General features: G+C 45.9%; 1 long non-coding RNA gene across 1 annotated transcript; it reads right to left on the bottom strand.

The window, feature by feature from the left end:
• Nucleotides 1–14,006: 14,006 nt before the first annotated feature.
• Nucleotides 14,007–67,704, bottom strand: LOC144141947 (uncharacterized). Its single transcript, XR_013316768.1, has 4 exons — nucleotides 67,512–67,704; nucleotides 29,829–29,876; nucleotides 20,250–20,315; nucleotides 14,007–14,205 (listed from the first exon to the last, which is right to left on the bottom strand). It is a non-coding gene; the product is annotated as an uncharacterized LOC144141947 (long non-coding RNA).
• Nucleotides 67,705–72,089: the final 4,385 nt, after the last annotated feature.

The raw sequence follows: 72,089 nt of genomic DNA, 5'->3' as shown, positions 1-72,089 counted from the left end.
ATGTTCCATGATTGTCACTTTAGGAAAAAACGAAGGAAGCTGGCATGTATAGCAACAATGATGCAGTAGAGGTCGTTGCGGCCGCTAATAAGGAACAAATCGACTGGAATCATAGAGTGAAACCGTCGTGATGGCTCTGAATATTGCTTAAAGCTTTGCAACCATCACGTCTTACGTGTTACTGTGAGCTTGCTTCATTTTTCTTCTGTTTCTAAGATTTTCTTTGTCTTTTCTGCATAAAAATATCGGCTGAAAGGTGTTCTGCTGACTCCCTTTTGTTCAGTTGTATGGCACTCTCTTTCCTCGTAATGACCCCGCTGACCACTGCATTTCCCACGTTGTCCTTTACGCCAATAATTTATTTTTGGGAATCCGTCACAGTGGCGCAGATACCGAATGCAATGGTCATTTATTGGCTGTACGTACCCGTATTTTACTGTCTCGTGGCGATTCCTCTTTGTGTGCGTAACTTTTTTCTTCTTTTTTATTACACATTTTTCAGAGTTTTGTGCGCACATCCGTCAAACCAACACGTGGCGGCCAATTATATCGGTTTCTTCCTAATTGGCGTGTTGTAACGAAATCAGGACGCTTGAATATTCAAATCACAGTTTGTTTGTTGTTCTCATTCCCGTCGCCTGATGTTGCACTATGAGCATAGCCCTACTGTGTACATATATGGCTTTCCCGAAACATTCCCGGAGAAATCGAAGAGCGGCAGTTTACAGCCCTTTTGTGCGCCCAATTTGTTACCCGAGCCAATTTCAGGACCTTTTTTGGTTGTTTAGAAAGCACCAAACCACGCCTATTTCACTGTGGTAACTCTGAACCCGGGCTTCCCAGAGCGCAAGGCATGGATGCGTCCTCATGTCCTTTGTAAAGTGCTGCAACACAGCAGACCAGTGCTGACACGTTGGTGTTTCCTGTCCGCTCTTCGCAGCCCGGCGGTAAAGGAGGGCAGAAATTTCGGAAGCGGAATCCAGGAAACAAAAAAAGGGAGGAATAAAAAAGAAGCATAAATGCATAAATGCAGTGGTATTTATCCGGTATAATAGGGCGACTACAAAGACGAGGGATGAGAAGAAAACGGATGGGCGAGATAGAACATAATCGAGTAGTACGGAAACACTTGAGCAAAAAATTATACATTACTGGACAAGAGGCACAATTTCTAGCCGCAAAAAAATACAATTGCAAGGCAAATATCAAGGCTCTCTGCCGATTTGTGAGCAGTTGCCGGGGACCTCTCTTCAGCAGAAATACGTCGGTAGTATAAAATTGCCTAAATCGATCTCCGAACAGCCGCGCCGGGCACAGGAGATTGCTAAACATGTTCCATAATCACTCCCCATGGCCAGTGACATGTTTCAGGACTTTCATAGACCAGAAACACGCGGACACATGCCAATACAACAATGTGGCTACAGCGAAATGTCGGCGGGTTGTTAATTCTCTTAGTGTGGACGTTGGTGGTGTTTCGTGCCGTTGGCACACGTAGAAGGCAGTCACGCAGTGTAGAAAATATATAAAAAACGTACTAGAATAAAAGACACAGTGGAAAGAAGACTGCAGAATCCTCAACCGCCACGGTAACCAAAAACGAGGCAAGGCAGGTTGAAACTAATGAATGAAGAGAAATAGTGCAAGATAAAATGGCATTAGAGATGTACAGGGCTGAGAAATTGCACACCGGAAAGCAAAATTTGTACAATATTTCCGAGGGTTGCGCTTTGCTTTTTGTGGCTAAAGCGGGTTGCTTGCTAAATAAGACCATTGTGGGTAAGTACTAACAAAATGATGGGGTGTGCGTGGTCTGCGAAAAGAAACAAACTATGCAGCACAAAAGGTTTCAATGCGAGGGTGTCCATCTAAATCTTCAAAAGCGAAGTATTCGGCTTTCAGTAGTGCTAAGATTTAAGGCTGTCGAGGACACGGAAAGATCAGGATGCTGGTGGACGAAAACCAGAGAGGGGAATATTGCCTAGGACAGTTACAACCTGTAACAGAAAAAAAACTATTCTGTGCCTGAAAAGCTTTTTGTGCCTACCCTAAGCAGCGCTAGTTTTAAACCAAGGGTATAAAGGATAACATGTCACAACCCCGCTACAGTTGGGAAACCAAAAGCAATCATAATCATCACTGAATTCGTACAAAAGTGTGGGTGATACTATGTCGACGAGACTTGTAACGTTATGAAACTGGCGTATGGTCATAAAACAAAAGAGCCCGGGTGTAACGACAAAAGGTCGGACCAGCACAGATGAAGGTGCTACCATGGAAGGGGCAATTGCGATATGCCAAGTCACGTAGGAAATTTGATACCGCTGATGATGGGGCCGAAGGATTCGTCAAGGCACTCTTTATCAGAAATCTTAAGAAGGTTGATGTATCAGAACTAGCCGTTTTTCGTGTCTGGAGTTTCGATATGATCATCCGGCAGGTGTCAACGTCGGGCCGTACGCGGTCAGAGTTTTAAACCGCAAAACGGTGAAGCCTCTGAGTAAATATAAAAGCGACCTAGCCTGCACGTGGGAGCTTGCAGAGGCAATTATAAAAGCAGAGCATGGCGGTCGGGAATACACCCAAGTGCGTGTCATTAGGTATGAGAGGAATTCAGCCACAGCCCACACAGGCGCGCGGCCCTCCGAATCTTTATGTAGTATTTGCTATCGGCGGACGACAAGATATACCTGGCATACTCCGGGATCCAGTTAGGGCTGGCCTGTTTCTCGGAAGACGCCGCTTCACAATAGCCGCGTACTTCGGTCGGGTCTGCTTGATGAAAATGACAAAAAAGAGGTGGAAGCTTAAGCGTGGTTGCGTTAAAACGGTGGTTTGGGCTAGTTGGTGCATGCTAACTTGAATTCAAAACAGCGCAAGAAAGACGGGACCGGAAACGACGCCGTGTGTTGTCATTTCTTGTCTCGTCTTTCTTGCTCTGTTGTGAATTCTTAGTTAGCATGGTGATAACCATGCAGACAAAATTATCTTCAAAAGGCCCCACATATAGATGGCATTATTTTTAAGCACCGTCAGAACATGTTAATTCGGCAGAAAAATTCGCTATAAGGCGATGAAAGTGAAAATAGAAGCTTACAAAGCTACCGACATCCTCTGGCGATTGTGTTTTCGTGAAACCCGAAAAGCTAGACCCTTATCGGGATAGAGCCGACACCTGCGACGTCATCAAGGTGTCCAAGCTGCGTACTTTCACGGAGAAAAAGGGATATTTTTGCAATTGCGGCTGAAGCGCTGCCAGTAAACAGTTCTTGAGTAACCGAGAGCGCCTTGAGGTTATATCATTGCGGTTACAATTACATAATCGCTATAGCACAAGAAGGGTGACCACTTCAAGCTGTTGAGTAAAGTCCAGAAACCACTCAGATGATCGCGGGAGTATTACATGGTCAAAAGTTCGCTTCACTGAATTGGTATTAGCCATCGGGTGTAACCAACGCTGTTTCTGCGGTCGGATTTGTCAACTGCAATTTTACAATATCCAGTACAGGGTTATAAGACGACAAATACTCAGTTCAATTCAGGGCCTCCACCTCGTAGTCATTTGCGTAGTGGAAAAACTTTCTCCTTCGTGATCTAATCGACCAGTTGCTAGTACAGGCAGAATCGCAATATTCAGTCCTTGGTTTTACCTAAAACCCCATGCGAAGCCTACAAACTCGACGAAGCATTGACGATGTTGCGATGCAGGGTTTCGACTTCCTGCAGAATGGCAAATTGTTCATCAGAAACCGGTTAGGAGCTGCGCACCCCTCTACGATTCTAAAAAGCCTGAGTTTGGACAAAGCGCAATTTCAGACGTGATAAAAGTATTGGTATTTTATGAGAGGTTCTCGAAAATGATGTGATGCAGTTTCGAGAAATCCAAGGCCGTTAGCATAAAAGTTGAGTGGCTGCGAAAAATTAGAGGGCGGGGAGGTTAACAGATAACAGCCGATCATTTATGGTAAGAAATTGGACGCATTGTAGCCAGTGAGATTATGTTTGCTAGGCGTTTCTGGGACCCGCTAAAGTTGCAGCCATGAAGGGGTACCATACTGCCTTCAACCCTGATAATAATACGCGGCGCGGCCACGTCATGCGAAGCAATATTTACAGAACAGGCGGAAGAACTCAGCCGCGGTCAGAAACGCACATCAGGCGTAGAGACAATATGGCCTAAAGATTCCACGGCAGTAGGCCCAGCTGACGGCATAAGGATTTCTACAGTGGTCAGAGTAGGACTAGGAGTTTGAAGGCGGAGCACAGCTGTTCAGCAGCAATACGAGGAGACTGGTTCCTCAAGAAAGCATGGCCCATAAATAGGACGTGAGGGCCCCTGCCCAATACAGCCAACACAACAAAAGTTCCGCGGCTACCAATGCACATTCAGACGATTGCGGACGTCCCTCCTTGGGCGGCCCGTACTAAACCGGGCGGGGCCGGCTTGTGAACGTGATGAAGGCGGTGGCGTGTGTTTGATGTACTTTGGAAAAGTGGGTGCCGGGACCTATAAGGGCAGATACTGGAACACCACCGCCATAAAGGTATAGTAAAATCTGGCTGATGGGCAAAGTCAGCAGAATATTTGGTGGCCTGATTCTTGAGGAAGCGTTACCTAGTGAGGCTGTATTCACTAGTTTTCGGATTGAGACGCTAATTGTAGTCGGGGGTGCATGACGGAAGGCCTTTTACAGATCGGAACTCGCGAAGTAGGTGCAAATGCGATCGACACATCAATCCAATGGCATGGCAGTGAGCTCTTGCAAGGGTTAGAGCAAAGAACTGTGGACTGAAAACGATGCTCTCCGCTTCTAGCAGTAGTGAGAAATGAAACAAGCGCGGCAAGAGTTATAACCGACCAGCTTGCCGTTTGTCGTCTGCCTTTGTGCAGGATTCTGAGTACCATAACTGGATGACGCATACTAGTTTGTGACCGCCGAACACCGGATTAAACACCTGGCTGTTGTTCTGACGACATAAGCAGCACACGTAGGGAACGTGCCCATTAACCAGCCGTTGCCGGACGACAGCATCAATAACCGAGATGGACGGAAGATTGAAGTGCGTGATTCGCTCGGGTAAGGTGTCATGCGCTATAGGTTAAAGATCCGATCGGACGATCCTCGTCAGGCTGTATGGTGACTGAGCTTCCGAGGTGACAAGTGAAGTCTCTGCACTTCACGATGTGGGGGCTGTATTCGAAAGCCAATTAAGCAGAGGGTGCTTGAAGGAGTTTTTGCATACTCAAAAAGACTGCATTTCTTAAATATGTGGTCGACCGTAGTGCACTGCTACGACAAAAGCAGCTAAAATGCGGTGGCTGCCATTCCGTCCCCGACGTACCTACTTATATCACCCTTACTCACGACTGGTTCAGCCGTTCACTGCCTGGTTCAACGCCTGCTATACATATGATGCTTCGGATGCTGTAGATATGTAGACAAACATTGCAAATTCCATTTTAGCAGCAAGCTGATGACTGACTATCTTCGGGAACCGATCCCAGCGCGGTTTCTTTGTGGTCGTTTGGTAACCAGCATGGCAGTTCTCCTTTTACCTTCCTTGGAATTTACGTTAAGGTAATTGTTTTCACCACTTGGAAGTGGTAGCCAGCATCTTGGGAGTAGTACCCAGTGTCACGCCGACCACTCAATGTGAGGGTTTTAGTGCATAGCAAATCATTGGAATTTAGAAGGAGAGGGGGTAGCGGAGAGGAGTCCCGGACTCCGTCTGAGGGAAATAAGAAAGCTAAGAACGCGGCCTCTGCTCTCATAACAAATAGGAGCTGGTCCTCGGGGGTGGGGCTGACCTGGAAAAGTCTCCAAAGCCTAGGAAAATGAACAAAAGGAAAGCAGATGCTGATGTGTCTGGTGGTTGGTTGGGGTGCCTGTTCTGAAAACAAGGGAGGATGAGTGCGCCGATCCGAGGAACCGAAGTGGGGTGAGCTGGAGGCCCAGGGCGCAACTGCAAGGCCAGATGTGTTCCATGGTTCCATCAGCACAATAGAACGTGAACAGATGGTTGGTAAATTTTGTTGAATAAAAGTGGTGAAGTCTGACTGCACAAATGGGTGTGTTTGTCAGCAGTCACCTGAGCATTGACTGCTGTGGCTTTGTGAGGTTGCAAAGAGGATGTTGTAGCTATCGCCGCCTGGATCAGAAATTTTCAATGATTTCAGCGAAAGAGAGCACGCTATCGGGTATGTATTCAACGGCTTCGTCTTTATTGTTATTGGTGTTTCCGGAACACGCTAGAAAAAGGCGAATTTCAGGGTGTCGACGCTTGTGGGTCAGGTTGGTGAGAGCACTGGCCGGTGCGTGAGCCCGGTAATTGTCTGTGTTGCGTGAGCGTACTGGAGTACAAAGGAGGTGGAATGTAGTACTTGCGTGGTGGTGCCCTGATAAGGGGGTGACGAGAACTTCTAGAGTTTTCTTTGAGCTCACCTCCGAGGTTCCGTTTCTGCATGCCTCTACAGAGTCAGAGACATTGTTGATGATGCGGGATATGTTTGATAGGCCACGGCCAAACTGAGGCTTGTTGTAGGATTGTCATAGCGAATACGGTGTTTCCAGTACCATCAAGGAATACTGCAACCAGATGTCTATGATTGTAGCGGGCGACACATATGGGCAGGGCTGCACCATCTGAGTAGACAACCGCTTGTGGCGGTATGAACGATAGGTTAGGTTCTGTGGTGGCACCTCTTTTCAACCAGCAATGAAGATGTCGCGTTGGGAGCATATATTTGGGCATGTGACGGACATGTGTTGTAGATCGCGAAGTTGTCGCTAAGGAGTGTTTTAGTTGGCTCCCGGAAGGCCTATGCGTGGGCAGGCCCAGCGTCAGAGTACGTGTTCCCCCGCCTTTGCTTTTTCAATCCTTCTCCATTGGCCCGCCCGAAAGACTGAGTGTATTTATCGATGGTGTTAGACAGGCCCAGTTCCTCAAGTCTGTCCGCCTTGATCGATTGTGTTAGGACAAGTGCCTGTTTTTATCATTGTCCTTTAATGATGTTTATCGCGTCAGTTTCACGTCCAGGAAGACGGAGGTATGGTGTGCTGTAAATGATTCGGATAATTATGAAGACCTGCATAATTATAGTTATCTCCCCCTCTGTCACACTGATGTTTCTACTTGCAATTCGTTTGAATAACTGAATTATTTGTCGGCATGTGGGCTTGAGTTTTTGAATAGTGATGGTTTTATTTCCTCATATTTGAAGGTACATCCCGATGACGTGAATGTTGACAACATCAAGAATTATCTGACCGCCTACCAGTGTTGTACGGAACGGCGTTAGGGGAACGGCGTTCCCGGAACTAGTTCTTTTTTGAAGGAACGAAGGAACGCCACCGTTCCATTAAGGGTCGGTGGAACTGCAACGGTAACTCGTTACGTTTTTGAAGGAACGGCGGTAACAGCGTTCCTGCCGTTACATCGCTATGATTTGGCTGTTTTTGATGCCAACGCTCGAGTACAAAAATCCACAAAGCGCCACTGCGTTTCTCTTCCTATAAGATGGTCATTTTGCCCGCCCTTCAAGCGTACGTGCTTTCTCGAAGGTCAAAAGCAGAAGAATAACCACGCAGCAGGCCGCAGATTATGCTTGCTTTCATGCTGGTTGCTCACGCGGCGTTCGACGGGTGAATAGCGTAGCCGCGAAAATGCTTTTCACCCTTCATCGTTTGTCTGGGGAGGCCAGAATGCGCGTCTGGCAGATAGAATTGCTCCTTGGCAGGGAAAGATTAGAGAGGTTTTAGCAGTCCGCCCCTTCTGTCGTATGCGTTGTTACTGGGTTGACCGCCATGTCCGCGCCTCCGCACCCTTCCTACGCATCCTTGGGCGCGCTCAGGAGCAGACTGGTCCCGATCAACCCTGTAATACCAGAGCCAACAAAACGGACGGACTGCTAAACCGGATCCGGACATTTCGGTGTCGGAAATTTCGGTCCAGGACGTTTCGGTGTGAACATTTCTGTGCACGGACATTTTGGTGGACGACGCCTTGGCCCAGACATTTTGAGTGAGGGGATGTCCCAGGCATTCTTTGAACATTTTAAAAAGCTTTATTGTTTAATTTCGTGACTTGATATGACTTCACGTTCGAGACTTCTGCTTGCGCCGCCGTTCGTGGAAACGAACGCTAAACCCTGGCGGAGCATTGCCACGTGAAACCCAATTTCTGTAGTAGATGGTAAAAATTAGCGTTGTTAATTTGGATCCGTTCAACCATTTTTTGTTATTTTAACATTCATGTGAACAACCCTAATACTTTAGGTGTTACCAAAGCACTTTTCTTTCACTTCACCCAACGGTGCAAGACGCTGCTGCTTTTATTTTATTCCTTCCCGCCCCCCCCCCAGCAAAACTTCCGCGAAAAAACAACAGAAAAACGAGGTCGATTAAGCGCGTGTGCATTTCGTTTTAATTATTCTCTCAATCAATCTAGCCTTCGTTTCATTCGGTGTCATTTCTACTTAAAACTAACAAACCAACGATTGCACTTATGGTGGCGTTACTTAGGGGAAGGGAAAGCTGAGCCCCACCGGCAATCATCCCCCTAAGTAGAGAGACAGGGGTGTCACTTGTGCTTCACCATTGCGTCCACTGGACTTCGAAAACTTGAAGACGACTGTTGCCGCTCTCGTCACACTAGCCTATTCATTTTTTTGCTCCTTATAATGGGAGGAAGCGATGAATACCTTGTGTGTCCATGATATGCGCGACTTGAGTTAATTCCCAAGGGGGTGGTTGAAGGCGCAGAAAGAGCGATTCCTCGAGTGGGGGCGCCGTCGGTATGACCGCGATGCGCGGAAGGGCGTAGCCAGCAAACGATAGTGGCCATTGTGTTCTCAGCGGCTTTTTGGGTGGCTTTTTGTGTCACATCATAGAGGTTTCGGGCGCTCATTGTGAATGTAAAGCTTTCTGTCTGTTTTAAACGGGAAGTCTGCTTTGTCATTGCTCTGAATGTATCACCCAATTCCTGCAAAAGTCTCCACTAAAAGGCTAGCAGTATGTTTTAAATAAAAAATTAAAGTATCACTGCGGTGACGCTTCGGAGACCGTGAACTCCACCACGCCAGTAGAATTTTCAGGGGAAACCGAAAATAATACGGCTGAAAAAGAAATCTGGTCGAGATTGGAGCGTACAGGCGGGAGGTGGGTGGCGGGGTGGGCGCTAGAACAAAGAAATATAATGTGGTGAATTTAGGATTGTGAACAATAAACGAAGGTTGCTTGTCCCGAACACAATGGGTGGAATTTGTATGCACAACCAGTACGCGCTTATTCAGCATTTAGGATATTAGAACCTGCGGCTGTTTTCCAAAACGCCCGTTTTTCCTCCCCGACAATATCCTAGACCAGTGTTCACGAATTCATTTTAGCAAGGCACCCCAGCCTGCGTAATACTCTTCATAAGGGTTTCTTCATTCTGGGGGGCTATCTAATGTTTGTTACATTTTGGATATTGAGAGTGTGCATGTATTTATGTTTTTAATGGTGTGTAATTTAAAAAAAAATACAAAAGAGGCGGTAGCCCATCGTAAACACCGGTTAATTGTCTTAGCTAAAAAAGAGCGAATATAAACTAACAACCTGTCATAAATAAAAAAAAAAACTTGTGCTAAAGAATTCAATCGGCTGCATAACAGGTGTCCCCAGGAAGAGGTACTAAACAACAATATATAAATGTAGAATTTATAAAAATACCTGGCAAAGATCGAACATGGCATCATTAAAAAAATTCACTGCTCCAGATTTTTGTCCATAAGCCACGTTAAGCGGAAATAAAAATATAACGGCTGTCGCAAACAGGCAAGCACCAGATAATTTGGTCGCCGAAATGTCCGTAAACCGAAATTTCCGTGCACCAAAACGCCCGTACACCGATATGTCCATACAACGATATGTCCGTACACCGAAATTTCCGCACCAAAATATCCTCCATCGAAATGTCCTCGAGCCGTCTGGAGCTTGTCCGGTGCTCCCTGAAAAAATTCGCCTCGGAGCATTTCTTTTCATTATCTTGATCTACAGATAATCTGCTGCCGGTGGTGTTAATATTCGTATATTATACGTATTTCGATGTGAGTTTTAAATGTCTCACTTACTTCGACCCAGCATTATCCGACACTATATTTTAATTTAGAAACCTAATTGTAACGTAATGTAACGACACGTTCCAATTTTCGAAGTGGAACTGGAACGCGTTCCTTTCGCAATAAAGTAACTTGCAACGGGCACTCGTTTCAAAATTGGCAAGGAACGAGGAACAAACTTTCGTTCCTATTTTGGAGAAATGTGTACAACACTGCCGCCTACACTGACGGGTCTTCTCTTAGAGCGGCGAACCTTGCTAAGGCGTTCGTGACCATCCAGTAGAAGCAGCTTCGATTTTTATGTACAACACTCCAGACCGAAGCTGCGAATGATGTCCTCTACAAGAAATGCCGCACCTCTCAGTTTTTGGGTTTTGGTTATAATGCTTGATTGTTTTCCGGTGTTCCAGAGTGTAATGTAATCAGTCTAGAGCGCATCCTTGACGCCTCCTGCTGTCTGTAGTTAGAAGGGAAGTTTGAGAAGTACCTGCTTAAACAACAGTGGCGGCAGCACTGCTCGCTGGGGTGTTCTATCGCCGAGCTGGATTGTGTCGGAAGTGAGGTTCATGACGTTAATTTTTACCATGCTGTTTCTGAGGAAGTCATTCATGTACTTGTAAACTCGTTCGCCACGCGCGGCTTCGTTTAGGTTCGCGACGATAACGCTTTGTAGGACATATTCGAAGGCTCCTTTGAGGTCTAAGGTAAATATTGCCAGTTGGTTGTCAATCATACACATCATCCATTCGACGCATTAGTTCGAGCAAGACGTCTTGTGTAGAGAGATGTTTGTGGAAGCCAAAAATTGTGTTGGGGAGCTGTCGTGTAGCTTTGAGGAAATGTTCTAGCCTTCTCAGCACGAGACTCTCCTTGAGTTTGCCTGTGCAGGGCGTGAGGAACATAGGAATAATGTTGCTAATATTGAGTACTTTGTTCAATTTAGGAACAAACCTCACATTAGCTTCCTTCAATTCAGTCAATATTTCGCTTGATTGCCAATATTTTTTGAATTTGTACAGAAAAAGTCTATGGACCAGTCATCCAAATAAAATAACGTATATATGCTATATAATCATGGAGAGGTGCACGTCCTTTCCGACTGTCACTAAGTACTGCATTAAGCTCGCGCATTTCTATAACGACGTGCAATTTAGTGTTCCGTTGGCTGGTATAAGCGACGGTCAATGGTTCCTTTGACCGTTGTTAGATAGCGTGATGTTAGCTCAGCAAAAACGTCTCGATGCCGACCAGTGTTTAAAATTCTGCCAATGTGGCAATGTGTTATCGCTTTACCTGAGTTGGGATCGATGAGGTGCTTCAGGATGCTCCATGTGTTAGCGAGACCGAGGCTCCCTTTCATTTGTTTTCAGATATACTGCCATCGGCCTTGTTGTAACTGGTTTGCATGGTTCTCCGCTCCTCGTAATAATTGTATAATCCTTCTAAGTCGGCCATTGTTTTTGTGTTTTTATGTTTCATTGACTTTTATATGAGCCATTGATATACGGATTAGCCATAAGTAGGCTTCCTGTCTCATTGAAGTAATAGGGTTGGTTTCACTACCTTTCTGGGTGTCGTCGAGAAACCCCTGCTTTAGGCTGACATACCTGGGTACGTCTTCTCCTTCTTCTGCAGCTTCGAGGGTAGTCTTCGTCCTCTAACGGTGTTCTCTAAAACTATCTCACTTTCACGCGAGCAGTGCTGTGGGTCGCCTTGTAGTTATTTCGTCGCCCAATATTGTGATTATGAGGGGTTGGTGGTGGTCCGACCCTTGAGTTTATTGTAGGACAGACCGCTGACACGCAATGTTGGGGCTCACTATAGTCACACCCGCGTTTGATATCGAGTTCGCAAAACCCATCTTTTTGGGCATTGTCGGATCATTGAGCACACGTTCTTGGTCTTCGATAGTCTGCATGAGGTTGGCTGCACATAGAGATTGGTTGTCCTATCCAAGTAAAGGGTGCGCCGAGTTCACGTCGCCCAGCACAACAAGCTTGCTTCCAACTGGGCCGGTCTTCATTATGTCGTCGACAGTTTTATAAATGTGAGACGAGTCCTTTGGCCTGCAGTACATGGTCACCATGAAGACGTTCTAAATCTTACTGCTATGTTTCTGGTGTGGAGCACGGTGACAACGTGTTTGCATCCCCTATGCGGTGTGCCATTCAGGGTGCAGGCATTGCCTTTTTATGAGGGTCACGAGCTCTTAGTAGTCGGTTGTGCTTGAACGTAGTGTATAGGCAAGGAGGGCTTGCAGCAAGTTTCCTATAGTGCAATTATGTCGGGTTTACGTGACATGACGTCAATGTAATTGACGAGTGTTCCTATCTTCTGTCGCAGCCCTCGATATTTTTATTTTATGATTGGTACTGGGGTACTAGTTCTAGTATTTGATGTCGCGGTATTTGTTGAACGGGTGGAGAAACACTAATAAATCGAGTGTTGCATTCCTTTTAAGTACTCTCTCTGCGGCTGTTGAAAAACCATGAAGATATTTTCGAATGTTTTCTCAACACCATTCTTAAGATCATATACTTTTTGCTTTTTCACAGGTTGCTGGCGTGGTCGAGATGTGTCCTGTTTCCAGGAAATTGTGCAGTCACTTCCTCGTTTATGACAGAAGTGTCATCATATTCGTCGCAATTGGGATGCATAAGCAGGAAAGTGGTTCTTTTTTTAAGGAGATTACTTTTCATTTCGTCGTCTGGACGGCTTTTCTCGAAGTTTAAGTTTGCCTTTAGTGCAGCAACTTGTTCCTTGCGGTAATCAATTACACCGTCGGTGGCTCTGAGATCGTGTTTGAGAACACGGCGGGGTGAAGATGACCTTCTTTGTAGATCCGGGCTGTTACTCAAGGCTCTACATGGGAGATTAGTCGAGCAGCGTTGAACTCTCTTATTCTGCCATTGGCAATAAAATTGCCAGAACAAAGACGATGGGTATGCGTACAGCGAATCAGAAGAATAATTAGGGGTTCCTTGAATAAAAATAGAAATATGTGTAGGAAAGGTAGGCTGAAATGAACGCCAAGGACACCAAAAGAAAAATCGCGGGGCATAGGTCATATTTGTTGACGCAGATATAGCTTTTGTCTAAATGTTTGAAAGATGGAAAGGGAGTGAAACAAGCCCGGCGCGTGGGTTTTCAGCCCACGGCATCGAGAATACCCTTCTGGTGCTATAACTACTAAGCTACCTACGAGGCGAGGCCTTGCTGCCATTCAGTTTATAGCACATCTATATTAGGTTTCTGCATTTGTGGCTGTTGGGCAACGCCACTCCGACTGCTCGAGGAGAAGGGGACCTTCTTTGTAGCCTGCTGGCCATTACTTGAGCGTGTACAACAAGTCGTGAGTGGTCGGCCAGCGTTGAACTCTTCTAAGCTGCGTATGGCACCAAGGCTGCCAGAATAAAGGCCCTCGCTATGCGCCTAGCGAATCAGAAAATAAGATGAGGGGCTCGCTGAATAACGACAGAAATGAGTGAAGGCAGCAATGAGTGCCAAGGAAGCAAAGGGAAAAATTTGGCGCCTCATTTATTCTCCTTGACAAAAATATATATAATTTTTGAAATACTGGAAAGGAAAACAAACAAAAACAAACAAAAAAACTCGGTGAAAAACAAACCCGCCGAGTGTGATTCCAACCCACAACCTATAAAACGCCTATCTGGTGCGATAACCGCTACACCACAGGTGGGAATTGCTCCTCTCCCTCTTCTTGATTCGAAATGAGCATCGAACTATACATTCGTGTTACTGAGAATGAGCGTCACCATTCCTCCAAGCTCATCACCAGCATGCTCAAAGTATATATTATATATGCGTGTATCTGTGTGTGTTTTGGTGGCTGTTCACCGCAGCCAAGTAAGGATATTTTTTACGCTTTTCAGTAGACCCGGTGGATAATTATTTTTATTTCTTTATTAGAGTCAACCATTATCGTATTCGGCATTTTCCACTTTATTTATATGCCATGCCTGTGACGCATGTAGGGCCTGTCGTTGTTGCTGTCACGCTGGTGAAGCCGCGCTGTGTGTCTTGATCCTCCTGCCCCTGCAGGTCGATACCTACGTCTTCCATTAAACACTGTTGGAGGTTGGTAGCTGAAAAAAATTACAATTACAAAGTGCCTCCAGAGCAGAGCACTCTTGAAAAGATTAACAAATAAATTGTAGAGAATTCGCAATGTGACTCCGTATGTTTTTGCTTTCCTAGCAAAAACATCGTGTTTTGGCGCTCACTATGTCTTTGAAACTTGATCGCCATACGTTATTTTGAACAATTGTCCGGCAAAAAGTGATTTGCCCGCTACACGTCTCGGTTCTGCGCTAAGATGCATATTTCGCCGTCTGCAACACCAAAAGGGCTTTGAATTTCTGTAGAGCAATGAACAAGTTCTGCGTATATTTACTCAAAAACAGTTCAAGATCACCAAGGTATCTTAAAATTAGCGTCAACATCAACTGCCCTTCGAACATGATGCATCTCGTGTACAAAGTGAACACCCTCATTCACTAACCTACTGCATCCATGAAATAACCTCACGTTTTCCTAAACACTTTATACCTCTTTACATAGCGCCCCATTGATAGATGACATGATTTTTAAGGACCGCCAGAGAATGCTCATCCAGCAGAAAAATTTGCTAAAAGGCGATGAAAGTAGAAATAGACCCCCAAAAAGCAGCCGACATCTTTTGGCGATTGTGGTTTTGAGAAAAGCGGTATCAGATTTCCTACTTGACTACGCATATCGCAGCACCTTTGACCGCAGCACCTTTGGTCGTTACACCCGAACGTTTTGGTTCCATGATCGTAGACCACCTTCATATTGTTACAAGGCTCGTCTACTTAGAATCACCCACACGTTTGTACGCATTCAGTGACGATTATATGATTGCTATTGGTTTCCCCACTGTAGCGGAGTTATGGCATGTCAATGTTTTGATGTTTCAATGTTTGAAGTTTATTTCCAACCGTATTATATTTTTAAAGTGAAAAAGACTTGAAACACCCTGCAAATGTTTCATGGGCGTCTTTCTTCGAACCTTTAGGGAAACGTGCTCATTTATAACTTTTTTTTAACTGGGCGTGGCAGATACTTCCCACTAGTAGGCTTCACTGGGTGGGGTTTGAAATTTTAGGAGTGTTTCTCGACGTATTCAGCAATAAAAACACTGGTGAAGCTAAAAATTGAATGTGAAATGTGTCAGATTATTTTTGAACTTTTACCTAAGGGAAGAGTAATGGCTCCAGAATATTGACGTGAAATGTCATGCTAGCGGTTATGTATTAGCAAAGCGTGACAGAAAACCCTGTAAGGCGTATCTTTAAGAAATTTGTTGGGTTGAGGTAGTCTGCTCCCAGTAGTTTGCCAGCTGGAAACCTGCAGGAAAGTAGTGTTTTCGCCAAATGCTGGTGGTCGGTATAGTCGTCTGAAGCATTGCAACACTTCTTTTTGGATATTTCCGCAGTCAAAGAAGTCACTTCTGCAAAAACAGTTGAAGAGCGGTAGTCTGCGGTAGAGGTGGTGCCAGGCGTACTAGCTTTACACATGCACTCTTCCATCACCATGACAGGAGCCGTGAGCTGACTGACGACATCACTGGCTCGGCTTATCAAAGCGGCTCTTCAGACCTCCGTCGGGGCTATGCAGTGCCTCTTGCTACTAATCCTTGTAGGTGATTAGAGCGAAGTTGTCTCTGCGCTAGGCCCCTAATAAGTCATGTTTCTCCGCTGCGGTGCCGCATAGGGGTCAGTCAGAAGTAGAATGGGGTGGCTAATATCTGTGTAAATCTTTCTCGGTTTCGAAAGGCATTTGTTTCGAACAAGCGTGAATTGTGCGCTTGGGCGTTCTCTGAGACACCGCGGCAAAGAGTTGGCGAGGGGATTGGTGCTGTTGCATGATGTCATTGTAAGACAATGTTGGATGTCTTGTAAGCCTGGCTTCTTGCTTTTGTGTCGATTCGATAACCCGCCCAAGATGGGAGGGAAGGGGGCTCAGGCTATTTTGGAGCCCGTAGTTTGTTACAGACAGATTCCGCTGTGTTACACACGTTTCACGGTAAGTAAAAAATTTGGTTAAATCTTAGTTTTGCTTTTTAAGTTAGGTCCACATGAAAATGGAGCAACGCAGTGTTCATATGTGGGATTACTGTGCTTGGAGCTGGATCGGGTTGAAGTGGTAAGGCTAATGCCAGCACTTCTCCTGTATCAGACACGTTGGTCTTATTGATACCTAAAGGTAAACCTCCAGATTTTATTACACCAGTTTGTATTCCGCAGGATATCTATGCAGTATAATCTCGTTGAGTCCTCCACCGGAATCTCATAAACTCGGATAATTTGTCAATATCACATCCTGCCATCAAAAATGTACAGATCCCATTGCAACAAATATTCGCTAATTCGCCGCAAAATTCTGCGGAAACGGTTAATTCGGACTGGAGGCAACTCAAAGGCGGCCAAACTTAAACGAGATTTTTGAGCATGTATGGTTACCAGCTGAAATACCTTGAAGCCTGGGGCTTCTGAAAAACCGTAACCCAGCCAGCAGCGCCACGGAGAAGGAGGACAATAATGAATTCGTTGGCCTGCTTTACTCTTAAGGGCAGCGTGTCGACTACGTTGCAACTGATGACGGCATTTTCAACGCCGGCCAGTAGAAGGACGGCGGGGTAATGAGCGCTGCACTCGGTGTTGTCGATGAGGCGTCCGAGAGTTTATAGTCTATATGCAGTTGCCGTAGGTTGGACGTTCATATTTTTCTAGGGAGGCAGAGCGTTAGAAAGTGTGCTGTAAGGTTGTACCTCTTCTACTATCTCTTTCGTAGGTTGAGAAATGCAATGCCTTTATTACCAGGAAGGCGACTAGTTCTTGAATCAATTTAACTGGTTTGGAGCTTTATTTCCGTTTAATTTACCTTCATTCGCTGTGATTTCATTTTGAGTTCATACGCTTGGTGAAGGCGACCTTTAATGAAGTACTTACCTTCAATGTGAGTGTTTTTATTCGAAGGCTTCTAAGTTAAAATTACAGCATTTGGGAAACCACAATGAGCTGCTCAAGGGTTCGGACTAATCAACACTGTCGATTATCATATGCTTGACATGCCTTACTTTGTCTCTCCTAATACTTGCGGCAATCGCAGGGTGCTGTCGGGTGCATAGATAGAATAATGTAGGTTGAGTATGCGGAGAGGAGTTGCAGAGATTCGTTAAGGAAAGTTTTGTGAATTTCTTCGCTCTCAGTCGGCGTGTCCCAAGCTTAGGCGCCGCTAACTAAGGTAAGCTCACGAAAGGCTTTAGTGGCACACGAGGAAGCAAGATAATAAAGATTTCAGGCGGATACCTTTTATTTCAGTGGTCTTTGTGTTGTTCAAGTCGAGAAAGTGTCCACGCACATCTCCGCACGTTTGAGGACCCAGAAAAGTTTAGTGTCATGAGCTGAGAGGTCTCCACGCGTGACTTGTGCGTGTTCGCGTGTTGTGTGCGTGCGCGCGAGCGTATGTGTGTGTGTGTGTCTTGCCGAACCGCCACCAATCGCGTTTCTTTAAGGACATAGTGGCTCTCTCTGTTGTCTATATCATTCCACAGATCTTTCAGATACTACACATGCATGTACAAAATCTGTCCAAGTGAACCTCGCACTATTCTCATCGCTGTTTAGACGGATCCTCGAACGCGGCTTGGCCGCATTTAGGGGTATGAGTGGTGGGGCGCATATTGGCTGGCATATTCACGGACTGTTTTCTATCATGGCATTCCTGTTGCCGAAGCCCAGGAGATGACGACCAAGAGACTTCAAGAATGCTACATATACACTCTAGAGAAAGCAATGGGCTATCCCCAGCAGCATCGACAATTTATTTGCAACTTTCAATGGATTACCGTGTGTGTCATCCGCACCAATGGCCGAGCTGGGATAATGGTGTTACTTGCTTCTCTAACCGGTACAAAAGCTCATTGTAGCTACTAGGCACATCGAAAAGAAGATAGACAATAACGAGCGTGATAAAGAATCGGCAGATTTCAATTCGTACAGTGTAAAACTCGGATCGAAGAAAACAAAGGTGAAGAGAGCTGTCAAAACAGAATGGCTAACGACACTGCTTTAGCGACCTGGTCGGAAGCAAACTACAGTTCACCGAGTGACATTCAGTACCAACCTGCTACGTGCCTACTGCAGAAATCCTGCAGCTAATTCGAGTCAATGAGCAACATGAATTCAGGGCTTCCAGCTTTTGAACCATTTAATTTTCTCGAACTACGAGACAGGAAGAGTTGCCCCACCAATGGAATACCTGACGCTGAGGGACTAGACCTACAAGACTGTGGTCAAAACCGAATGGCAGAGATTCGGCAAAGACGAATTTATCATCAAGGATCACGTATCGCGGTCGCTGCGAGCTTTCCCGCTACTAAACGTCGAAAATACAGGGAAGCTCATGATGCTATACGATAACTTTCAGGCTGGTGTGCGAAGTTTACAAGCATTGTGTCGTGGCTGAGCCGCTGCGAAGTGCTGCCGTTATGGTCCTCCAGACAAGCATTCCAAGCGAGCTTAGCTTTGTTTATTGCTAGTAGAAAACAGCCCACAGTGACGGCTCAGTTCATAAGCTACAAATACGTTTTTCGCTTCCTAAAAATCTCATCCAAAATTACGAAAAAGCAGACCGCGCTCCTTGTCGGTTTCTAGAGAATAAAAAGCGCCGCATATAAAAATCGCATCAAAAATTATTAAAAAGAGGTCTTCCAGCCGATCGTATTGAACTTCGCTGAAACAGAAAAAAAATTGTGTGCACCTTTTGGAAAATACGCAGTCATCAAACAGCGGACGGCCAAGTGGTAGTTTCTGCGAATCAGAAGACCTACTGAACAAATGAAGAGAGGCTTTGCTTCAAAAGCACCAAGAGATGTCAGGAAACAACCGAATACTGCACAGTGAAATGGCTAACCTGTCCAAAGAGTTAGGCTTCGCACGCAACTGCATTTTGCGACCCCGGGAAGAGTCCCGCCAAAGACAAGTAGCACCACGGTCCCGCCTACCAGTAGCAACGGCGGTTGCTGCCACCCGCATTTTTATACAAACAGCTGATGTTTGGGCAGAGAGAAAACGCGAACGATGTAAAGAAGAGCTCCGCCTAGGAGGCGGAAGTCAGCTAACAACGGTGTGTTTAGTAAGCGGGCGATAAAAAGTGATTTGAAGGTACGTAACCAAATCTTGGAAACCGTAACGTAGTATCTCGGGCAAGTAATAGGTGCTGATTTTGATGATGAAAAGTTATTTACCCGCAAAATAAGCATGGGGTGGGCTTCTTTTAATAATAAGTCAAATTCTCTGAATACTAAGTTTCATATGTCATTTTAATAGCTGATATAACAAGGTGTTCTCACAGAAATAACTATTGGGGCAGAAACTTTGAATCTGAATAAGACTTGAAATAAAATTTACGTCCTGCCAATAGGTTATGGAAAGGACAATGCAAGGGTCCTGCTTATAAAAAATAACACCGGCGCTGATTAGTGAGCACACTTGTGGGTAACACATTCTAGCTTAATTTACGCGGAGAAATTTCGAACCCAACCAGTGTACCTAATCCGCAAGAGACACACCAGATGGGACATCTGTTTATAGGATTGGCTCTCAACGGAGTATGGTTCGACCAAGAACTAGATGGATGTATCAGCTTCGAAAATGCCGCGGGCAAGGATGGATCGAGCTAGCACTCATTAAATGGTGCCGGAAAACGTTGATAGAGGTATTCGTCATGCAGTGAAAACAAACAGGCTCATCATAATTTTCATAGTCGTCATGATGAATTAAATACCGCTTTGATTACTTTAATACCTCGGTTTCCTTGTAATGCGATGCAACATGACTGCCAAAATACCTCACCCATTAGTTGCGGTTAGGCGCAAGACACTCTATGGGCAAACACGGCGATAAATGCCCAATCTTTGTTTGTTGTTGTTGTTGTTGTTCCTTTTTTTGTGGCGCATACCCACCTCGGATAATACGGCCTCAGCAACACATGCCAATCGGCTGCCTGTGTTCTTTGTGAATTTTGTAAATACTATTTCAGGTTCCCGGCTCATCGCCGCGCTACTTCGTAGTAGTATCTTAATGCAATGCAGCAATTTTGTTACCTTTCTGGTCCTCGACCTTGTCCACGTCCTCGGTGATCACGATGGTTATTATTACTTTGGCGATGCCTGCAAAAAATGGGACGTTTATTACAATAACGTTTGTGTAAAACTTGGTTAATAAAGTGATAAAATTGAGGAATCGGTATTAGATATAAAGACACTTACAATGTGTCTCCTATTCAGGCTTGTATTGTCAAATTCTCTCTGATGGGTTATAACAGAAATACTGTCGTGGCCCTGGCACACAACATCACCTAAGAACATTTACTATATGCACTTAGTGGACGTAGTAGCCGGCGATGCCATTTATCGCCATTGTACTAATGACACTGTTGTTTGAAACACGGTGTGAGTTATTTCTGACTTGCCATAATTAGTTCACAGCGGAGTGGTGCACAATTAGGAGCTCCTGCTTCCTTCCAATACATCACCTCGTACCGGACACGTTTATTACTTTTTAAAACATTAGCTATCCAAACATTTACCACATTGACGCTTAATATACATCTCCTGCCGGAGAAATTGCTTAAGTCGCTGTAACTGAATGTTTATTTGATGTATCTCGAAAAAAATTGCACCGAGGTGTTCTGGTCTGGTAGATGTCAATGATAATATAATCTGGTATAAGTGAAGGACAACCGTCAGTAACACTCTAGTCGTAGAAGACGGGGGCTCCTACGGGAGGCATGTGGTTTCAGAAAATCTCAACAGGCTATTAGTGCTCTGCTACGTGGGCAAATAAAACTGAATTCCACGTTGAGAGGGTTGTAATATTAAAGGTGCCGTTCGCCTAATGATGTGATAGTTGGGAGAGAATGCAAAAATATTTTCGAGAATTTTATTGGGCTGAATATATGAGCACACACAATTTTGATGTAACAATGGGCAGAATGTTTACCGTGAAATCCGTAAAAATACGTTCGCCAAAACTCTTGATCAACTTTATTACATATGTGTCAGGGAGCACCTTGCAATGCGGTTTTACACATTTGTAGTGCTAATCTGTAAAAACCACAATTTCTGTAATTTTACTAATACTTAAAAAATTGTGGAAACATTTCCAGCCTTTCCCATTCTGTCGGGAGTATATAAAACAACATAAGCCATTTTTAGCGCCTAGACAATAAAAGTATACGTTCCCAAATTTTAACATTTTTGCATCCTGCAGTTTCGCTTGCCGTTTACGTCAAATGTTAATCTTTTTGTGTCCGCCATCTGTGCAATTTCAAAAAAGTCCCGTTAACCCTTCGGGTGGTGTCGCACGGCAACATCCAGAACATTGCTGGTGTAAATTTCAAAGACAAACATATATGAGAAAAATTCAATTGGATATACTAAGCAGTGAAGCGTATATTGAGGGATCTTTAAAAACGCCCAATTCGCTCAGAAATAAACTTTCGCAACATCGGTGTTAGTTAATGCAAAACCGTGAATTACTTTTTAGGAATATTTACAGGCTACATATATCAGAAAAGAGTAGCAGTACAGTAGCAGAAATTTTTATTATAAAGTGAGAATATGTAGCTCTGACAGGGTGGTGCCGTTAGTCCAAAGCACAATTTGCTGCTCCGATTCGTCTTGCCCGATGTCCGGTCTGGTCGTCCAAGGCTATGCTGGAAAGAGCGGCTTCACATCCGAAAGAGAATGGGGTGGGTATAGGTAATTGGTTAGGGGATTTTGGGCGCATTCCCATCTAAAATGATTCAGGTGTGGGCTTCCCCCGCCGGATTCGCTCCGGTCTTGGTACATGGTAGGGTAGAAAGTGTGCCGGAGCGAGCGGCTATGGAGCGTGTTAATCTGTAGCTGGCACCATGCAGTGGTTTCCTCACGGGTGATTTGCGTGTGTGGCGGAGGAACCGTAACAAGGGAGAGTCATTAGTGTATATGTGTGTTTGTAAGTGGGTTGCCTTCTGTCTTGTCTTGTTTGCGTTGATCTTACAATGGTTCCCGGAAGGTGAGGCCTCGGGATATCGCATGAACGCATTCTTTGAAAGGAGACATGTGCCCAGGTGTACAGATCAGAAGGCCTGGTGTATTGTGTCGGTTAGGCTGCAGGATGCAATCAATGGTTGGGGAGATAAGTCATTCCACATAATTTTGGCATGCATCTTGCGAGTCGTATTTAATAGTGATTGGGTTTCCTGAAGGACGAATGCTGACAGGGAGCGTCAGGCGAATACTGGCCTTTCAAACGAAGGCAATACGTGGTGGTATTGCACAATCTTCCGCTTCCGTGCTGCTTCCGGGGCGTATGTTGACTGATGTTATCGCCTTACCCCTCCAGTCGTCTACCACTGCCACCTTGTCGTTTATGGCTGGATAGTCTGCTGCAGCCGTTTAGAGGGTTTCGAATATACTGCCGTATATCCCGTGCAAGGCCTTAGCACGCGCGGCGCATGGGCCGCCATGATGCTCTGGATGCATATTTCTTGGTATAGGTGATACTGTTATAATCGCTCTAATTTCCGGGGCTATTGCCTTGGGCTTGCAAGGGGCAAGTTCTGGCGTCAGATACCCTAGTTTTCGGTGAACAAGTCTCCCTGTGGGGGTACATTTTAATCTTTTTATTTTACTGATCTTTTGGCTCAAAGAATCTAATGGTCGCCTTATGTAGGCTCAATCATTATGTATGCCCAATATCCGATTCGTTGAGGCGTAGACAGGGATGCATGTAGCCGTCTTTACGGTGGTTCGAATTAAAGTTTTTAGCTCGATCGTCTGCGCCTCGGTATATCGGTGGTACGATGCACGAGAGTTTATGCGGCTTGCGATTAGGGACTGCACGAAGTGCACTATGTGCACCTATTTTAGGAATTGGCGGTGGTTCCCTATACTTGTTATCATGTGGATTACTTGATTAATTTGTTTTTTTTAGTAGCGTGAAGGTGTGCGTATCTTTGCGTTCGTTTTCACATGCAGCCTTAAGAACGGTAGCCTGCCTGCTCTGTTAACTGGCTCGCCCTGGACATTGACGGTTGTGTCACGCGGGGGGTCGGTTCTACAGTGGCCTTTTCTGATTCTGAGCAGTTTTGATTTTTGTGGAGTGCAGGTTAGGGCCCGTTCTCTTGCATACTGTTGGTTGGCGTGTGCTGCTTCCGGTACAGCGTCTTGTATTTTTTCTTCAGAGCCACTAGTAGCGCATACAGTAATATCATCCACGTATTGCGCTTGCGTGGTTCCCCATAGGGCATTTAGGAGGGGGTCAGTCGACTCATTCCTAAGATAAACAGCATTGAAGTAAGAACCTGCCCCTGTGGCGTGCCTTTTCCAGCTAGACGAATAGTGCTTGATCGAATTTTCTCCACTTCTATTGTTTCTGTGAGATCATTCAGGCACTTCAATATCTCAATAGGTGATCGAGATATTACATAATTTTCCAAAATAGAATACAGTATCCCCTTTATCAGCGCCTTTTTCTATTTTTCAGCACTGTGTCTAATAGGAGTACTATTTTAAAGTCCCCACCTCAGTGAGCCTCTACGCCATGAGAGTACTATACTGTATTATTTTCAACACTCAAGATCCAGCACTGTCGGCTGGAATTTATGGGTTAATCAGACAGTCAGTCAGTCGGTCGGTCGGTCTGTTGGTCGATCGGTCGGTCAGTCAGCTCAGTCTGCCAGTCAGTCAGTCAGTCAGTCAGTCAGTCAGTCAGTCAGTCAGTCAGTCAGTCAGTCAGTCAGTCAGTCAGTCAGTCAGTCAGTCAGTCAGTCAGTCAGTCAGTCAGTCAGTCAGTCAGTCGGGTGCTCTGTTGGTACGCAGAGTTCACTCCCGTGACGACGAACTTCAAGGGACCATATATGTTTGTTCGTTTTTTGAGATATTTGTCTTAAGGTAAGGTTCTTGCAATGTGGACGAAAGAGAGAAAAAATATTCCTTTTTAACATAGTTTTCGTCGTAACTGAGTTCGTCTTAATGGGAGTGCACTGTGTAGATGTAGCTTTCTGTGTTTGTTGACCTCTTTATGCCATTCAAAATTAACTTTTTTTGCAACAAGTCACTATAACACAAAAATAGTGGTATGTTAACATAACATGACCATTGCACAATACAGTTTCACTGTGATTTACACTCGATATATTATTTCGCCCTCATTACAAGCCTTAGTTGGACAAAATAGCAAAAACTGTTTTTATGCACACGGGAACGAATCAGGCATGTTGTCCTTTAGGTTAATTGACAGAAGCTGCGATCGTTTTAACGCGTGCGTAAAAACAGCATTTTGCTGCTTGATTAGAAACAGTCTTGCGAGCGAAGAGCTGTAAAAATACATTTGGCTCACAAACACTGGCATTCTTGCCGCTTCTATCTAACTTTTCAGAGTTAGATAACGCTGATAACTTCCATAGGGTGTCACAGATGTCGCAATTTACGTTAATTTTGAGATGATTATGGTATTTCGCGCCGGGTTATGAAAGGTCATCCAGGGTTTGCACAGCCTAAGCGACAAAGTGTCCCTCCACCATATCCATCAGCGTTCCCATGCGGAGGTAAGGTCCTTCGACGGGAAACGTATTCCTACTGAATCTTCTTTTCATTTGTCAAGAACTGGAAGCTATGTCCATGACATTCGCAATGAGGAAAACCTGCTTTCGTATCAACCTTCTCACAGTCGCGGGTTTTGGCCAATGTCCGGTGCAAAATTGCAAGCTTACGCCATTTTTCGGAGCAAATCAGTGAGCCCTATTAAAGTATACCTAAACTATACCCCGCAGCCACCACATCGAGCTCCTTAGCCACATACACTCCTATTCTTCTTACATAAATACAAAACCTGCGCGTGAATTCGCGCTTGCGACACCCGTAGTTTCACATTGCTCAGTACAAAGGCGAGTGCTAGGTCCCCCCAACTCACCAGTGGTTTCCAGCCAATTATGCGATGTGGTTTTCTCACGCCACGCTTTTGCCGTGCCGGTCCTGATTAACAGAAATTCGATGCCATCTCTTGGTGTACCTGGATCCGCAGCTCGCCATATTTCTTGCCAACAAAGCCGGCCACGGCAATCTCGCTGATTGTTGATCTTTGGTTCACAGAAAATTGCGAAGCACCAAAATATTGTTATCTCTTTCCCCTCGGACTGAAAATATTATTAGTTGTGTAAACCTCATTGATCCAAGAAGTAGAAGACGTTCGCTTGTCCGGGATTTCGAGTGATGACCGTACGACCGATGCCCGAGATGTCAGTATCTTTACTCTTATTACAAACCAGTTTATTTGACTGTGGTGCTGATATTATTCTTGTTACTACTTTGGCAGAGGCAATTTTGGATCATGTCATGATGTGCTAATGTATATTTGGAGGTATTTAATGATGTTTCACGGGCCGGCCAGGAGCGCTACGCGGCATTCACGGAAGCAAAAAGAAGGAAATTCTGAAGGCAGTTGTAAGAGAGTCCATGCTCAAAACGCTTGTTGCAAATTCCCGCAACGGCACTATCCTAGCTACGCCATAATGTGTGTGGACAAATGGCGGACCGTACTCGTGTACTTGATTCGTTCACCGGTCCTGCTTGTTTGAGGTGACCCAAGGCACCTTCGTCTAGGCCAGGTTATGTTTCACCGAGCAGAACCAATTACATCGTTTACCAACCACATTTATCCTGTTCTAATGTCGTCTTTGCCGTTCCCTAAAATTTTGTGATAATTTTTCTCCTGTTAATAGTGGACTCCTTGTCCGGAACACGGCCATGGTTTTTTTTTGGTAATGCTTGTTAAGCGTAGCTTTGAACAAAATTCCCTAAATTTTTTGCCCATCTACTAATATCTTCTGAGCGAAGTCCATTTGGGTGTATTCATTCGCGGTCATTTCTTGGCGTTCCGTCTTTACCGGTGAGACTTCCCCTGAAAAAAAGTGGCTGCGTCGCACCTCCTTTAACCTCTTGTATGCAAAGTCAAAGGTTGGTCTACCTTTATTTTTTTTACTTTCGCTTGTTTACCTTTCATGCGGCCGTAAACATGATACTTAGGTGTATACTCAGGGTCGGCGGCCAGACATGAGGGTGATTAGGCACGGGTCCACCCAGTGCTTCAGTCTACGGAACTATCTTAGCGCGCCCTGCATTCTGCACCCTCACAACGCAAGCAGCTCAGAGGGCGGTATACGCCGCATGAGCCTGACGCGCCCCCGTAACGCTCATTGAAGACGACCCGGGCTCGTTCTCATCCATGGCAAAGCTCGCATTGACTAGACGAGGCACTCCTTTAAGAAAGGTGCGCGTTGGCATCCGCGGTAACGCGGCGAAGATCTGCGCAGAATGCATGGGCCAAGCCGGCAGAGGCGGCCACGGGTAATGCACGTGTTGGCAGCGCAGCTCGACAGGTTAGTCCGTGTTGCCAGCGGTTCCGCGCAGCGTTGATGAAACAAAGGCCAAAAAAGCGGCACCGGGGACGCTCCGCTCGGCGACGTTGGTGGAGCTTTGCTTTTTGATACAACATGCCCAAATACTCTCTAACAATTATTGTAATAGATGTCATACACAAGCCGTCACTGGTGTCTCAAAACTAGGATAATCTGTCGCTATCCATCGGGATTTTTTTACATTTGCGGCGAAAATTTTTAAAGGGATTCTCCTTCATGCATACCAAAAAAACCGTTCATTTAGGGTGTTTATCACTGGGGATATATTGGGTTCATCAGCGAAAAAAAGTGACACTCCACATGAAATAAAACAAATCGTCCTAAAATCTGTTTAAGCATATAGGTGTAAATAAATGGTTTTAAATGGAAAGTTCGCCAGAATTATTAGGTACGTGTTTTTGTCAGGGTTATATTTTTATGTATTTCTTGGCTTTTGTTTCTTTCTTTTAGGGCGATTTTTTCTTTCTTTTCTTTCGTTTGAGATATTTAGGTGCAGATTGCATCATAAGCAAAATGGTAAACATCACACCTTCTCTACAAACTGTTATACGCGGCTCGTGTGCACCTGCTCTACTGACGATCTACCACCTTGAGGTATAACCGGGAATCAACCATCCTGTTACTTTTCCATTTCCGATTATTAGTGTTTTAAAATTTTAAAACGGACATGTTATCGTCGTAAAGCTTCAGACTCATGGCAAATGTTTAGGTATGTATGTTTTCGGCAGAAGGAAAGAGAACAAAAACTTTTGCTCAAGGCGGCCACTTGCGGATATATGGCAGTCGGTCCACAATTTAGTTTTGGCAGTGGCGGTCATTTTGGTAGATGATAAAAAATGCTACAAGAAAAAGTTGGACGTTTCTTTTTCTTTTTTCTCAGAATGGAGCACCTATCATTCTCTTAAAATGTTATTAAACCTGCATCTATATGAAGTTCATTGGCTTAATGGGGGGAAACTTGCAATCATTTAGCTATGGTATTCGAACATCAGCACTAAGAAGAACATTAAGATACTTCGTAGTTTTGATGGCGCACATGATTCATTTTTTTTTTTGCCGCCCAATATTTAAAAGACGGTTTACTAAGCATTTGGCGTATACGATGACATAAAAATGGCGCAGCTTGTACTATGGTGCAAAGGCTAAAGAAACAGCAGTGCTGGGGTGACCTAACTTTAATCCGTAGTGACAGTGTGTCCAGAAAAAAAAAAAAACCACCCGAACCCCAGAAGCGCAAACTGGTTGTGGACGTAGAGTGTTTTATTCAGTGTTTTATTCGGTGGCAATCGTAGTCATGATTTTTGTCCTCGTCTTTGGACGGCACAACCGCGTAGGGGAAATTTTAGTGTAGTGCGTCCTCACTTCGGTAAACCTCCATGTCTTCGGTAACTTGTTCGGCGAGCGCGGGACTTTTACGTGGGGCGTGGCGGAGGAAGACAAGAAGGCCGCCACCATAGCGATAAACGCGCGCCCCGAAGGAAGGCCAGGAGGCCGCGTACGGTGCATAACTGTGGGTGACAGAGTAAGACCAACATACAGCTCTGGTTCCTCCCACAGCGGCGAGGTTTCAACGATGCCGCGATGCGAAAAATAGGAAGAACGCTACTGTAGCGTAATGCTTCGCTACCTTTAGGTCTTACGCAGTAGTGTGAGCTTCCTTTATTTTTATGGTATCCTTTTGCACGGATGGTTGTGTTTTCTCAGGGAGGGCAGAGGCTTTACTCCACCAGAGTGCCACAGATCACATAACTTTCACACTAATGCCCGCTACCATATATCGTCACGCAATCGATACACCTTACACCGAATAGCACGACACCAACGCCTGCGTTCTTATACTGCCTCATGTGCACAGCGTTGCTGATCAGCAGTAGCGCAAACCATTTTGTATGTGAACTACCGTCTCCATTTCATGGCAGCCGGGTGTTTTGTTGAACCGCATCTGTTCCAAAATTGTGTCGTTCTCCACAGAAATTTAGCCGCCCGAAAATTAAGTATGCTTGTCGCATTGATCTCACACCTGCTCAAGCAGGTTCACCAAACACTTAGGGCATTCTTATACCTGTTCACCTTGGCGCCACTTGAGCACACTCACGGAAATATTTTACGTAGTTGCTAAAGACCTGCGGATTGTTACGTTTATCAAACGTAATCCTACTTACAGTTGAAAAGCACGCCATTGTGTTCGACATAAATTTTTCATCATTTTCAAACTACGACCAACCAACCTCATTCTCTGTATTATACACCTCGGTTGAATTTTCGTTCTTGATATTGAGAAATTTCTGCATACCGGTAGCCACACAATAGGGTATCCGCGACGGTGTTTGCGCTTTCCATGAGTTCTAATACCTGTAGCTGATTAGGTACTGGAGCAAATGATCCTATTTTATGTGCTCTTCGACAGTCAATAACCGAAGTAGGCCGGGTGATTAGCCCCACGTTGTCTGTCTTCTGGCTCTTCCCAAACGTGGCGGAAGCTGAGGACACCATTCTGTTCTGAAAAATGGTCTAAATGCTTTAATACGATTTTACCCAACAATGTTGCAGCTCATGTTTTCAAAAAAAGGGTTCAAAATAGAACCTATCACTGCGTTTCCCCGGGTTATCATTCTTTGTTCCGCTAATACATCGCTGGGTAGTCTTTTTTTTTTTTTTTATGGCGTTGCAACTACGTTACAAAGGTCGGTTTTTATAGTTGTGGTGGCGATTTTGACGACGGTTTGTTGGTTCAGCAATGTTTCTAGAGAACTGCTTTGATTACAGGCATACGTGAAAGATTGGAACGACGTATGTCACAGACCGGCTTACTGTTCGCCGAGTTTCTTGGTTCGTACCGTCGACTGCTCGAATTATTCGACTAAAAAAGAACGTGGTGGGTTCATTCAGGGCTCCTACCTAATAAAGTATGAGGTGCACTCTACCAGGTACGAACTCTGACTAGTTTGCACGAGATATTCGGTGCACCCTGCGCTTCAGCTTCATTTATGCATCCGCCTCAAGCATGACCTAACACCCTATCTACCAAATGCTTATCCTACTTTTTCACAATGTGAGCATTTGTGCCACGCACCATCGGCAGCCTAACCACAGACGTTCTCTTTACACTGCGGCGAATTTCTGCCTCGGGGTTCGTGGTAGTCTGTTTTGAAACGCTAAAGGAACAACGCCTGAAATTTTGAAATAAAGCAGAGGACGCTCGTAGATTATATACGCTTACCTGTTTCTATGCGCTCCACGATGGCCAGGATTGCGCGATAAGGTGGCCCTGGAAGTATAAAATAATCGGAAAACAAGATCACCTTGAACGTCTTAGGAAACAATACAGGACGCAAAAAGAGGGCTATTTTTGGCTCAATATCACTTGTACTGTTTTAGTCCTCATTTTATGGTTTGGCCATTTGTCCAATTGTGAATTATGTCTCCGGATGTTTTAAACACATAAAACTACATTTTTTGCTTGAACACACTGCAAATATCTTTCGAAAACATCATTAATTTTTGGCCATGTAGGTGTGCCAGTATTTTTATGGTACACCTATTATGACATCATGTGATACAAAAATGACTAACAAATAGCCGTGGGTTGGGTAGCTAGACTGAACACCGGTTTATTAGACAATTATTGGTTTATATGATTTATTTTTGTGCAGAAAAATTGCTTGGGGCCCACAGCATCAGCAAAGCCTTCGAACAACACAGCAAAACATTACTACGAAGCAGTAAACGTCTCACTTCCCCAGTTTCCACTCCGCTGAAGCAGATTTAGTCAGCGCCGCTCCCGGGAACCTCCTTGCTACCGCAGGCCTTTCTTTCACAATGGTTATAACAACGGTTATTCTCCTCGTGAGTAACGCTACGAAGTGGCCGACACAGGCGCTTGTGCATTGTTTCTATTACCGCTTTTCGCATTTTATGCGCGATCACTCGACGTGCACGTACTCGCCACAACAGGAACCGATGGACACCATGCCGCGCTCGACCATTAGCACCGACACAAGCCAATAGTGAAGATTGCCAGTGTCTTCGTCACTCTTAGGGCTACCTTCTGGCCTAGCACGAGTGGCCGCTCTCTAGCCATGCCGCGGCAAGAACACCTGCTCGCTCCCGGCGCCACAACGCCGCGATACGTGCTACACCCGCTACCCGTCACCTCGATCAGCGACCCAGCACTAAGAGTCGCTTCCGCACATAACATACCCGACTCGACCTTCCGTGCCCTGGTCACCCTCCAAGTGCAACCCAAGACCACGCTCATCGTGGCTGGTACGTCCCACCCCCATCTGGGCTACCGGGTCTCCAAAATAACTGTACTACCCCTCCGCCAGAACACGTATGATGTCAACGCCTAAATGAATCCATGGCAGGCACTGCCCGTGGCGTGATTAAGGAAATCCTTGAAGGCATTACTCAAGAGCAACATCCAGAATACTCATTCAAGCCCCCATTATGGACGAAACCAGATCAGTACTCCTCACCTTTGCCGGAATATGGCTTCCTTACAATATGAAGTTCGAGTGCAAAATGATCCGCTGCAGACCTACCCGTCATGTAATCCAAACCTTCACATGTCGTGGCAATATCTGACAACGCCAAGACGTCTGCCCGCGTCCCAATCAGCCACAGTGCACAACTGGGGCACTCCTGGACCAACACACCAACACGCCAGCACTCCTCGCTGTAAGCTGTGCGACAGACTCCAACCAACGACCCACCGCGACTGCGCCAAGCGCTACCAACCTCCACCCTGTCAAGTACTGTTGCCCACGATTGGCCGCCGCTCTCACAGCGGCAGAACTCGCTAACCCAGCGCCCTACCTGTCCTCCCCTAATGCATGGGGAGCGAAGGCTGTCTGTTCTCTCACAGATTCCCAGACTAGGAAACAAGTCCCACTTTAGAAAGCTCAAATAAATGTCTCTCTCTCTCTCTGTCTCTCTCTCCCTGGTCAGATAAATCACTCGCGCCTCCCGCTGCTGCTCTACCATCTGTCCCCCGTTCCCCGGGGCATCTGCCCCCCGTTCCCCAGGCCTTGGAAAATTCAAACAGCAATTTTAGTCGTGCGATTTTAGTCGTGCCTGTGTGAGCACAGTATCCAGGCAACAAGAGCTTACAGCGAGTCTCTTGTAGTGCAATAAAGTCGGGTTGACACGGTATGAGGTCAATGTAATTACGAGAGTTCCCAACTTCTACCGCTTCCCTTGACAGTTCTATCGCATGATTGTTACTTTGTTGTTAGTTGTAATATTTCATGATATGGTAGTTGTTGTACTGGTGGGGAATCAAAAGTAAAGTTAGTGCCAATTTCATTTCTTAAGGCCTCCGTCTGTTGTTGCAAACTGTGTTGCATTTGTTGAAGTTTTTGTGGAAAAAATCAAAACATGCTTTCTAGTGGTTTTCCCGCAATTTTTTTAGCCTCATCTTTGGTTTTTGTTTTGACCGGTTTCTTGCGTGCTCGAGCAGTGTCTCTATGTTGAGGCAATTGTGCAGTACCTTCCTCGTTTATGATAGAAGTTTCATCGTCTTCTTCGTGGTATGGGTGTAACGGCGGGAAAGCGGTTCTTTTTTCTTCAGGAGATCACTTTTCATTTCGTCTTCTGGATGGCTTTTCTAGATGTTTGCCTCATTGCAGGAAATGTTTTCTTGAGGTCATTATTTACATGTTCTCTGGCTCTGAGTTCTTGTTTGAGAAAGTGTATTTCTTTTTTTTTTGCTGCTCGATATAGGGTGGAAGTAGCCCGTTTGAATTTTTTCGCCTTATTTTCTGTAACAACTGTAGCCCAATTAGTTGTTTTGGGTATCGAAATATCTTGAGTAGTTGTGACTGCCGAAATAGTGGTAGTCGGAGTATGTTGTTTGGGATTGAACTGAACCGCTGTTTTGACTCGACCTTGCTTGTTCTAGATTTACTTCTTCTGGTTGGCTGACTGTTTTCGGGAATGTGTATCCTCTCTGTATGTGAGGCGTTATAATCCCGTTCTTGTTGGTTATTCATTTTTTTCTATAACGTATGGGGTATTGTTACTCAGCTGGCACATTTTCGATGCCGATAGGTGTGGACCCCCGCACAGTTGGCACGTGGGTACACATGCAAGATCTATCTCAGGATTCCATTTACAACACAAAGAACAAAATTTTACGCACGGCTTTCGACGAGATGTGGCGCGAGGGCAAAATATTTTTACACATCACGTAGGTGCACAGTTTTCCATCGGGACCTGGATTCATACTTACATCCCCCAATCCTGACAAATCGTGGCACAATTTGACCCACAAAACTTATGACGACGGATTTGGAAGTTTCCCCTAGCGCCTCGCCATAATTATCTTGTTTATTCATGGCCCTCATGGACATTGTTTTATGGACATAATAATGGTCATTCCTAATTTTCAAGTTATCCTGTTTGTTTACTAGTATTTCAGGCTCCGTGAGGTCAATTGGAAAACCGTGAACTTGCCCCTTAATCGTATCATCTGGAGCGAGCATGCAAAGCACTACTTCATGCTGCTTGTAGATTATGAGCTGCTTGAATCGGCTCATCTTGAGATGACTCTTTTGACTGGAGTACTTATTGTAGGTGCATTTTGAATACTATGCACGCTCATTTTTAGATCCGCTTCCCTGCCAGTGGTATTGATTTCCATCGTTTGTGCTGAAGCAATAAGAACTGGGGTAATGTGGTTATTGTTAGTGCCTTGTTTTGGATGCAATACCAGTTTCAAATGATTTGCTGGAAGGGAAGCAAACGAAGTCTTTTTGAAGGTACTTGGTGGTGCAGCATATTGAGGCGCATTTCCATGGGACGGGATGGTGTGTTGTTGGATGCGGTCGCGGGCGGCTGCTACGTGGACCTTTGCCTGTCTGCAGTTTGTCACTCTTTTGTCAGTATGTATTTCCACTTTTCGAAGTTTTCCTTTTATTGCTGGTTTGCCAAACCTCCTGTGCCGATGCGATATGCTCCCCTACCGAAGAGCCGGTCGGTTTAGATAGGGTTTGCTTGGGGCATGTCTCTTGATCGACGCAAGATTTATAGTTGGCCATGGGCTCTGCTGGAATGTGGATTAGTAGTCGTTGGGGCGACAGAGCCCACCATGATGACCGTAACGAATCCGCACATAGTTCGTCGCTTGCTTAGGCCTATTGTGTACTGGGGGCCAATAGCTGGCTTATTGAAAGGAAATGTAGTAGAAATGGTGAGCACGACTCTAAAAAAATGTCGGGCAATCCCCAGAGGGGCTTGACCGAGCAAAAAATTGTAACGTCGTCAAAAGGCCCAAAGGGCCTTTTCCAATCCTTATGAATTGGAGACGGCCGTCTCCAATCCTCTACCTTCGACACCCCTGCCAAAGCCACACGGAGAGCCTCCAGAATCTCCCCCTGCTCTTCAACCTCGCCCGCCTCTAGTTCCCCAGCCTCCTGAATGACATGCCCAATATCTACCATGCGCTTTACGCCAATGACTGCGCTACATGGACTACCCGCGGCTCAAGCGGCACGCTCCAGCCACCGACACCACCATCGCCTACCTCCAACACATAGGCGTGACGGCTGAACAAAAAACGTCAGCACCCCTCCTCCTACGAGCCCGCACCCACGGCCGCACCCCGACCCACTCCGGACCCACAGGTGACTATCAAGGACACTCCCATACTCAAAGTCACCACTCTTCGGGTACTTTGCATTCCTGCTCACTACGACGGTTCCAGCTCTATTCTTCTACCACAGCTCCATAAAATGATCAGCCAACTCGCGCAATATATTTGGCACATCCGCGTCACCACCTACGGCCGCCAAAAAACCGCACCTGCAAACTTTTCCAAGCCCTAATCTTCAGTCACCTCGCATACCTTGTCCCTTTTCAACCTCAAGATACAGGAATCTATGAGGCTGGACGCTCTGATGTTCAAGACCTACAAAGCAGCATTGCGCCTTCCTAACTACCCCTCCAACAAACGCCTCCTCCAGCTTGGCCACCAAAATAACCTTACCGAAATCTTCGAAGCCAAACACACTTCGCAACTGCATGGACTCTACCTCACACCGGCCGGTGGACGGGTACTTCAGCTCATCAGACGCATGGCCACTGCCACCCCACACGCACCTTTACGTGTCTCCCTCTCTTTTCCTCAACGCATCCACGTCCCTCCCGTCCTTAAGGATAACACCCCTTATACAAACGGTGCCATCGTCCATCTGTGGCATCGATGACCAATCCGTCATCGCACTGTTCTTCACCAGCACGCACCACCACCGGTGGCGTCACAAACGAGAGCGGTTTCAACACGCCCTCCTAGGCCACGCGGCCCCCTAGCAAACGCGGCCTCCTAGCGGGACATCCCCACGCTCACCGTCGAGTCGCACGCTGCCCTGACCCACTGCCACCAATCATACCTGACCATCATCACCGACTGCCTGCAAGCCTGCCGCCCCTACCAAGACGGCCTCGCCCCGCCAGCACCAATTCACCTCCTCCGCATTGTCGGAACACCCGGCCACTCTTTCCTGGCAGGTAATCAGGTGACCAACGCCACAGACCGCGCCCTCATTATCCGGGTGCTCCCCTCGCCTCGCCTTTGACCAGGCACCATTCCACCACCGACCCACCACCCCTGACCCCTCTCAACCCCACGTACAGTTCAATCCTCTGGCCAATACAACAACTCCTGATGGTTATACCGCCCCTCCGCTCTTCCCTCACCACCCAGCCAGCCCACATCCTCTGCCTACTACAGACCGAAGCCTGCTACAACCATATCATCCTATCCCACATTTTCCCTTTTCAGTTGCCTTCCGACTGCCCACATTGTCATGTCCCTCTCAACACCTACCACCGCGTCTTTTTCTGCCCACAACACCCACATGTCCACCACTCTCCTTCACTTGACCAGTGGGATTACGAGATGACCAGATTCATACCGGAGTGCCAGGTAACCCTGATGTGGCGAACCCTTAAGGCAGCCGGGACAAGAGGCCCCATGGACTTAAGCGGCTAACCACACCCTTCTACTTTTTCTGTTTAAGCACAATCAACCGTTTAAATGCAGAGCATTTCTGTAACTCACGATTTCACCCGCGTTGACGTCCGTAGGCGTCCGTAGTCGTAGTGCACACCCCTCCCCCTACACTATTTAAAAAAAAATACTATCCGGCGCCTGGTTTCGACCCCTCGACCCTGCGGGCGGAACGCAATGTACATGGTGCTCTACCCACTGCGCCACAAAGCCGACACGGAATGGGAGGCTACGAACGCGCCTTATATCCTTGACTCATTTTTTTTTGTGGTGTATAAACGTGACCGTCACACTGTCCTATGCGAACAGTCCGGTGTCTTCAGTGGTAGAGTGGATTGAGTTGGTGTTTTACATGAAGAGAAAGATGCCCCCGGTTTGGCAGGAAAAAACAGCTGTACGTTTGTCCGCTAGGATAAATCTCGGGTCTTTCCAAATTTCATATAGGAAATAGGCAACGAAGCATTTCGCTTCTCTAAGAGGACTGACTGCGGTGTAAACACGGTCATGCGGTCCGGGTATCTAGTTACGATAATAATGTGTGCCAAAGTAATGGTCTTTAAATTACCCCTGTTTGATTGCAATCATATTTTTTGCTGCCAGTCGGAGGAGATTACTTATTTATTTTGATAAATTTATCCATCAATTTTGCCATCAGCATTTCGAGTGCAGCGTTCGATGTGATTCTTTCAGGTGTTGCCTTCTGGAAGAAACAAACCATTTGCCACTCTACGGTTGTATACGCCATTTTCCTTTTCTCGACTGCGCACTTTTTCCAGGTTCTTTGATTTAACCCCGACACCTGCGCAAATTTCTCTTTCTTACATGAGTTCTTGAAAAGAACATTTTCTTGAGTCCCTTCAAGAATATTTCTTTGGCCACGTTCATATAAATAAATAAAATATTTCGTGCATTTACTTCACATAAAAGTGTAGTGGCTGGAACCTAAGAAAGGGCAAAGACGAATGCTGACGAACAACTCGAAAAAATGTTAACATAAAAAACAAAACACGAAAACAACAAAGCGTAAGGTCACCTTGGTGCTACAAAGCAAAAACAAACAAGAAGAACGACCGCGACATCAGTGAGCAAAAAAAAAATAAGAAAGCGCGTGGCCTACATCTACAAAAGGACGTTCTTAATCTGCTACCTATGAAATGTCCCCACATGAGATATCTTATCTGCAAGGAAAAGAAGCGGACGAGGACTCGGAGCATAACTCACGCATCATCTGGACGCTGTTAAGCCAAGCGCAACTATTCCAAGCAAAGTTTATAAACTTCCGCTCGACAAAATCTATTTTTAAAAAATTCAGCTGGAACTGTCGATGACTGCTGCAATGGGTTTTCCAACGTTCGTTCTGACGAAGCTTTCCGCCTTCTGGCTGCGCCAGATTAGCTCATTTCGACTTCTGGTGATTTATCATCGCAACACTTGGCCTAATTCAAAATGGGCGACTTTGCACAGCAAGTGCGGAACTACTCTGTAAAAGTTCTGAAGGTATCATCCAAACACCTGTGCCTCAATGACAAAACGCTTTTGGCAAAGGAAGTCATTAATTTCCTCAGTTGCTCGCCCTAATCGCCGAAAAACCTTGAATTTACATCCTGGTGTGTCGTGCATTTTAATGACTTTCATTCAGCAGCAATTGCTTTCTTGTCCTGTATTTTTTTGTCTTTTTTTACAACTTGAACGCAATTGCATGAATGGGAAAATTTTAGACATTTTTATATTAGTGCCAAAATTTTCACGCTATTCTTCCGTGAGATATAAAGATCACCTGTACTCACTATTGCATTTCAGTATCTCTTCTGGCTTGCTTAAATGCATACAAACTCAAAACAAGAAATTTCGAAATTTTGAAAAGTGTTAGCAGTAAATCAAGAAATGATGGTGCGTGATTGTGGAATTCTAGGTCCCTTGTTATCGTTATATAACAAACAACGTTTATGGATACGATGTCGCAACCGGACTGACAGAATTTCGAAAACTTCAGTATTTATATACATACAATTTTACAAAAGTATTAAAAACGTAAGTGGTTGGACAGCAAGCGCATTTCGTGCACCTATGGCAATGTAGGAGTATTAATGCGAAAGAAACCATTTCTTCGAGTGAGGGTTGTGACGGCAAGGCAGGGGTATGAATGTATACGGTGGTGTTCGCGTTGGTGTTTCTTTACAGCACTACCAAAAAAATTAAAACACCAGAAGGTGTAGGCAGGAGTAACAGTAGCCACGCTTCAGCAGAAAAGATTGCCTTGGAGGTGAAGCCTGGAAAAAAACTTTGGGCCGCACGACCGCGCGAATCGCGCATTGCCAAGCTTGAGCCGGCTGTTTATGGGCCCCGCAAGGGGCATTTCTAAAACTGTCTACGAATTAGAGCAATGTATGTACGCTTCTCCACATCTCGTGGCCCGGAATTCGAACCTATAGAACCTCCACCACCGACCACGAACCGCTCGCCGCTTGTTGCCTGCAAGTACAACAACTTTAACAGAAATTCGAAGCCCAGCATGAGCCAATTTTAATCAAAGAACAGCTGGTTACAATCAAAAGAAGCTGCACTACCAAAACGAATCTGCACTACCTCGACGGTTCGGTGCAGTTCTGCTTCGACTATGTACCTCAAGGCCCCGCTAAAGCGGTCGCTGTCAATGCTTGGGCTACTACCCATGCCGCCATCGCTAACTAGGATATCACCCGCTTGGGAGTCAAGCTTCTGAAGATTTTGCAGGCTTACTTGATGTTTGGCTTGCACAAATACCGCCATATATTGGCCGGGCTTCCGTCTCCCGGAACCGGACGCGCCACGAGTACATTGTCGGCTGTGTGGACCCTCGGTTCACGACTCAGCTTCCAGACCGCACGTTCTCCCACTAACGACGAAGTCGTCGGCAGTATTATTTCTGATTAATCCACCAAGACAACATAACTGCTCCTTTCTTCGCAAAAGTCTTCAAGGCTAAGGTCTTTAGTGGACATTTGCGAACTAAATGCCTCCCTTTGCCTTTTCACTTACCTCTTCTGCTGTTCCTTTCCCATAAAACGCCTCAGAAGATAAACATACTAGAGCTTTGCTCAAGTAATTTGATATTTTTTGCGTTCTACTGCTCCACGCCGGGTACCTCTATGCCAGCGCTGCCGTTCGGCGTAGACGCGCGCGAATCGAGGCGCCCTACTTCAACCTCAATCGAACCACATTTCTTTACTACACATGCATTACTAGCGAAACACGGAACCTATTCAGTGCAACCTTTCGTAACTGTCGCCCTTTGATTACTTGAAATCCCACCAGAAGGTATAGTGGACAGGCAACAGCAGCCTATGGAGTGAATTTTTTCTGCAGTGCACATAGTATTTATTTGCTTCCGCTAAAAATTAAGCATCCCAAACGAACACTCAGAATATCCCCTGTGTATTGACTTTTTGCCTTATATTTGCGTAATGTTTTGTTTCTGTTCAACTATGCTGACAAGTATGAACACTGCCACCGAACGTAGACGTTTAGTTTTGGCTGTGGGTTATAGGAATATTGCGAAGCATCAGTTTCACTTTTGCCGGCTGGCTCACCGACAGAGACCAATACTTTTCGTTTCAAGCAGCCCAAGAAACACTAGTGTCATTAAAATAGGCCACCTCTGCAACCTTCGCTGATTTTTATGAAAAGTCTCGCAGGCAAAGGCTTACTCAACAACGTCCAGAAGAGCGTGTTCAACCCCCTGCGCCACCTTACTCTAACACCGAATCTCTTCAGAAAAAAAACTAACCCCCCCCCCCGCACCGTATCCTGGAACTGCAAAACGAACCTCAGCCTACCACCGCAAAAACCTTTGTCGTTTTCGCCCCGCAAGGGGCACCTCGAGTAATCTTGGTGACGGTACTGGCGATACCGCGGACCCCGAGCCCCCCAACATAAGCTGTGTCCTACCGTGATGATGTGTTTTTAAGGTGAAGGGTAGAAACCTCTAACGGTGGCCGTCGGAGCCTTGGTCAAGCTCCGGCCGATGGGCTCCCTGCCTGTCTACCAGGCAGGGAGCTCCGGGACCTCTTGACTACATTGGTAAGGTCCAAGAAGAAAGTACCCCAGTCTCCCTGTTTTCAATGTCTCATATGGCATTTTCAAACCCCCCCCCCCCTACAAACGTGATCGGTCCCTGAAAAGGGGCCGCACCGAAGTATCTTTTCCTCCTTTCTCTTCGATCTCCATTCCAAAGCCCTATAATTTCTCGCGCTTCCTGGTGATGGAATCCCTAGATGAATCAAAACCCATCACTTCCCAGTCTGTCTTTCTCATTTCCAAGTTTCTTGAAAGCCTGGTAGGCAAATCGTACAAATCTAAAAAGCTCACAACTGGAGAAGTCTTAATTGAAGTCCAAAATAAACAACAATACTGTAACCTCTTGAAGCAAACGCGCATGGTCGATGTTGACATCAAGATCACGCCCCATCGCAGTCTGAATAGCTGCCACGGCGTCATCTGTGGTAGAGATCTAATAAATGAGACCGAAGCAGATCTGCTCGACGGCCTTCCCGATTAGGGCGTGACAGCAGTGCGGCGAATCACGATACGCCAAAACGACCAAATAATAGCTACTAAACGCATATTCTTGACATTTGACCGCTCAACACTTCCTGAGTCGGTCAACGCAGGCTTCATGAGATGTCCGGTCCGACCCTACGTGCCAAACCCACGCCGCTGCTTCAAGTGTCAGCGGTTTAGGCACGGCACAACCTCTTGCCGTGGTAAACCGACGTGTGCAAAATGTACAGCACACGATCACCTAACCGACAAATGCGAATCCGAGAGCTTCACCTGTGCAAACTGCCAGGGACCGCACGCTGCCTATTCCAGGAGCTGCGAAAATTTTAAACAAGAAAAACAGATCATTGCATTGAAAGTAAACGAGAACATCACCTTCCCAGAGGCGCGAAAGATGTTCGCCTCTTTCCCCCTGGCCAGGTACGCCGACGCGGCTCGCCGGGGGACGGAGCGGCGTCTGGTCTCGGCGGGGACCCAGTACCGCTAGTCGGACGTCGTCCCGCCGCAACCCATCCTGGGGTGCCTCAGGCAGCCCAGGCCGGCACCAATCCGCTCGCTGAGCCAGCCGCGGTTGTGGTGGCAACCTCTTCCATCGGGACCGGTGCCACTCCCGTTTCCGCCTCCGCGTCCTCCAGTGCGTTGGAGGGTGCCATGGACACCAGGGGCCCCGCACCGGCTCCCACCGCCACCGCACCGCCCGTGCCACTTCTGGTGCCTCCGACACCAGCGGCGGTGGCGGCTCAAACGAAGGGCCCTGGAAGGGGGGCCCAGTCCGGAGGGCCCGGTTCCACGGGCACACCCAGGACATCGGACGACGAGATGGACGTCGTGCCGTTCTTGCCTGCAACGCAGCGCAAGAAGCGGCCTCCGAGGTCCAAGCCTACAGATAGGCCTCCCAAAAAGCCCAATCCAAGAGTCACAGCCCCGAAAGGCGACACATAAGCATACACACTCCAGTAGCTTCCACACTAAATAATGCGAAGAGAAAATATTGATCAATGGAACTGCACAGTCCTTCTGAACAATATTGACGACGTGTATGAGATTCTGCATACCAATCAGCCAAGTGTAATGTGTGTTCAGGAAACACATTTGAATTCTAAACACACAAATTTCTTAAATAGTTACCTGGTACACAGTAAAGACAGGGATGGCTGCACACACTGTTCTGGCGGTGTGGCCATAATCGTCCGGAAATCCTTAGCACGCCACCCTGTCACTTTAAACACTATCCTCGAGGCTGTAGCAATACGCTTAATAATATTTATTAGGTTGATAACGGTAGGCTCCCTATACATTCCTCCTGATGTTACACCTTTGAGCTCTGACTTCGAGGCGCTGGTTGACCAGCTGCCCGAACCATAGACTCTAACAGGCGACCTTAATGCTCACAATTCTCTTCGGGGCTCTTCTCGTACCGATGCCCGGGGTCGCCTGATAGAGAGGTTTCTTACATCCTTTGGAGCATGCCTTTTCAACAATAAACAGCCTACATACCATAACCTAGGTCACAACACATACTCACATCTTGACCTGGCTATTGGCTCTGCAATTCTCTTTCCATGTGTTGAGTGGGGTGTGGGCACAGATCCATATGGTAGTGACCATTTCCCCACTTCATTAACGTATATAGGTACAGGCCCGAGCAGTCCATCTTCCCATAAAAGGTTTAATGAAGCAAGAGCTAACTGGAATACATTTACAGAGACATCCAAACTACACCACACATCCATAGGACACCTACATGTTGAAGAAGGTACCCAACTGCTCACGGCGCACATCCTCGACGCCGCCGAAAAGTCTATGCCCCACGCCTCTGGTGCCCTGCGCAACCAGCGGAGGCCGTGGTGAAATGAGGACTGTAGGCGGGCGCGAGAGGCCCAGAACAAGGCGTGGGGTTTCCTCCGTCGGTACCCCACGTGGGGAAACCTCCTCTTGTTCAAACGCGCCAAGGCATTCGGAAAACGAGTGCGCCGTGAGGCAAAAAGAGATAGTTGGCGCTCATTCATAACATCTATAAACTCATACACAGACACACGTATGCGACAACTCATAGGACAACAGGCACACAGCCTGCCCCTGGTCAGTACAACAGGGAACACACTGGAAGACCAGGCTGACACACTAGCACAACACCTTCAACACGTGTCCAGTTCAGCACACTACATGAACACTTTCCTGAAACATAAAGCATCCCGTGAAAAGAAGTTCTACACGACAACAACAAATCACAGACTTCTTACAACTCCCTGTTTTCACTACATGAGCTCAGGGCTGCTCTGAGCACGTGTAAACCCTCAGCTCCAGGCCCAGACAACATTAAGTACACAATGATGCAACACCTACACAAAGACACACTTCAAGCACTTCTACATCTATATCATAAAATATGGCTTTCGGGGCACATTCCACACTCTTGGAGGGAGGCCATTGTAGTGGCTTTCTTGAAGGAGGGAAAGGACCCGTCGTCCCCCTCAAGTTACCGTCCAATACCCCTGACGAACTGCCTGTGTGTGCAAGCTCTTCGAGAAGATGATCAATCGCAGGCTCGTGTACTTCCCCGAGTACAAGGGTCTTCTCGAGAGCTGCCAGGCAGGCTTTAGGGTGGGGCAATCGACAAACGATCACGTGGTTGCACTTGACTTATACATCAAGGATGCCTTCGTGCATAAGAAGTACTGTTTAACTGGCTTTTTCGATCTCGAGAAGGCCTACGATACCGCTTGGCGTTATGGGATTCTTAGTTACCTCAGGTCATTCGGTGTTTCGGGTAACATGTTGAACACCCTTGTAAGAGGTTTGTCGGAGAGAACATTCAGAGTAAGAGTTGGTTGTGCACTTACAAAGGTTCACGTCGAAGAAAATGGCGTACCGCAATGTAGCGTGTTGAGTTGCAGTCTTTTTATAGTAAAGATGAACTCTCTTGGAAAGGCACTGCCACCAACAATCTCTTATTTCATGTATGTAGACGACGTGCAAATATCTTTTAAATCATGTAATATGTCAATATGCGAACGTCAAGTCCAGCTCGGCGTCAAGAAGCTTGCCGGCTGGGCAGACAAGATTGGGTTTAAATTGAATCCTGCAAAAAGCTCCTGCGTTGTGTTCTCCAGGAAGCGCGGGGTCAATCCGGACCCAGACATTACTCTTAATGGCGTGTCGCTTCCTGTGAACACGGAGCACAAGTTCTTAGGTGTTGTGTTTGACCAGAAACTCACATTCATTCCACACATCAAGGAAGTTAAACATAAATGTCTAAAAACAATGAATATACTTAAGGTTCTCTCCCACCAATCGTGATGTTCCGGTAAAGAACTCCTACTGCCGCTCTATACTGCTTTGGTTGGGTCTCGTTTAGACTATGGCAGTGTGGTATATGGGTCGGCGAGTAAAACAGCGTTGCGAATGATTGACCCAGTGCTACACTTGGGGCTACGGCTTGCGTCGGGTGCTTTTCGCACTAGCCCTGTCGAGAGTCTGTATGCCGAGTGTAATTAGTAGAGCCTTGAGAACCAACGGGCGTACATGGACTTACTTGATGCATTTAAAATTTCATCGCTGAATAACCATCCTTCTTTTCCTGTCTTTAACGACACATCCACACCTGTGCTTTTTGTAAATCGCCCATCCGTTCCTCTGCCCTTTTCACTTAGAGTGAGAGAGCGATCCTCGGATCTGAGCGCTTCGTTTTTAGATGTGTACAGATCATCCTTTTCAGACATTTTACCTCCTTGGAAAGTTCGTCCTGTGCCCTCCGACCTTTCTTTTATGAAACTTGACAAAAATCGGGTACCGCGAACGGCAATACTGCAGCACCTTCTGTCTCTGCAGTTTAAATACCCATTTGCAGAATTTTACAGTGACACGTCTAAAACCTCCACTATGGTCTCCTGCGCTGCTCATGGTCCGAATGTCAGTGCAGCCAGAACCATGAGCGTCCACACAACAATATTTCAGCAGAAGCATGTGAAATTTTAGTAATTGTATGACACATATTTGAAAATCAAATTCCAATGTTTATCATCTACACAGATTCCTTGAGTGTTGTTCGCGCACTGTCATCGCATACACCCCCCAAAACCACATAGTTAATCTTGTATTTAACACCATCATGTCTGTGTATGCGCAGAAGCATCACCTGCTCCTCTGCTGGGTCCCAGGACACGCTGGGATCACTGGAAACGAGTTGGCAGACGAGAGGGCAGCTGCTCCTGCGTTCAGGAACACTGTAGACATAACAACCATACCATACACAGACCTCAAGCCACACATAAGACAACACTTTCGTAGAACACGGCAAACACACTGGAGTGAACCGAAAGATAACAAGTTACACGTTATAAAACCACGCTTGGGACCATACACCACTGACACACGCAACAGACACACAGAAGTCGCCTTGGGTAGGCTGCGGATAGGGCACACCCATGCAACGCACTCGTATCTGCTGACGGGATCTTCTAAACCCCAGTGCAGCAGGTGCGGAGAGGCCCTATCCGTAGTGCACATACTAATCACATGCAAGGCACTTCACAGAACACGACACAAACACTTCAGAGAACTCTACATACAACTTATTCCCTTACATCCATCGTTTTTCCTAGGTGACGATGCCATTGTTTCCGTCAAACGTGTGTTTGAGTATTTGTCAGACGTCAAGTTTTTAAACCTCATTTCCTATCACGAATCATGAAATCCGGCCCTATACACCAGCCATGCTTTGTCGTTTTGTGATTTTACTTTTGTTTTTGCTGACTTTGCTTAGTGTTTAAGGTTTCACCCCTCATATATGACTATTGTTTTGGCGCTCTTTGGCCCAGTTGGCCTTGCGCCATAAACATCCAATTATCATAACCATGTTTGAATATTTTTCAAACGTTAAGTTTTTAAACCTCATTTTCTATCACATATAATCAAATCTGGCCCTATACACCAGCCATCACCATTATCTTTACCTGATTTTACTATGTTCGGTTGACACGTCTTTTTTTACCTACCTTTTTGTGGTAACCACTTCACTTCATTAAATAAACTTTTCTCTGGCGCTCTTTGCCCTTAGTCGGCCTTGCGCCATAAAATCCCAACCATCATCATTTGTCGTTTTCGGGGCTAGCTAAAACACTTATCGTTCTGTACCTAAATCTGCCCCATAATCAGTAGTCGTTGGCATACCAACGAGCAGCCGACCTGCCACCTGTAGAAGTCTGCTGTCTTTATTACCGGAACCCGTAATACAGGCAGTCGACTTTTGCCAAGCTATCATCTGCAAAAACACCCTGATCTCATATTCAAAGCCTTTTGACTGTTCACTGACGCCTCTAGCACCGCCAGTGGCTCCTCCGTCATGCAACCCCTGTATAACAAGTGGTTCCCGCTGGCGAGTTTTAACGAAAGTCTTCAGCCCAAGACGCGCTCGTCTTCTGGCAGATCTGGTGATAAAACTATGGCTACAGCGAAGACAACCCGGCGAGGTTACTGCGCAGAACCTCTTGCTATCTACGAAGATCAGGAGCAACTTTGCCACCTCCTCGAGGCGCGACACGGTGCCACCTATGCCGACAATAAACCAATTAACTACACCTTATCTCAACGCTTCGAGAAATGCCGCTGGTTCCGCAGAAACAATACCTTTTTATTTTCCAGCTTACCACGAACATCGAGGTCAGCGGGAAGGATAATGTGGTGTCTGACTTGATCTCCCACGTCTCCGGTGTTAACTTGCTACCCGTGACGACTAATACTTGGGCGGACAATATTAAAACAGAAGCTGAACTCCAGAAGCTCCCTCAGAGTGGCCTTTCTATTAGGATTTACACATGTCGCTCTCTGCGAAGAGGACAATCTCCACAGCAACGTATCTTCCAGGAGAGTGCAACCTTACTCATCTTCGCTATATCGCTGCAGCCTTTTCAAGGAGTTACACAACCTGAGCCATCTCGGAATTCGTAATATTACACGCCTTCTGACTGACCATTCCGTTTGATCCAGAAGTCAGCATGACGGCCGCAGTTTGGAAGGCTTTGCATGAAATGCCTGCCCACTGCAATCCCGCCATTTCACCGCCATTGGCTCTTCCTTGGAGTCGGAATGGTTTTAACACGTCAACCTCCATATTACTGGCACCCTTCGACCAGGCGGACTTGACCCATACTGCCCTACTGCCACGAATGGGTTCACTTGATTGCCTGAGGTATAGCCTTGCGAAAAAATTACCGCAGAAGATTCCCCCCCCCCCATCATTTCCGGCTGCATATCCTGAGTTGCGAGCACTGAGAATTGTCTGAGAATTGTATTCATTATACCGTGATACCTCTCTACCAGCCCATAACACATGGCACAAGGCGTCGTGCGGAATGACGTGATGGACAAGGGTAGTTTTACTTCTTGCATGAGCCCTGAGGTGAAGCCGGTGCCTCGGTCTGTGACGGTTTCTTTTTAAGGTTCCACACTGAAAAACACCTTCAAAAGACCTTCTGCGACTTGCAGGCTGTCGATGCTTGACTGCCAGACGCGTAAGTGTGGCGCCTTGTTAAGTCTATAATAGTTAGGACGAATTTGTTTCTTGTCCTGAAGCAGGTTCAATAGAACCCAATAAATCATCTGCAGACCTTCGGAAAAGAGTTTCGATGAGACACGGGCTTCCTACTGTGCGATGCCTTTTTTTCATTTCGGTGTAGTCCTTTGGCATATCTCGCAGGAATTAGCGACTCGCTTCACGTCGGCATGTATGCTCGGGCCGTAAACTTTCTCGAGAATACTGTCCGTTGTTTTGCGGATGCTTTGGTGATCATCCACGACATGTACACCCTGCATCAATATAATCCGGGGCACGCGAGCGCGTAGCATTAATGCATCGCCGCGACATCTGACGTTGCACATCTGGTGTCGAGACACCGATGTTCGCGTGCGCGTCCAAACACACACGCTAGCATGTCTTTTCTTTCGCTTCAAACGGCAACGCTTGTCACATTCAGCGCTTTGCGCCAGGGGCCACTTTTTTTGGGCAACCCCTCTCGCTCGCACATGCTTCAGCGGCCAAGGGCGAGGATTAAGATGCTTTGCTCGCTCTTCGCTGCTCTTGCAAAAGATACATGGAAGCAGGACTGCTATTATAGTTTTAAATACTGCATTCTTCTGTGCAGGAAAGCTGTCTTTGGCTACGATTCAGCAGATTGTCTCCGGTAATAGAGCAATGTAGACAAGAATGTAGACAAGATGTAAACGACAACTTCGTCTCAGGCCTTCTTCAGTGTGTTGTCGCAATTGTCGCAATATCTTTACGTAATGACGTCATTTCACGTCTCAGCCAAACCGAACTGTGTAAAACGGCGTTTTTTTACATCCGTAGCGAACGATACGCCTGTTACGTATTTATACTGAACATAGGATTAAGCAAACTCACTTCATTGTCGCGTAAACGCCCCTTCACATTTTCTTCAAGCATCGAGCGCCTCAAGCCGGCACAGCATACCGCCCCTTTTCTTCCCGCCCCCCCGCACACTTTCGGAAAGTGCTGGCTCGAGCCACCAAGGCGAACCTACTCCCCTCCAAATTTCGCGACATTCTCCTCCTTTGCTTTCCTTCACTCGTCGGTCTTCCCATCGTTCGGCGGTCACAACGACGCCGACGCGGCTGAGCCCAGAGAACGGCGCCAAAGGGCTGTTCCTTAAAATGTCTTCCTAGCAATTCGTTTGGGTTAGGAGGTGAAGCAGACATTAAGGGGATCGTTGTAAGCTTGGTCTTTGAATGATAGCTTTCCCACATCGACTGTTGAACCGTGGATTATTTCAATCTTCGAAGCGAATACCATCCTAGAAAGTGGCTCTAACGATTGTTTCATTGAAATTATACCGAAACAAATTATATGACAATTAGCCGCTAAGACGAATCTAAGACAAAGCCGGGTTTTATATTTTTCAAAATTGCAAGGTTCACAGTGAAATTGTAAATATTGTGCAGTCCTCATCCGTTGTTAGTACGTATGGGATTCTACGGGAGGGAAACGGACAGCCTCAAGTTTGTACACCGGATGAAAAGTCTAGGTAATAAAAGTTCATTCAGTCAATTAAACAGGAACTCTTCTGAATCGCAAATTACAAACTAACGTGTTTTGCTTTGTGCACCCCTTGAACCCAGTCAAAGCTCACGTTAGGCCCGGCACCGTAGCTTTAAAAGACATCCTTCTTCACAGAGTGGAACCGCACTAATTGTTTTGTTATTTTTTGTCAAACCGAGGACCACGCCAAACTCTTCTCTCCTATTCCCTTGTTTAATAGTTTCAGAACGTGTGCAAGGTGAAGTCTCATCACACCTTCATAAAAGACATTTTTTCTCGCTTCGGTTACTATTTGGTTGTGTGGTCATTCTTAGTTAACAACCAACTGCATGTTTTACGAAAACAATATTAAAACTCGTTCCACCGACTGTGGTTTATATCTACTGAAACAGCGCGGAGCCGCAGTTACGACCGGTTTATCCAATATGTGGTAATCCCTCTCCGTAAAACAAACTAATTCTTAAACGTTTACAACTTCATTACCTAAATATGGCAAGTAAATGAAACTCGGCACAGTGATATAATCGTCCTATGTGCATAGTTTTATAGAACTTGCATTTGGATACATTTATTAACGTATGAGTAAAAACAGTTTTTTTTAATCATACACACTCCGTAGATTTCCATGCTTCGCTGCACAACAGGCAGTGTCGGAAGGCCAGCTTACAAAGATCAAGCTTCCGCTGATCTTCGTAATGTCAGCTTTACCTGCAAACACAAACGCTTTGCTGGGAACTCAGGAGGGAGCGTAAAACGATACAAGGACAGGCTGTAGTCAAGCCCAGCCCAAGAACTGCGTAGCTGTTAGAAATACTGAAGAGGGAGAGCATATGTAGGACACTATATTGTCACCGCGAGAAGGGCAAGATTAGTTATCAGTCATAGCAGGACAGGGCGAGCAACGCATGTTCACTCTCACCCTCGGCCGGTGAAGCGTGTACTGGAAAGATATCTTGAGCAATAAAAGTGACCCCTGGCGCCAAGCTCTCAATGTGATCAGCCCTACCGTTAGAAGCGAAGTAAAAGACACGATAGCGAGCGTGGTTAGACGCGCATGCGCACATCGATGTCTCGGCACCATAAGTGCCACGTAATATGTCGAGGCAATGCATTTTGCCACGCGCTCACGTGCCCCGGCTTATTTAGACGCCGGGTGTGCCATCTGTAGAACCACGCAAAGAAATGGTAGGGGCACCACCATTTGCTTGAATGGTGAAAAGTGATACCAGAGTCCTTCAAAGGCATTGAAGGACTCAGGTAATACTGCGGATACAGAAGACCCCTGTCGACGATGTATTTGTAGTGGTTGCCACTCCTGGACGCGAGTGTTGTACCGTTATTCCGGAAAGAATCTTTTGACCTGCAGTCTCGCTCCTGTTTTTCCCTTCGCAGATCTCTCGTAACCTCAGCGGTCGTAAAGCTCCCTATAGACAGCCCGTTGTTTCGGCTACACACTCCAGCGTCTCATGTGTCTATCGCAATAATAAAGCTGCTCGGCCTTTGAGGTGGTTCGTGAGAGGGTTCTGGGGTTGTCTTGTCTTCATCAACGCGTGGGTCACTGCAACGATGACCGGTGGGTCAGAAAAACGGACGAGAGCTGTTGCCATGTCTGCGCCATAAAATGGATGACCTCAACCGGAGATAGCTTGCCAGCATGCAATGACGCAGGTGGGACAAGTGTAGCAGAAGCAGAGGGAAGAACGCAAATGATTGCTCAGCGTTGAGACAAGGATCAGAAACTTCCTTCTTTGGCGAAGACGTCGGACCTCTTTCTGAAGCGTAGCTAACCGTTTTTTAAATTCGACTACCTGCCCGAACGCTTACAGAGTTGGCTCGCGCCAAACCTTACCCTGCTTGAATGCGTCCTTTTACGTAAGAATATCGTCGGGCTCACCACCCATGCCTATTGGAGGAAAGTGCTCTTCGGTGGGCGTCAGGATGGCGTACCGGTTAGAAGTCATTACCGCTCCGCAGGACTTGTCTTGCAGTGGCGTTTTGCGGTCACGTGAATTCTTCCGAAGAGTTTCGTTAGCTTTCCGCTTAGCGGGGCAGTTCTTAGATTCGACGTCATGGTCATCTTTTTGCAGATTCCACACTTAAATTTGGCAGTGTCTTGAGACTTCTCGGCGGTGTCTTTAGGTAGCGGACAGGAAGTGCGCATGTGGCCATGCAGAAAGCACCGGTAGCTATACACCACGCCTTACTCGTACAGGTGGAATTGCAGCATGCAGCCTTATGTAATCTGACCGGAAGGAGACGTCGGACACTGAAGAGTGACAAGGCATTTTCGGCCGCGCCCAATGTACCGGGCCTACAAGATCTTGGGAGTAGTACATGTAAGAGTACCCCAAGTACCTCTTGGGTCTCGTCTCGGTCGACGCCGAAAACCATGTAGCTGCAAAAATCTGAGCCCGAAATTAGGTACGCTTGAACGGGCAGTGCGGTGCGACGAGGAAGAGGAATTTCCTTCAGGCAATGGAGTCGATCAACGTCAGTGAGCGAACGCACCCATACGGAGAGGCTGGTAGTGGGGCAGTGAATCGCAAACCCTTGGAACACCCGTGGTTTGGAGGTTGGAATCCAGTAGAGCTTGGACGACACGGGGCAGTATCGTCACGCTGAAGCACTCGCGTTGTTTTATTCCCAGCTTGTATAGCGGCGATAACGTGGAGGTCACCGTATGAACTGCTAATACAAGGCCACGTTTGTGCACAAAACTGTCCTGAGTAGACAGCGAAGGTGAGCCGGATTACTAATCACATTACCGATTCTTGGTGTTAGTAGAGCCACCATTAGCCATTGCATCCATTGGATGGTCCACCATTGAATCTGGGGCAGCACCAGTCGCTTCAGCGTCCACACTGTAGCGTTGCAGCATCGCATTCTGCACAGCGAGTGTAGCGCTGGCGTTGCTATTGCAACAGCGGCGCGCCGAGCTCTTGTGCCAGCGGTGCCGGCGGACGCTAGGCCTACTCGGCGACGATGATGCGAAACTGGCCCGAGGGCTACATCAGCGCCTCGGGAGTCGTCACTGACCGTATGGTTCGGTGAGGTTCCGGGATCACTGAAGAAGGTGTCAGCACTGTTGGCAACAAGTTTAAGTTTAAAATGAGTGAGAACACCCCTAAAACACCCAAGAAGCGAAGAACGGCGTTTCACACTCTTGGCTTTGCTTGGGTTGGTAATATTTATTCGTAGTGGTAGGAGGCCATTCGTTATTTACTTAATATACTTCTGTTTCCACCTCAGATTTGAAAGCTCATTTCCGGCATTTATATTCTTAGCAATCATTGCAAAATACCTGTTGTAAAATGCATACAATAAAATACCCGTCTAAAATACATACAGACGCAAGATGACGAAAGGGGGGTGAAGGAGGAAGTAAATTGGAAGCTGGACCACCGGTGTTGCGGGAGCATTTCCGAAACACGCGAATCTTTTCTTTCTGTTGCACAGTCACCGCTTTTCTTAATCTTACTCCGCCACCTTACGCATTCATGAAACCGAATATATTCCCTTAAAAATTTCGAGCGACGCAAGGTGCGCAAAACCGCAATTTGTTTAGTGTTGAATAGAACCGGTGCCTGGCTATGTTCAGAACTTGCAAAAACAATGTTGGGAGAAAGGTTACGCAAAAAAGTGGGAGATGAAGAAGAAAGGGAGGATGTGGAAGGAAGGGAAGAGAGGAGAAAGGTGAGGAAAGCGCGCGTTGCGGCTCAGATGTTTAGGTGGGGAATAGTCCGCAATTTGCTGCATCTATTAATGACACAAGCTCTGACGCACAGGTATTCGCTAGTTCACAGACGGCGTGTGCCCAGAGGGATTGAGCGTCCCGTCAACTTATAAAACAAGGAGACCTCGCCCATGGAATCGCTTTTCTAATGGAGGTAAAACGCAAATAAAACACGTGTTTATACGAGAATACTGCGCACGTAAAAGATAGCCAGGTAGTCAAAATTTATCCCGAGCCCTCGACTAAGTCATGGCTGATTGCCTGCGTTGCGTCGGCGTGTTCAACCATACAATCAGCCGAACGAAAAAATAAGCAGACTTTGATAAGGTGCTCCGAGCGTGGGAATCACAAGAACAATTTGCACGAAAAAAGACACAGGAAGCGCTATATTGTGTACAAGTGAAGAGATAGAAGAAACAAATTTATGAGGTATGTTGGGAGAAGGGAGATAAAGAAAAAACATGAACGAGGAACGGGGTTTGAGAAAGGTCGAGAAGCGATCGGGAACAACCTGCGGATCGTCTACTCCGAGGTAGCCTGGTGGACCACCGGCAGTCGACCGGAATGCGGGTACGCCAATCCTTCGAATACCCCACGCCCCAGCGGCACTCGCCCGGACTGCGGGAGCGCTACCCCAAGCAGTGCTCCTGTGGCCAGCCCGTTCAGCTTCTTTAGGGGAATCAACGCTGGCGTCGTCATGGCGCTGTTAGCGTGCTCGGTATCCGGGGCCAGGCAACCCTAATGATAGCAACCGTCAGCGGTAGTCGCCTTAACGGCAGCTTTTACACGCCACCGCCACATAAACTCTCAGGAGTTTTCTTGTGCAAATCCCAGTCGGCTGGAACTCTGGGACTTGGTTTTGCTACCATAGCGTGTTCGTGTGCTACGCCTAACTTCTCGACTTCTTTTTCTGTTTTTTTAACTCGTTCTTTTTCTATCTTTTGTGTTTTTGGCATAAAGCCTTCCGTTTTACAAATGTGTTCACCTACGTCGTCACTCTTGAGCCGCTCAACCACCGCCCTAAAGCTGCCATGACATCAAAAGTGGCGTCCGCGATAGGGTAACTTAGCATCTTAAACAGCAGGACGTACAAGGCTTTACTCGTGGATTCCGCGCCGTAGAGTTGAAGCATGAACCTCCAAAAGACGCAGCATGAACCTCCAAAAGACTATCACGTTAGGGAAGGATATGGCCTTCAAGGACACAGTGCTTCGCGATTTGGTGAAGTCGGTTCGAGGAAGAGAAAAGTGCCTTACAGAGCTTGGCGATATGCAAGCAGATGCAAAACGTGCCAGGGAAGAAGCGCAACTCCATAGAGAAGCATGGCAGTGCGGACCGGAGACCTTAGAGATAAAAATGGGTTTGTATGATCTTGCGAAATATAGCACGCAAGTTAATCCCTGTGTAGCTGAACCCGTAGTCTCTGCATACGCTCCGGCGATCCTTTCGCAAAATCTTATTCCACATTTGATGACAAGACAATATCGACGTCTATCTTGTCAGGTTCTAAAAAAATGCCCCCGTCGCATGCCCCAGCGCGAGGGACACGAGTAAATGTAGATCATTGGGGGTGGTCACGTGGCGTAGGTTGTGGTTAGTCGGCGGTGGTAGTTGTAGTTGTTGTCGTACGGGTGCGTCGACGGCGCTTGATGGCCAAGTACGACGAAATGCACGAGGCGTTGGAGCACGGGGAGTGTGCGATCTTGGACGAGTTCCTGCGCGCCTTCCACGTGCGGTCATGGGAAGAGTACTCGGAGATTCTGCGGGCTGGAGCGTCGCGTCCGTGCGTGCTTCACGCGAGGACCCCCGCCGAGAAGCGCGTGAACGCGTTCAACCCGTTGATCGGAAGGGTTCTCGACTCCAACATTGACCTGCAGATCATCCTCGACCACTACGCGTGCGCGGCGTACGTCGTGGACTACGTCAACAAGGCCGACCGCGCATCTCGTTCTCGTAATGCGGGGTCCGCCGCTCGCCGCTGACGTTTCGAAGCCGTGTCTCGCTCTCGATTCGATGGATCCGCAGCTCGACGCTGACGACTGGCGACGGCCTCTCGTTGTCGACGCTCGGGATCGGCCGCTCGACGCTGACGCTTCGCCGCTGCCTTAGCGCGGGCAGTAGAGGGAGAGGAGGTAGCACCTGCTGCTGCAACGCCTCTTTCAGCGCCGGAGCACGCGCATGCGCGCCCGCACCTGTTGTTGAAGCGGACAACGCCGAGGGACGACGGGTGACAGTGGGAGGTTAAGAAATGCTCTGCATTTATAGTAGCGCTTTCGCAGAAGCAGTCTAAAAGTGAATAGGCAGCAGATCTCAGCCTGTGCCTCGAGGGTGAAGCACTCACAATTTTGAGAGTACGACACAAGATGACCTACTATAGTACAAAAAAGTCAAGGTCGCCCTATTTTAACTTTTCCACTCCACTTCACATGGGTAAAATGAAAGGTTCGCACGCGGAAGCCGTATGCACCAAACCCGGCTTACAGTTTATTTCTAGCCTTGCTCAATATTTTGACAGGAGGATAGAGACATCTGGCGTTGCGAAAACGTTCGAAGAAATACCGGAAAAGACGACGAGAGAACAATTCATAAAAGGCTGCCACGCCCAACTAGCAGTCTTTATAAAGGAAAATAACTGCAAGACAACTAGAGATTGCAGAAGCTTGCCACCTTTTCATGGAAGGACAGGCCATGAAAAACTTAGGTAAAGCCTGAGACGAACTGAGAAAAGCCTAGAGTGCTGATCAGGCACCCAAAATAAACAAAACCCATGGTTGCCTCATCAGCGACAAACTGGGCCATCGCGCAAGTTACTTTTAGATGTCACAAATCCTGTCCATAAAACCGAGAGCACTCGAGGACAACAGAGTGACGTAAACAGGTTTTATCTTGTGCGGTAGCAATTGGCGAAGTCTTTAGAACACCCCCGAACAGCTACAAAAGAGTACTGTTGAATAGGAAATCAACAAGAGGGATTCGATGATCAGGTTCCTAATTGAAAACGTACCTGTCACGACTGGGGAAATGTATGGAAATCCGATATTGCTGTCTCAAGTTTCCTGCAGTTATACCGTACTCGCGCACCTGATCTTGTGACAGACTCGTGCTTCACAAACCAAACTTCTAGTTTGGTGCTCATGAACAAACCTGCGCAGCAACATAAAGAAGCGTGCGTCAAGGTCTACACGCCCTACATTTCAGGGGTTCTTCTACTGCAATGCTTGTGAGATCCCTTGCATGATTTAAGTCTGGGTAATATACGGAGGACCAACACCGCTCAGTCACCCTGACAGGAAAAGGCATGCACATGTTGAAGAAAAGACAGCCCCAAAAACCTCTCACGAACCACCTAAAAGGCTAAGTCGCTCTAATGTTGCAAAGGACTCTCAGACACTTATGGCTGTAGCCGAAACTAACATGCTGTCTACAGGTAGCTTTACAATCGCTGAGGTCACGGGCTATCAGTGCAGAGAAAAACAGGCGCGAGACTACAGCTCAAACGATTGTTATCGGAAACACGCTACAAAATTCGCGTCCAGGAATGGCAACCACTACAAATACATCGTCGACAGGGGTTTTCTGTATCCGCAGTATTATCTTTTCTCTGGATGGTCATTAAAGTAAATGCCGGTGCCCCAACACTTTCGCCGTACGGTTCCACAGATGGCACATGTCACAGCTGGACACCAAGGCATCCGCAAAACAAAAAACAAGACACTTGAAAATTTTTACTGGTCGAGCATTAATTCCAGTGTGAAGCGATTCGCGAATTCCTGCGACATGTGGCAAAGCACTCGACTTAAATGAAAAGTAGGCATGGCACTGTAGGAGGCCCGTTGCTCATCGAAACTCCGTTCCGAAGATCTGCACTTCATTTTATGGGTCCCATCAAACCTCCTTCTGAAAAAAGAAACAATTGCATCCTAACTACGATAGACTTCCCCTTCGCAACGGGATACCCCGACGCTGTCGCGTGGCTAAGCATCAATAGCGTTCAGGTCCCTGAAGGTCTCTTGGAGTCGTTTTTTTAAAGTGAAACTTCCAAAAGAAATCATCACAAACCGAGGGACAAGCTTAACCTTAAGGATCATGCAAGAAATAAACCGACTCTTGTCCATACGACACGCTGACATGCAATGAGTGATGGACTAGTACAAAGGTACAATGGTACGCTGAAGACAATTCTCAGACTGATATGCAAAGAAAACCCAAGATGCTGGTTCTATTACTTTGCACCGTTTTTTTATTGCCCAGAAGTACCCCAAACAATGCCCGTTCATGTACGGCAGTACTCTCTATCATTTGCCTTACAGGAGTTCATCCAAGCCGAGATGCAAGACTTGCTTTGCCTCGGAGGAATCGAGATATCACAGTCACCATAAAACGCCCCAGTCCTTCTTGTAAAGAAGCCGGGCAACACAATCCGTTCTTGCGTAGACTGCATTGAGATTAACAAACTAATGGCTTCCGAAAGCTAACCCATACCTCCAATTGACGTCCTCCTAGCTCGCGTGGGGCCGAAGAAGTATTAAGACAAAGCTTTTTACCTTTACCCTCAAGGGTACTATTGCGAGCGTTGGTGTCAACAGAAAACTCCCGCGAACAAATAAAGGAAGTGGATGGCACCACTAGCAATATATCCTGAACGAATTGAGAAATGGAGCGAGAGCCCGTTGTCTTACTGATTGAGCTACGAGCCCAAGGAAGACAGGCCATGCAATCACAGACTACATCAGCGGGTTTCCCCTTGCGTTTTCGCTGAAAATGACGAGATGGGGTCGCGCCACCTCTCGCACCGCTGCGTGCTCCGCTCACGTCACGTGTAGCGACCGTATGCACGCCTTGAGCATGGGCTAGAAGTTAAAAAGAAACGGAAGCTCACACAATCGCATGGTATCATTCTGCTCCTCCGTCTATGCCGCCATTCTCGTCACCTCCGTCGGCGGTGCCAAAGACGGACGAGACGTGACATCGTCTAACTCCGCGTTTGAACTTCCTTTATTTTGTAAGAAAGGTTTCCAGTGATGTGCTTCAAGGATATAAATAAACCAACCAACGTTCATGAATTAACCTTAGTAAGAATATCTCTTCAAAGAAATAAAGGGTGTGGTTAAGCGTATTTCACTTGTTTCCGGTTTCACTTTTTGTAGACCCATATGTGTGATTTAAAGTTGACCTCGCAGTGGTAATTCCTGTAGTTCTTATTTAAAGCTTTACTTGCCAACCACGTTCACTGGGTGGATTGACGCACGTTTTTTCTCAAATTTCGATTTCACGAAATGTTACTGGCAGGCATCGATGGCACTTGAAAGTCGCGAAACCACTGCGTTTTAAACCATGTCCGGGCTCTACCAGATCAAGTAAATGCCTGTCGGCCTCACACCACCAGAGCGTTGTACGCTTGTCTCAGGCAAAGTTTTCGAAGGTCTGGGTAACGTCTATCACTACTTCGTTGACGTGCAGCTCAGAAACAAAACTTCGTCGCATCAGATAAATATATTGAAGGTAGTATTCCAGCGGATCCGAGCTGCAAGATTTAGTGTGAAACATAAAAGTGTGACACAAGGCCACAGACTGTCACTTTTCTGGGTCACATAATAAATGACACGGTGCAACCAATGGATAAGACATTGAAAAAAAACATTAGACCAGAAACCGAAACGGAAATTCGGTCCTTGTTATGCCTTTCAGGCTATTACCGTGACTTATCCCGTAATATGCTAAAGTAGCGAAACCACCGACAGAACTGACTCGCAAAGGAGCTAAAAACGCGATTGAATGTAACAACGACAACGGGAGACTTTTCTGCACTTGTAAGGAAAACGTTTGATCCGCTCCAATTGTGCGTGCACAAGAAATGTATACACGCTTCGTGCTTCGGAGAGACGCCTCAGACAAGCGCCTTGGAGCAGTACTGCTACAGGAATAAAGCCAGTTTGTTACGCCTGCGGAATACTTTCCAAACGAAAAGTCTACTGAACGATTGAGCGCTATTGATTAGTGCTTGGTTGTGCCGTCTCAAAATATAACATTTACCTGTAATGAAACGAATTCATCCCGCAAACGGTTTGCCAGCGCATCCAGTCCCCTCAAACTTGCAAGCAGTTAAACTATTCTGTGTGTAGATTGAGTCGGTGTTTGCAGTAGTCATTCAGTATTCATTATTCATTACCACAATATCAAGGGATGGTACATTGGAGGCGCTGAATTTATAAGCCGAGTTTAGGGTCAATACCATTTTTTTCTGTATTCGCTACACTTCTGTATTGTTTTTATTATCTTCATTTTTTCCGCAAAAAAGTGTTGAAAGTGCGCATGTTTTCCCCTGGGAACTTTCTTTAGCGTAGGCAGGAGGTGGTGGTGATGTCATGAGGTGCCCCCAGCGCGGGAAACACAAGAAGAAATCACGCAGAAAAAGTTAAAGCAAGCGCCCGAGTGTCTACAGTAAAGAGAAAGAAGGAGTGATCCCAATGGTCCGTGACACGGGAGAAGAAGAAAAAGAGGTGAGCCTGCTGTAACAGCTGCAGTCGAGCGCACTACTGGTATCCCGGTCCCTCGAAGACCGAGGGCTAAAGCGGCAGTCGCTCAGACTGTGGAATGGCTACACAACCTAGTGCTTGTGTTTCCAACGCGACCTGCATCTTCGGTAGTCTTCTTCGACGGGAGCTTCTACTCACTCCCGCCGCAGTCCCCAAAACGTTGAGAAGTTTCCAAGTGAAATTCCTCGCTGGCTTGGACTCTGGAACCGTATCTGGCTGCCAGAGCATGTTCACCTACTACGGCTGACTTCTCGGTTTTTTTATCCGTTTTTTCCTCCTAAATTTTCTCTCGTTTGTGTTTTATATTGCCATGAACACTTCCGTTTTCGCCATATGGTCACCTACCTCGTCACTTCTGAGCCGCTGCAAGTACGGCCCTGAACCTGCCATAACACCACAAGGGCCCAAGAAAACCCAAGTTAAAGCTATTGAACACCACACAGCTCCGCTGTTATCTTATTCTTGGCAGCCTAATTGTGAACGTGGCCGAGTATTTTTTTAATCTTTCCGCAGGCCACACATGTCTCATCAGTTCGCCTATACTTTGCCACCAAGCCCTTTTTTCTCAACTCGAGCACCAAAAACCAAATCAAATGTTTAGAGATAATTTTTAACAAATAAAACTTTCTGGTTCCCGGTACCCCACTAAAGGCGTGTCTGTCTATTTTCTATCAATTTATTCGTTTCTGCGTGGTTGGCTTCACCTTTGGTTATTGTACCAGTCTACGCAAATGGGCTTGGTTTTACAAAATGCGCTTAAATTTTGTCGTTTATATTTCACTATTAGCGCCTGCATGGCGAGCTACGGCCCTCGCGTCATTTTTGAACACAGCGCGTTTGCTAATTTAAAAACCATAGTTTTTCTTGATTTGAACTCTAAGGGGACATTAAAATTGTTCGTATTAGGCGGAGTTCGAATTAGCTGGTGGGAGCTAGAATGAATCGAATTTATGCCATACCGCGCGGACAGGACACAACCAATTCCCCCTTGAGTTATTATAGTGCATTAGGCCCTACTAGATGTTTGTGGCAACTGATTTTGTAAATTACGTTCATAGAACATGAATAGCGAGCTGCGCCAACGGGGGTTCAGCCGCTGCGGAAGCGAAATAGGCTGTCGCAGCAGCGTGTCGCGTAGGCGACGCGTTTTTTTTTTTTTTTTGTCGCTTTGTATTTCTAGAAAATCTGGTTTGGTTTGAATTTGAAACACATTGCAATACCTCTAGACCAACGTTTTCTGCGAAAAGCGACGGCAACCAGTAGATCACTGTTGAAATAACCGTTCAGGACAGCGATGCGTTCGAATTATTGAGCGTTTTCACTCAATAAAATATAGAGGGCTGTGCCTGGACCATGGCATCAATTCGAATAACCTGAAGTTCGAATTAAATGAATTACAGGGTTTTTACTGTACATTACGGATATTTTCTGTGCTCCTTTATTAAAAATTCATGGACGCTTGGTTGTTGCGATAGCAAATAAAATACAATGTGAGATGCAGAAAACGGTCGCCTGCAGTTACCCGCACAGCCTGGCGATGTTTACAAAAAAATCAAACGGAAACAGCAATGAAAGTTTCAACTTGATGGGTTCCATATTCTTCTTGGAACACTTCTGGAGTAGGGAAATGTAGTTCTATAAACGTTGTAGTAGGGTGCCCAGATTCACGCGCGTCTCTGTCGTACGGCAGCGGTAGGATCGATGCACCCGACTTGGAGCAGTGGAACGCGGTAATTTGAAAAGGACTCGAGCCAAACTCTAGCCTAATATCATGGGAGAAACGAGACGGGAGAGGACTATAATGAGAGGTAAGCGCTAAAGAGAAGGGAGGCATTTACTTGCCAGGGGCGTAATTCGACTATCGTCTTTCGTCGACTTTTGCAATGAACGGAACAGATACGGAGCCACTTTTTTCGTGTTCCACGTCAAGGAGGAAACAACTTTCATTGTAAAATAGACTGTGCTAAGCGCCCCACGGGGTGACTTCCTATGCACAGGTTCTAGTGCTTCCAGGGCCGCCTGGTCATTGTGGATCAGTCGGAGCTCCTGTTCCAGGGCATGGCTAGATAGCAAGAACTCCTATCGCTCATCAGGGGCAAGGATAGTAGGGGTATTACTTACGGGTATATAGGGGGTGGTCTTCCGAGAAATTGCAGTCTCCTATCACGTGCTGGAGGGTTCCAAGCAATCTTGTTTTCATCACTAGACAAGACTTCTTCTTTTTTCTAAAATGTTCGCAACGTAATTTCATGCTTGCGAAATGAATAGTGCTGGAAGATAAACGCTTTGAGGACAAAGGTCGGTGGATTGGATTCGCCAACCCAGCTGAGGCCTTTTCTTCGTCGTGTCCATTTCTTTACATTATAATTTATTTATTTATTTATTATTTTTTGTTTATATATTTTTATATATATTTATTTCCTCAGCTATCACCTAAGGTTCTTACGTGGAGGAGAACAAAACATACAGACCGAAAATAAAGGCGCTATAACTTTCGCACGTTTGGATACCAAGCGTTATCGCGTATTCATTGCTGTTAAAAGTAAACATATAAACAACTTTCAAATTTTTGGATATCAGAGTTTTCACCAATAGGTTGTGGAAATTTGTTCTATGCACCTATACACCAGAAAAACTACATGCGAAGACGTCTGTGTGAGCAGTAAAAGGGCGAGCTGCCCATTGGGGTTTGGCCGTCGACTCCTGAGTCTCCCTCTATGCGGCACGAAATTGTTTTCTATTTCTGTGAGTCTGACCTCTCTGGTAAACTTATTCAAATGTTTGCAGTTGTCTTTTTATCCTACAAATATTCGTAACCGCGTAGTTTTGACATCTCGAAAAATAAATACCTCCTTTTATTCATTAAAAATTACCACGAGTGGCAAGTCTCAATTCTTTCCAGATAAATTTCGAAAGTCATTAGGGGTGGGCTCAAGGCAACACAAGCATATTCTAAAACAGACACACAAGTCTTATATGCAAACAGCTTGACTTCTTTTGTAGCCTTCTTCAATTTAACATGTAGGAAACCTATTTTTTCAGTACGAGACATAGCATACTTTCTCAGCATGAGTGCTTCACCTGAGGTGATTCGTAATATGCAATAGCAAATATTCCATATACACACCTGCGGTAAACAGTGCGTTCGACCACGGCAGCTAAGTAGCTGAACTTTTTTTTTATTTGCTGCATGCGGGTGTGTTTTAATGAGTAATTTATTTTAACTAGACATTTATGGGACCATGTTAGTCAATTCTGAAGGCAAACATAATTTGCGTTGCTCGTGCGTGCACCTCGCGTGGTTCGTATGTAAATAGTCTTCAGCACACAGTATTATTCAGATAGCAGGATTAATAACAAGAAAAGCACAATTTATGTGCATCGAAAACAGCATTGGGGCAAAAACCGACCCTTGTGAATAACCAGAAGAAACATCAAGAGAAACAGACACAAGCCCACCAGTTGGCACCAACTTCTTGCGGTTGATTAGGAATGCCTCACTTGAAAACATTTTTGCTTAGGCGTGTTGGTTGAGCTGAGCAAGTATTTCAAGGACGAAAGCTCGCGAAAAGCATTTGCCGTGTATGCATATTACGTCGACATAATTTTTTCGTAGCTACAACAGCGATAAAATAGTCGAGAGTTTGAAGCAGTTCACATAACATGAAAGTCCCTCGCCTAAACCCGTGCTGTTGTGTACATGTCAGCCGATTTGTTTCGAACGGACAAACCACGCTTTGCAATGAATAGATGTAAAAATATCTACCAAACCGACACCAAAAAGGCTGGCCTGTAGTTAGTAAAACGCAATCTACCGAAACCTTTCAATAAGGGTTTAGCAATAGGGCCCAGGCAGTCTCTTCGGAGAAAATCTATTTGGAGCAGTTTTTCGAAGACAATACGTAATTAAACTACATACACTACGCATACCCCCTCAGACAGACAGTTGGTAATTCATCCACTCGATTAGCCTTCTTCTTGTTCAAATTCGGCAACGGCTCAAACGCCTATTTGATCAAAAGAAACTTGTTCAATGGCACACTCGCAAGTTTTCACTTTCTGAACTTCTTACGTGCATTTTACCTTTGTTAATACATAATAAATAAGAGACAATTTTAAGTACATTCTTGTCACCTGTTTGCTATTTTCAGTTTTCATGCAGGAAATGAACTCAGAACCAATCGCCACAAGAAATATACCAGGCGTGAATCCCTTCTCCACGTGCAGCCTCCATAGCTGGAGCTGGGCAAAGAAGGGCAGCGGTAACAACGCACAAGTCCAAAGTTTCGAGAGAGGGTAGCTGAAACCAGAAGTCGAAATTCAGTCGCATCGACAATGGAGTCATTCGCCAGTAGCAGCTTATTGTAATCATCTGCCACAAATTTCCTGCGAGATGAACTATAGCATCACATCGAGTATCCACTGTATGTTTATTTCAAGCACTTCTTTGTGTGCACCCAGCTCAGTGTGTCATTATTCTTGAGATAGTTGAAGGGCACTTTTTTCATTCCTTTTGCACGGCCCATGTTTCCTCCAACCAAAGCTCTTTGTTAAGGTCCACGCATTGTGTTCCTTTCAGAGACATTATTTTTTCGCCCAACACTTCTTTTTTTTTAGCCAAAGAGTATCCAGGCGTTTCATGTTGTGGTGCATTGGAGCTTTATCTCTCTAGTTTCACGATCATATACCCACCAAGATCTTCTTCAGACAATATATCTTTCTTGAGCTTCTACAAATTCAAACGACCACCAGCCTTATCGTAAGGAACTACTGTCTTAGTGGTTCGACTATGCAGGCCGCCGACCTACCGGCTAACTGTTTATAGGTTACTTTATTGCCTCATACGACATTCGATTCTAGACAGTCGCTGCATTTGAAAAGAGGAGGCCTGAACCTTTAGGCCTTTTGAAAAGTTTTTTCCTGCTTTGTATTTTTGTAACACTAAAATGCCCTATTTTTCGTAAGTCTGTGAATTACTCCTACGTTTAAGCTTTTCTTGAAGATTTCGTCTAATTATTCGTCCGCATTCCACACACTCCGGAATATTATGCATGCTGGATATAGTCTGCATCACCGCAAGTATCATAAACTAATTAATATTCCTTTCTCTCTATTTAATTTTTTGCTCGGAAGTTCGGCTTTCTTTCTACAATATGATGACGAGGGAATATGACGAAGGAATATCTCTTGTTGAGATGGAAGAAACACGTCGTATTCTTTTGTGATTCCCCGAATATTCTGCTGTAGCATGTTTTTTTGTCTGAAGTGCGTTATGTTTATCGCACACTGACCTTTTAAATGCCTTTTCTAACCAAGTAATGCACCATATTCAAATAGTCTAAGTTGTTTTGCTCAAAAAGCATACACGTTCCAGCGCTCAAGGTGTATTGTTCTGCTATACCCTTTCTGAGATTTATAAAAGGTCTTTATATTGTCATATATCGTCAAACTTGTCGTTGCTTCAATCAGCGAATGTGCGAGCATTTTCTGTCCATCCAGAACTCTTCGCTTGCTAACTTGGCTTCTCATTGCCGCACGTGTACACGTGTACACAAGTGTGCACCGGTTTTATCTCACACAACCGTGTTGTTCAAACACCCTAATCAACACACTACGGAAGTGTCTGATGCATTTTTCATACAACAAAATTTGCGAAACTTGCGTTAGCCAGCCTTCCGTGTCCTTGCACAAAAGCGAAATCTGTTATCTTGCCGAACGTGGGACATGACGAGTAGCAGGCTTCCGCAGTGACTCATTCTTGAAGTGAATTGTTCTTACATGCGCGGTTTTGGAGTATATATGTTTTTTTTCTTTTCCAATTAAAATTCAGTTGTGAGTGCCGCGCTGTGTCTGTTACTTTCCTCGTACTCTTCTTCCTTGCGCTGGCTCTTTTCTATCACCATGAACCAATAACAACTCGCCCAGCTTGCCATCTTGGTGAAATACATTTCTTGTACACAGGGCTCTCTTCCTTGTTCTAACTTTCTGGTTTACCAGCCGGCCTCCCTGGCCGCACTAATTGCGCAGTGTATGTGTTAAGCAAGAGTTGCTTCGTGGTATGCACGCCTTGGTATGTGTCCTCCGACTCTTCAAGCTTCATGTGGGGTGTTGCAAGCCTCTGCGGGCCATGCCAGAAAAATGTGCACAATCCTGAGGTCCGAGCTTTGCAGACAGGTTCGGGTCTTCAAGGACTGCCTGCGAGTGTCGCGCCACGCAAGCGAGAGGGACGGAAGGCGCTGCTCCACGTCAAGTTACCAGGAATGGTGCAGAACCAGCAACGAATACGGCGAGTTTCTTTGGAACATCGCCCGGCCCACGCCTCCAACCACAACAAATTCAGCTACGACTAAAGGAAAGCTGCTCAATCTAAGTGCTTCCCCGCTTCCAGAGTCTGTGCGGTCAAAGCTTCGCCTGGGCCCCAAGTTCTGGTTCGAGCCTTCCCTCAACCCGTTTGAGAAGGTAGTGATGGCTAGGACAGTCTCGGGGAGGGTTGAAGACGACTTGCGTCCAAGGTGCGTGGTTGAGTGTGTTGATGCTTTGACTAGGACAGATGGTTGTAAAATGAACGTGTCTCCTGTCTATCCGCTGACCAAGTTTCTAGTCGAAAGGAACTTAAGACCTGTTGTGGCAGATAAGGAGGGTTTTTTTGTGATTTTGAATGAGTGTATGTTTTCTGAAATGGCATGTAAGGCAATGGAAAAAATTTCAAAACTGCCTCTGTGAATTTGAAAAATTTGAGAAATACGGCAGTGGCTCTTTTGCAGGAGCTGAACCTTGAGAGGTTGTCCTCTTCTGTTTCAAAGGCCCAAAGTTTGGAACTCACCCCGTTCTTCACTATCAAAACCCATAAGCCTAATTTGCCTTTTCGGACAATAATTACGGAACAAGACTCATGGCAGAAGATCGTTTCTAGATTTTTAAAAAGCCACCTGAAGCAGATGAGGATCCAGGATCCTTTCAAAGTAGAAAATTCCGGGGCTGCAGTACAATTCCTGCGAGAACATGAGACTGAATTGTGCAAGGGGTTTAGCAATAATGTCGAGGACATGTTTTTTTCTATCCCAACCAATGGGCTGCTACAATACGTTCAAGAGTGTATTGCTCAGGAAAATGACGAGCTTCTTTTTAGGAGCCATAGTGGCACTTCTGTTCAAGGGTGTATGGAGTTGCTGGCCTTTTATCTGAGTTCTACTTTTGTAGGTTGGCAAGGGCAGACCCTCATTCAACGATCAGGTGTGTGTATTAGCTCGTGCGTGGCGCCGGATTTATGCGAGATAATTTTAGCCAAAATTGATCGTTCTGTGCAAGGATGTCTAAATGAAGCCGTGAAGGTAATCTTTCGATATGTTGATGACTATTTCGTGCTGGTTGAACAATGCGTTGTACTGCCTGATGCTGTCAATACGGTGTTAGGAGTGTTTAAGAGCGTAGTAATGGGCCTGTCTTTCACCTCTGAGGGGCCAAAACCTAATTTGCTGCAGTTTCTCGACCTTAGTTTGCATTTTACAGTAGTCACGTTTGCTTTTGCTATGAGCACCATTCAGCTAAACCTATCATTAATTTCATGTCAGCCCACTCTAAAGTAGTAAAAAGAGGCATCGCTTTTTCGTGTTTAAGATCTACACCAGAAAAATCCTGCAAACATTTATTAGGTGCTAGCTTTGCGAAGCATGAAGCCCGTGTACAAGACGCGAGTTTTCCTTCTAGTGTACTCGTGGCTGTCACCGATAGTTAATAAAAGGTGTTAAAGGTCGTGCTAAACGTGACTCGAGCGGTGATCCTTCACAGAAGAAAAAGAAATTTCCCGTAATTCCGTGCACCCACAGGATTGCACACAGGCTTAAAAACGTAGGTTCCCGCTATGGTGTTAACGTGGTATTCAAAGCTTCAAATAAATTATCAAAAATTTGTCCATTGGTTGCCAAAAAACGAAGAGGAAGCAATATTAAGTTCATTGTCAACAAGTGCACTGTAAACCACAAGTACAAGTATGTTGCGTGTGCTGTAGGCGTTGTCTATCATATCCCGTTGTCTTGTGGCTTTTGCTACATAGGTCAAACTGGTTGTTGCGTCAATGAGTGACTGTGCGAGCATTTTCTGTCCATCCAGAACTCTTCGCTTGCTAACATGGCTTCTCATTGCCGCACGTGTACACGTGTACACAAGTGTGCACCGGTTTTATCTCACACAACCGTGTTGTTCAAACACCCTAATTAACATACTACGGAAGTGTCTGAGGCTTTTTCATATAAAAAAATTGTGAAACTTGTGTTAGCCAACCTTCCGGGTAATACGCAATTTCTTGAGGTCAGTTTTGTTAATAACAGTGACGCAGCTGTGCATGACGACGCATTATATATAATCCCGAAGACCACCAATAACGCGTGGCAGCTAAGGCCGTAGATATCTAAAATAATGCGAAAAACGGAAGGAGATGTTTAAGGAAATCAGTGCCTTTACATACGCTAACGGAATCGGTTTCTAAAACCGAAGAGGGCGTGTATCAAAAACTGAGCACCTTGAAATATCGCAGCGCCATCGCAGGAACACATGGATATGGTATCTTTATTACTCGTAATTTTATATTCTGCATAGCAGCCATTTATTTGGAAATTTCTTACGGTATAACTGTTATCATTATTATTTGTTCAATGTCTTGTTTACTGATTTTGTTTTAGAGTAATTCTGCCTCTTACAGAGCCTTTATAAATAGGATTAAATACCTATGCTGGCACAGAATATTGCCTTGGCTTACTAAAAACTATTGTGCTAGTTAGTGCCAGTAAAAAAATATTTATCCAGTTGCCAGTTCCAAAAATGCTGGAAAGCGTTATTATCCCCCACAAAAAACACACCAAACTACAGTCCATTGCATTTATATATCTTATGCACAAGTAATGATAAAAAAACCTGCTAGCGTCGAGCAGGCACCAGTTTCATGAAAGCTATAGTTAGAGTAAAAAAATATCCCCGCAACACCTAACAGCCTTTCTATCATAGTGGTAAGAGTTCAAAAAGTGGCTACTTACCCCGGAATTGGGGAGGCATCACCAACAAGGATGAGCACCAAAAGAATAAAAATGATGGCTACAGCTGCTTTCATGACTGAGTTCAGCAGCAGAGAGAACAAATTCTGAGGACGAGCTTACGAAAACCAGTTGTATCAGGGCATAGTGATATGCACTTGTCACTGTATTTATATTCTCTACAGCGGACGTGTATTGCTATAGAACAGTGGTTCAACATTTCGGAGGCGAACAATAAACAATGCCCTGACCGAGAAGCAGCGTAACGGAGAGAGCAAATTAGCCTGCAAATTAAGCAGCCCCATTCATTAACAGAACAAAAGAAAAAATGAAAAAAAAACATCCACTCTGGCTTCAAGGAAAAATTACGGCGTTGTGTAAAGCTTGTAGCAATTAGAATACGGATGTCTAGTACAATGCTTTTACCTGCGTTGTTTGTTCTCTTCAGAAACTTAGTGGTACACATTAAAAGCGAGAATTATTCAGACAATTTATCTAAGCTGATGCTAATAATCTCAAAATTTACGGCGCGGTATTGTCATAATACAGCAAATATTTTAATTTGTTAGCGGAAAAGGGCTCACTTGTTCGATGCATAATAACTTCAGTGTTTTTCGGTGAAATGTTTTAGTACTTTTTCACAAGAAAATTGTGGTTCCAAGATCACAAACTGATAAACACCCGCGAAAGCATTTAATAAGATTGTATCAGATAGAATAAGAAGTGGGGATGAAATATTTGTCTCAAGCCCGCTTGTTGGGTTAATCAACAGCAAATTTCTAAATTGTGAAAATTGCATTGTTCTCTAGTTTTGCAAGACAGTTTAGGAATATATTGAAAACTCTACTCTATCAGCCGACTGGAAGGTAAGAATGAAATTGGCCATCCACAAGTACGGTATTAAAATTTCCCTTTTATAATTCCCTCAAATCGCGAGGATATTCCCTGGGCATATTTTCAGTGTGTTCATAAAGCCCGTCATTTACGCATCTTCTGGTGGTGGACCTTTCACTTCGTTGTCGTCGCTCGTATATCGCGCTAAGCAGAATATGCGGGAATATTTGTATAATTCCTGTGTTTTTGAAGCAAAGCATTCTGCTTCTACCAGCCAAGGGGTATTTCGCTGCGTACGGGGCAATAAACACCCAACGCGGCGGAGGCGGGGACGAGTTGGGGGGGGATATGGGAAGGCGGATGGTTTCACTCACGGAGCACACCGTATATGTCGCAGCGAACGTATCCAGGGTTCCCCGCAAGGAGGGATGCGCACGGTGGCTGGCGCGTGGGCGGTACGGCTTTGTCGTCTGCTTTAGCGACGGTTGTTTGGGAACGGTTGTGTTGTTCATTGCACTCTTTTTCGCACGGCTTTATCAACTTGTTCGACAACACGTCCTGGGCAACCCAGACCCGACGGAATGAGGTGATCGTACGGCAAAGATACGTTAGAGATGTGTTTCCAGGGTGGGAAAACAAAATGCAGAGACCGCATACAGACATCTGTCGCTAGAGAAACGCTACCTTTTGTGCACTGTTTGTACCGAATGGAACTCCGTTTTCTAAATTGGTTACTACCATCTTCATTGTGTTTTAAGAGGTATTACAAACGGCGAAAGGAGCAACTGGTTCTGGTAAAAATCAATAAAAGTTCCCTCAGTTTTCTTGCAATTCTCAAACTTGCTAAACTAACTTACTTGTAGTCGGCATAAATATTATCACGAAGTAGACATGCCAAATTGCTTCGGTGTCTCCGCTTGTGTCGCGAGGTGGTGCAGCGCCTAGCCAGCACGTCAGGATGGCTAGGTTCCGCTGTCTCACACTGCGAAAGACGCTCCTCTCCGCTTTCTTTTACCGACGCACGGCCGGGCTAGAGTGGCAGTGCCCGCCGCTCTAGCCCGGTCGTGGCCGACGCTTCTGTGTACGGGACTTCGCTCCCGCAACTTCAAGGTAACAAGGGGCAGAATCTATGATTTCGTTCTTTTTGTATGAAGTTTTATGACCTCAGAAGGGCACTTTTTGAGGGCGCTGTTTAAAGCATTGCTTTCAATTTACCTTCACAGAGTCGATTTAGGCCTGTTTTATTTTGTTTTGTTTTCTTTGCGATAAACGTATTTATTGGCCAGCCTCAATAATGTGCAGAGTTGTTTGTTCAGCGTTTGCCTGTGCCTCCATTACTCTAGGGCCTCGTGCTTTGGCACTATTTTGTACGATCTGAATGAACCAACTCGCCACACTGGTTATGATGTCAATTCAGTTGTTTCCTTCCCTCTATTTTGTAGGCCGCACCGATCATCTTACGGGATAGTGAAACGGTATTTCACCACGGTCAATGTCCTCTTATGTTTTCCTTTGCAGGAAACCTTTATTGACTTAAACTGATGTCCCCAGAATCCAGAGCTAAACCCATAAATTCGTGGAATACCAACGTCCCTCAAATCAATTCGGCGACACTAATCTGTGCACGTCAGTAGGACAGTTTTTTTTTCGCTCAAATAAGCACTGATTCCTACCAGACGCGTTCCGTATTTTCTACTATATCCAATCTACGGCAAGTGGAGCAGAGGATTTTTTTATGAAGACGAGGTCCCTGAAATCCGCAAAACAAGCCGCACTCTAGCAAGCGCCAGCTACCGCCATTCAATCTTCTGGTTAACCCTTTGATAACAGAAGAGGCCATCACATCCACTAGCAACGCTGCCGATATGTCACATGCAGTCCAACAAGCAGCCCCGGGAGCTCCCCACACTTCACGGGTAACACCCCGAAGATCCAAAATATTAGATAAGAGAACTACAGCTTTTCTGTAATTTCACCCGGTTATAAAATCGCGTAATCCTGTGGCAAGCATCTTTGCACCAGGGGGACCTTGCTTGTGGCTTGGCACGACATAATCAATATTTTATACATATACTACCAAAGCCTTCACCTCCGTGCGAGAAAACACCAAGATTCCAAGGACTAAGACACCGAGCGCATTCGTCAGGGTAATCAGGCATACAGAAAAAAGCGCACAGTTCATTTAAGGAAACCACACAAAAAGCATCGAAAGTGCATAATTGACAACAAGGTGCCTGTGACAATAACGCGCCTGCGCCATCCCCTTCATGCGTTGCTTGTAAAGAGAATATTTTGACATTGTCTTTCAATGCTAGTCAGAAATAGTGCACTAAATAAAGCAGTTTTTTCCCCAAACACCGAGAGCATGCGTACGGTGAAGCCGAACCCAGCATTTACTGCAAGAGTTATCGAGCCCAGGGTTAGTAGATATGGTGTTACAGTACACCAACTCAGGCACGAAAGTCAGCGACGGCGGCCATTTTGGCATTTATAAGTTTTGCAAACGTCGAATCTACGGCATCGCTGTTACAATTAAACCGCTCGTTTTTTAACAACAGTACCGAAGATGGAAGAAAACTGCCTGTCTGGACCCCCTCCTGCTACTAAAGTGATCTGACACGAGTTATCTTTGATTCCCATTGGGAACAAAGTCAATCGCCCGCCACCCGAAATCAAGGCGCACAAGCTAAGCCTACCAGAGTTGCCCGCCTTAAGCGCGCAAACAACAAAATGGTGGCGCCCATGACACGTCTTAGTTTAAACAAATGTCACAGAACGCGAATTGACCAATATTCAATGCCGTGAGACAGAAAAATAATAAAAAGAGTGCCGATTGCCGATACTGTATGCACGTATCAAGGGACACTGTCGGAGCCCAAGCGATGATCCTCCCAAGACGACAAGAAATTCTTTATACCATCCTAAAACACCATGTGTAGTAGTTTAAAACAGCTTTGCGAGAAATACATTTTAGTGAAGCTGGATGGCGATCATTTTTTCGGGAAGAGGCACACACTCTCACAGAGCTAATACGTAGATACAAAGACTCCTTACATAAGACAACACCCGTTAACCAGTTGTTTTCCTGTGGGATACTAACCACTTTAAACAGGAAATACACAGCATAATCACATCTGATTACACCTCCATTGGAACTCCATGTTTAACACCCTAATTAACGAATATAACTTATGAGCATGCCATAGAAGCCCTGGTTGAGTCCTATAACATGCATCTAGCAGACGGCTATCCAAGCTCATGACGTATTGAAACCCTTACAAAGGTGGTGCCTAAATAAATAGGTTAGAGTTCTAAACGCAATAATACCTACAAATAAATGACTCTACAAAAGGCAAACGAAATATGTCGAAACATCCTAGTACATTTAAAAATGATTTCAAAACCAAATTTTTAAGCCCCGTGAATTCAGACATTTCCAAAACGATTTAAATAGCGCATTCCTCATTTGAGAAGGTGAGCCGGACTACGTTATCGACTTGATCGAATGCCCCAATAAGAGTCATCTTAGCATTGCATTTTTTTTACTCTTGGAAAACGAAAAAAAAAAGTTCTTGACGTACACAAAACGGCAGAATGAAATACACTAATTACTTGCATAGACAATAGAAACCCATGGATAGGCGGCGATATCTCCACCTTGACAGCTGTCCTTCTCGCCTCGGTTCTTCTCTGATTGCCGGCCTCTCAGGGTTAGGAAAGTTGTTGTCGTGCTGCGAACATTAACAC

This window comes from Haemaphysalis longicornis, unplaced genomic scaffold (assembly GCF_048455015.1).
Source record: "Haemaphysalis longicornis isolate Haplotype H1 unplaced genomic scaffold, Haemaphysalis longicornis Haplotype H1 scaffold_6, whole genome shotgun sequence".
NCBI lineage: Eukaryota > Metazoa > Arthropoda > Arachnida > Ixodida > Ixodidae > Haemaphysalis > Haemaphysalis longicornis.
The sequence above is the reverse complement of the archived record's forward strand: the minus strand, read 5'-3'. Positions and strand labels throughout refer to the sequence as shown.